Source organism: Xiphophorus hellerii, chromosome 3 (genome assembly GCF_003331165.1).
Source record: "Xiphophorus hellerii strain 12219 chromosome 3, Xiphophorus_hellerii-4.1, whole genome shotgun sequence".
Classification (NCBI taxonomy): domain Eukaryota; kingdom Metazoa; phylum Chordata; class Actinopteri; order Cyprinodontiformes; family Poeciliidae; genus Xiphophorus; species Xiphophorus hellerii.
In genome coordinates, this window is record NC_045674.1 from 15,410,910 (window position 1) to 15,480,946 (window position 70,037).

General features: G+C 37.5%; 7 protein-coding genes and 1 long non-coding RNA gene across 12 annotated transcripts in view; 1 reads left to right on the plus strand and 7 right to left on the minus strand.

Moving 5' to 3' along the window:
* snx27b (sorting nexin 27b) overlaps positions 1-8,664 on the minus strand; it is a 17,115-nt gene extending 8,451 nt beyond the window's left edge. Inside the window, exons 1-8 of one of the 2 annotated variants that reach the window (XM_032558382.1) lie at positions 8,189-8,664; positions 4,371-4,602; positions 2,933-3,125; positions 2,521-2,585; positions 2,325-2,429; positions 2,169-2,247; positions 484-647; positions 315-404 (exon numbers count right to left, since the gene is read on the minus strand). In XM_032558382.1, the coding sequence (XP_032414273.1) occupies positions 315-404; positions 484-647; positions 2,169-2,247; positions 2,325-2,429; positions 2,521-2,585; positions 2,933-3,125; positions 4,371-4,602; positions 8,189-8,520 (1,260 nt within the window). In that variant the 5' untranslated portion in view covers positions 8,521-8,664. The remainder of the gene's footprint in view (positions 1-314; positions 405-483; positions 648-2,168; positions 2,248-2,324; positions 2,430-2,520; positions 2,586-2,932; positions 3,126-4,370; positions 4,603-8,188) is intronic. The other variant, XM_032558383.1, reaches the window with a different exon arrangement.
* Positions 8,665-12,482: 3,818 nt separating this feature from the next.
* On the minus strand, positions 12,483-12,953 carry LOC116717059 (ictacalcin-like). The gene is made up of 2 exons (XM_032558130.1): positions 12,811-12,953; positions 12,483-12,731 (listed from the first exon to the last, which is right to left on the minus strand). Exons 1-2 carry the CDS (start codon positions 12,946-12,948, stop codon positions 12,609-12,611), a joined length of 261 nt encoding a protein of 86 aa, XP_032414021.1. The 5' UTR covers positions 12,949-12,953; the 3' UTR covers positions 12,483-12,608.
* Positions 12,954-22,389: 9,436 nt separating this feature from the next.
* Positions 22,390-26,991, minus strand: LOC116717060 (uncharacterized). The gene is made up of 3 exons (XR_004338682.1): positions 26,737-26,991; positions 25,996-26,037; positions 22,390-23,771 (listed from the first exon to the last, which is right to left on the minus strand). It is a non-coding gene; the product is annotated as an uncharacterized LOC116717060 (long non-coding RNA).
* Positions 26,992-28,777: 1,786 nt separating this feature from the next.
* On the minus strand, positions 28,778-29,756 carry s100w (S100 calcium binding protein W). 2 transcript variants are annotated; one of them, XM_032558127.1, is made up of 3 exons: positions 29,622-29,756; positions 29,241-29,389; positions 28,778-29,138 (listed from the first exon to the last, which is right to left on the minus strand). In XM_032558127.1, exons 2-3 carry the CDS (start codon positions 29,379-29,381, stop codon positions 28,947-28,949), a joined length of 333 nt encoding a protein of 110 aa, XP_032414018.1. In that variant the 5' UTR covers positions 29,382-29,389; positions 29,622-29,756; the 3' UTR covers positions 28,778-28,946. The 2 variants fall into 2 exon arrangements, with proteins under 2 accessions (XP_032414018.1, XP_032414017.1); XM_032558126.1 differs by having other exon boundaries at positions 29,241-29,400; positions 29,622-29,755.
* Positions 29,757-37,469: 7,713 nt separating this feature from the next.
* s100a10b (S100 calcium binding protein A10b) lies at positions 37,470-38,660 on the minus strand. The gene is made up of 3 exons (XM_032558129.1): positions 38,480-38,660; positions 37,814-37,968; positions 37,470-37,715 (listed from the first exon to the last, which is right to left on the minus strand). Exons 1-3 carry the CDS (start codon positions 38,643-38,645, stop codon positions 37,554-37,556), a joined length of 483 nt encoding a protein of 160 aa, XP_032414020.1. The 5' UTR covers positions 38,646-38,660; the 3' UTR covers positions 37,470-37,553.
* An 819-nt stretch (positions 38,661-39,479) lies between these two features.
* Positions 39,480-42,610, minus strand: krtcap2 (keratinocyte associated protein 2). Its single transcript, XM_032558133.1, has 5 exons — positions 42,472-42,610; positions 40,507-40,661; positions 40,298-40,361; positions 40,020-40,086; positions 39,480-39,930 (listed from the first exon to the last, which is right to left on the minus strand). Exons 1-5 carry the CDS (start codon positions 42,473-42,475, stop codon positions 39,810-39,812), a joined length of 411 nt encoding a protein of 136 aa, XP_032414024.1. The 5' UTR covers positions 42,476-42,610; the 3' UTR covers positions 39,480-39,809.
* Positions 42,611-43,238: 628 nt separating this feature from the next.
* tmem107l (transmembrane protein 107 like) lies at positions 43,239-46,041 on the minus strand. 3 transcript variants are annotated; one of them, XM_032558132.1, is made up of 5 exons: positions 45,604-46,041; positions 44,454-44,521; positions 44,280-44,380; positions 43,673-43,769; positions 43,239-43,548 (listed from the first exon to the last, which is right to left on the minus strand). In XM_032558132.1, the coding sequence occupies exons 1-5, from the start codon at positions 45,688-45,690 to the stop codon at positions 43,479-43,481; spliced, it is 423 nt and encodes a 140-aa protein (XP_032414023.1). In that variant the 5' UTR covers positions 45,691-46,041; the 3' UTR covers positions 43,239-43,478. The 3 variants fall into 3 exon arrangements, 2 of the variants coding, with proteins under 2 accessions (XP_032414023.1, XP_032414022.1); XM_032558131.1 differs by lacking the exon at positions 43,673-43,769 and adding an exon at positions 43,830-43,926; XR_004338683.1 differs by having other exon boundaries at positions 43,484-43,548; positions 43,673-43,926.
* A 1,063-nt stretch (positions 46,042-47,104) lies between these two features.
* On the plus strand, positions 47,105-58,979 carry trim46a (tripartite motif containing 46a). The gene is made up of 12 exons (XM_032559374.1): positions 47,105-47,352; positions 49,319-49,577; positions 49,969-50,119; positions 51,567-51,765; positions 51,853-51,999; positions 52,092-52,187; positions 52,961-53,214; positions 53,315-53,436; positions 53,551-53,871; positions 54,642-54,871; positions 54,974-55,041; positions 56,352-58,979. Exons 1-12 carry the CDS (start codon positions 47,293-47,295, stop codon positions 56,794-56,796), a joined length of 2,352 nt encoding a protein of 783 aa, XP_032415265.1. The 5' UTR covers positions 47,105-47,292; the 3' UTR covers positions 56,797-58,979.
* Positions 58,980-70,037: the final 11,058 nt, after the last annotated feature.

Genomic DNA, 70,037 nt, shown 5'->3' on the forward strand with positions numbered 1-70,037 from the left:
TGCTTTTCCTGACACTATGTGAAGGTGACAGGAAATGTCCTCATGAATGTTTTAAGAAAATTATGTAGAGACTTTGTTTTACATGCTAAATACTACCAGGAGTATCTAGAGTGTTTAAAAGTACTTCAGAACTAATGAACATGGGTAATATGGTGCAAGGGGAGCTGATGGTGAGTGTTATGCAGCATTTTTACAGTTTCTACTTTATCAGATAATAAACAAGCTACCTACATAATCCAAATCTCTCAATGTAGAGAGACTCAACATTGAACTGTGATCAGTAATTATATTGAGATGTTTTGTGCAGTACTAACCATGGACATCTTCTTCTGCTCTGCCAGTTTTTGGAGCTGATAAGACTTCTGCTCAACTTTAATGAAGCCTTTCTTCACATCATCAGCTGCCTGCAAAAGGGTCACACGCATGGTAATATTTAACAAAAACCCCCCAGAAAAAATACACGTTATGCAAATATGTACCGACCTGGTGAAAGAAGTAGCTGACAGCAAGTTGGTTGTCATTGAGCAAGATCTCTTCTTCTGTGGTGAAGAGCCACTTTCGCAAAGTGAGGCAGGTTCCTGGGATGGCTGAGGTATAGTTCTGTACATAAAGTTTGTGGGGGAACTCGTTGGGGGCCAGTTTACGCACTGAGGAATAAGGTCCGATGACAGAAAGAGGAAGAAACAAAGCCTGTTACTACAATGCAACAAAACCTGATTTTGATTAGAACTGTTGGAACACAGCAAATCAAGAGTAGATACTGCTGGTGGTGGTGACAGATGTGAAATAAGAACAAGGGTATGTTTACCACTGTGTTGCATCATCTGTTCTTTTAATGAAGCTGCTTTTGAAGCTCATGGGAGTATTTGCTGGCATTTGACATATGAAATGTTTTTATTTTGTTTGTGTTTTGCTTGATTTAAGATTACAGTTGCTCATTTTTGTCATGGTTTTTGAGGAAAATATCTCCAGTTATTCAAAGATTTAAACAAAACTACATAGCTTTTATTATTAATAAATAACTTTAAAATCAAATATCTTGCATTCTCCATCACTCAAGTTCTCCTCAATTTGAAAGTACTAGTACAATAGGATTAATTAAACACAATGAATAACTAAATGTTCACTATTAAATTACTATAGGCATTTCTAGAGGAGTCGGGTTTTAAATTACCATGCAAAAACTGTCTGCTGCTGACATGTTGTTCTCTTTTTAAAAAGAAACATGTTTGGATGAAAATAGTGAGACAGCAATAATGATTAAATCAATACCTCCTAATTACAATTTCCTAAAGGAGAGCAGAAAACATAAGGGCAATGGAGCTGCTAAATTATTTTCTCATTCACTAAACTGTAACAAGGTTTTTCTGGGAAAATTTGACTCTTGAATATTTGAGAATCAAGGTAAAAGTCCATAAGCGAGCTCTGACTCTACCGTTGTATTAAAACTCCACAATATGTGGTCAACTTTTACACTGATTTCAGCCACCTTCAATCTGTGAAAACTCACCACTTACGTTTCGAGTTTTGTGCCACGTAAATGGCAAAGACCTCAAGTGAAGGTATACTAAAAAATCTACAAAGAGTAGATTTTTTAGTAGCAACATCTGGTGGTTGATCACATTTTGGTGCAGCGGAAAAACGTTTTTTCAATGCATGCCTCATTAAGCACTGAAGCATGCATAGTTTCATGTTTTTAATTGTGCAAAGTACTTTTAACTGCCTTTTTGCTGAAATGTGCTATACAAATCAACTGGATTGGACATAAATCACTATTTGACATAAAAAAAAAGATTGCATTCTGTGTGCCTGACAGCAACAAGTCTGAACTACATATTAAATTAAACGAAATACTGCAGATTTCTTTGCAGAAATAGACATCACATAACCATGCTGAGTACATGTTTTAGAGTTGCAGGAATATGCGTCTACTGTTTAGTACAATTTTAGTCAATTACTTTTCCATTCCGAAACCCCGTGAAATCTGACTCATTTAAAGCAGTTGTGGAAGTGAAACCAGCCAGAGTGACTCTCCTTTTAAAGAGGGAGTTTTTCTCCTTTAAAATAAGCAGAAGTGGAAAAATTGCAATGGCCATTTTAATTAAAAGCCAACATGCCACTGTCAGGAAAGAAAGGCGCAACTGCAGTTTGTTTGAGTCCTTACTCACCGAAGGTATGGTTGATGACCTCAAACAGAGCAAAGTAGCTAGCAGTTATACTGTCTATGCCAAGCTTCATGACCACGGCCTGGAAAGGGAAAAGCAGATGGAAAGGGAGTGTAACAAGGAACAAGAACACATTGGTGAACGCATGTGTGTGTTTACCTGATAAACCTGGTCTGTAGTGGAGTTTTTACGAACTCTAACAGTGAGGGTAGTATTATCTGGCATGGCTATTCTCAACTCCACGTCTGAAACACCGTTATAGTTCTAGGTTGCAAGAAGGAGACAGAGACTGTCACAAACAGGAGCAGCAAATATTTGTTGGAACCCAAGTTTTAACTTGCTTTATTCTTTTTACCTCGTCCGATTCAGACAAGAACTCCTGCATGATGTCGCTTTCTCCAATTACCCGTACTGAACAGACTGCAGAAGGACACAAACATCAAGAGTTAGGTTCTGTGTGAAAGTAAAGCATAATAGCACACTTTGATATACAGTACACAGTGTCTCTGCTAAGCTTTCCCACACTATGTTCTCAGGCTTGTTTAAGGAGGACAAAAAAAAGTTAGATTTGCCCCGCAGGACTTTTGGCAGATGGAAGATGAGTAACCAAGTAAGTAGTCATTATAAAAATATGTGACTCTGCCCGACATAAAAGAAAATTTCTAACCACAAGACATTAAATTCCCGACTGCTTTACAGCTGTGTGGAGGTGAGAATAAAACTTTTCTGGGTGCAGAAAACACTGCAGAACTTGAGCTGTCCTTCACCTTTTTCGAGGTATTCCTCCAGGCCTCGGCGCCGTGCATCTAGCTGCTGCTCAGAGAGTGAAAAAGGCCACTTCCCAGGAAGTTTGGGGAACGTAAAGTTGGCAAATTCCCTCTTAAGGTTTTGGTGTAAAATCACAAACTCCCGATAACGCTTGGAGCACAGCTGCCTACCAGCCATGTACACATTATATACCTGGAAAGGACAGGGAACCAAAAACAGGACATGTTAGCTTTCTAAAACATAAATTCTTAAAACTTTAGCTATTGAGAACTGATAATGATTTTTAAGGTTTGATTTCATTTCTTTATCTATAATTCCTTTATTCTAGTTACCAATTTACTTTTAATCCATCATTAGAACGTGTGCAGTTCCTTGCAAAGGTAGACATGACCCTTTAACTTTTTCACCTTTTGCTGTACAGGGCACACACTGCACAGCTTGGAAGAGTGAAATTATGAGTTTAATCACAAGCAGCACCAGGAACGAACACATTAACTTTTGGAGCGGCATGACAGTGATCTCACAAGCAGCGCCAGGAACGAACACGTTAACTTTTGGAGCGGCATGACCGTGATCTCACAGACCTGCCAGCAGAACGTCTCTCTGAAGAACGGGCAGCACTGAAGAAGAGAGAAGCGGTGCAGCTCTGGTCAGCGTTCTGAGTTTCAGAATTGCAGGCGACGGTTCAAAACACCAGAACTACATAAAATGTTATATAGTTTGATGTGATGTGCATTTTATTTTTTGTATGGGATTGTTTTTTGTTATTTTTAGTAAAGTTTATGAGTTGATATTGGTTTATATCTACTGACTGTATTACCTAAATTCAAAAATGTTGCACGTTTAGAAAAATAAAGTATTGGAATATAGATATATTTATATGTACGGCAAAATAATCAGCTGATCAAATTTTTTTTTCATTATGTTTGGGCCAGTAATTAAATCCTATAAGACAAAATGAAATATCTGGGTTTGAGTCCATCAAAGCCAGAAAATCTAGGTACAAAGGTCAAATCCAGATGGTGACCTTTTTAGGACAGGCAGTGTTTTTTGGGGGATTTTATGTGATAAAGAGAAACCATTAATAAAAGTCTAGAAATTGTGGCCTGAGTATGTATTCCCCCTATCGATACTTTGCATAACCACCATTTGTCTCTCCCAGCTTTCCACATAGAGATGGATAGTTTTGCTTGTTCTTCCTTGTAAAATACTTCCAATGTAATCTGACTAATTCAAGAGTATAAATAAACATCAGTTTTCAAGTCTTACGGTAAATTAACTGGATTTTGATCTTGTTTTGTGCCATTTTCACTAATTACTATATTTTAATGTAAATGATTCCCTAAATCTTTAGCTGCATGTTTAGATTTTCCACTTATCCATGAAGGCTAGATGAGACCGAGGGGCATTAATTTGTTTGCGAGGCTCTGCACCTACCACAAACTTTTCACTATTGAGTTCAGTGTGTTTGTAGCTCGGAATGGAGATCGGGACGGCCTGCTTGTCAGAGTAGTCATAACAGGACAGGGCCGACACGTCGTCACCAGGATCCAGGCAGTCGGCTTCCTGCGGTGGGACGGACAGAACTGCCAGCACCAGCTCCTTCTCGCCAGCCCGGATCAGGTCCACCACCTGCTTGTGTGTGGCTCCCTCTACATTTACACCATTGCTGTAGGGAGAAGAAAGGCATGTTGTCATTGGGGAACTGGTGCTGTTGTGAGTTGCTGCATCTTTCTAAAGATCCAAAGAGACACGCAAAATCAAGCTCAAAGCAGTAGTTTCAGTTTCTCACTATCTGAGCCGACACACATCACAAGCGGCAAGTGAACCACAAAATAAGTCCAGAATTAATAGTAGAATGAATGATAATAAAGTAAACAGAAGAAAGTTTCTCATTTTGATATAAAAACATTGTTATTCTCTTCAGTAAGTCTTTGTTGTTTGCATTTAGTAAGTAGTAACTGCCTGTACCTGCTGTGAGTACAGCTGAACAGGAGCAACATTGGGTGTGCACACTTTGGCAGTAATGTGTAAGAGGAGAAGCAGTTCTAATGACAGAGCTGCAGCAGCTTCTCCTATAGTTAGGTTGACTGAGAGCAGCCACAGTGTCTCCTCTACAAGGTCTCAGCATCACCTACGGTTATTTCTGACACTTTTAAAACCGAGTCCAAGTTTTACAGACAGCCTGACAGTGAAGACGTCCTGAGAAACATTCACTGTATTTATTCAGCACTTTAAAAAATATCTTTGTACAAAAGGTTGAGGTAATCTGAGCCATAACTTGCATAAATTAGCAAAACATATGTACTGAGCACTTTTTCCTTGTTTACAGCAGCAACTACTACTCCTGTAAAACTGATGAGCAAAATATTATCTCATTTATTACTTATTTAACCAGGGTTTCTACAAATTTCAGCATGTTAAATGTAAGACTTTAAAATATAATTAAAATTTAAATATAAGACCAATTAAATTACAAAAACAGAACTAAATATCTAACACCAACTCAGCCCTACGTTGTTCTCTTTAAAATTTTTATTGTAAACTTTATGACAGTTGTTTTGGTTACTAGCTGGCATGAGGAAGTCAAATATAACTTTGGAAACTTAAACTGGTGGGGGTTTTCTAGTTCCTGCATGTGACTCCTGTAATACATAGGTTATTGTAGTTCAATGCATTTTTGGAAGGCATTGAACCCAAATTTGAGCCAGCAAGTCAGTTTCAAAACCAGACTTTCTAAAGCTGAATGTCTAGGAATAAACTACTTTAATCTCTTGTTTCCCTCCATCGTGGAGTTTGCAGGTTTCTCACTGCATGATGACACTACCTTGGATATAATCATATACCACAGAAAAATTTGCCTTCAAGAACAAAAAGTTGATGGAAGAAGAAATGAATGAATATGTAAATTTATTAAATCTTTCCATATTTAAGACTACGGCGTAAAACTGAGATAATTAAATTTAACACTATTTAATTATTAGTCGTTGCTTAACGACTCCATCTTCATGAAATCAAGTTATTTCAAGTTAAAAACTATACTTCACATATTACATAAGATCAGGAATTAATGTTAATTGGTGAGATTGGAATTGGCTTTTTTATTATTTTATTGTCTGATTGATTATCAGCAGATGAAAATGTTTTTTTCCCTTTAATTAAATTAATCAAAAATTAAAACTAATTTTTTATCTCTAATCACATAAACCAGTAATGTTTACTTTGATGTACTTTATCAGAGTTTAATAATCCTAAAGATAAAGGTTTTTTCAACAACCTCTAGCAAGTCGGTCAATGTTGTAATTGACATGTGACACATCAGAGAAAACCGGAAATCAATTTGTGAATCACGTGACTGGTGCAGCTCTAATTCTTTAGGCAATGATAAATAAAACTTTATGATGATGTGATACATTTAATATTGTACTTTTATTACAAAATATTTCCAGAGATCTTTAAATGTTTTACCTCATCGTCATGACAACTGCTAATGTTCTGAAAGCAGGAAAAAACATGAATTTCCAAATTTTCAGATAATATGCGACAGATAAGTTGCATATTATCACATTGTGTTACTGAAGATAAAATAGAAATAAAAACAGCTGCCAGGCTTGATGTTCTCTGTGATAGGACTTTGACAGGGAAGAGGACATTTTTTTAAAGAAAGTTGTAGATTAGGAGAGAAGTATAAATACTTAACTGTCAGGAAACTTAATGACAGCTACACACAGAAATATAATGGAGTAATGCTCCTCTAACAGCCCTAAAACACATAGAAAGCTTCGACTACATAAGCTGGATAAGATAAAATATGTATGGGAATGAGTAAGCAGAAGAGTAATAGGACTGAACCATATGCAAACATCTTCCAGGTGTGCTGGGAGCAGTCTCCAGCAACACAAAAATGCAGACTGAGCATTTTGGCATTGCTTCCTTTACTGCAGCTCTATGATGATATAATAAGCATCAGTGTGGCCTTTGCACTCACACTGTCAGCACTTTTGATAGTGATGGAACAAGCTGTAAAACACACTTTATATGTGTCTCAACTTCCTTAGTTTTGATTTAATGAATAAATATGTTATTTATTAATTTGAGAAATGAAATGCATGAATATAACCAATCAAAAAGTAACAGGATCACAAAAAGAGTACAAGGAATATGATTGAAGCCCTTAGTGTAGCTTAGAGTGTTTCGCCTGCAAAGTAAATCCATTAACAATTTCAGTAATAAACACTAAAAATAATCATACAGTAAGATTTTTAAGAAATATCTGTATCAGTTATTGTGTAAAAAAAATCTTCAAAGGAAATAGTTCTATACAAATGTGCACATAACTTAGCATAAAGAGTTAAAGTAACAATAATTTCCTGATGATCTGCAAGCAAGCTTGGCGCACACACTGTTTTGACAGGGAGGTTATACACTGTACAGGAGCTAACTTTAAATCAAGGAGTGGAAGCTATATAAGCTTGAGGGTATAGTGAGGGAGAATAATCAATAAGAAGCAATCAAATGCTGATGTTGACCTAAGTAACAGGCACACAGATGAGTTAGAAGGGTATGCCAGATTGTCTAATGGCAAATCAGACCGCATGCTTGCACACAGCAATAATGGGGTCAACCAACTGCCAGGTTACCGCAGGCCACCCTTTCACAAAGCAGCGTGCAAAAAAAAGAAATAACCAATCAGACTGAGCATTTTTGAGAGGCAAGCCTATCACAGCTGAACCTGCATCGCTTTATACCACACACAGAAACACTGAAGAGGCTTAGCTGATGCTGAGCTCTAGGATGTGTGCTCTTCTCCATAGCAACAGAGTCTAACATCAGCATGCATACAGGCCATTGAGGATGGTGACTTCTATCCAAAAAGTAGCAGAAACCTCACTGCTCTAAACTAAAAACAGGAACATGTGGTCAATGTAGCCAATACTGCAACAGTGCTGGTACTTAATATTGTTATAATTTTAGAATTAACTGGGAATTGCTTTACATTTCACATGTAGAAGGGACGATTCAAGGAATATCTGTCTGACATCAGTGTGAGAGGAATTTCTAATGATTTCTGACGCACACAAACACTCCTTTCATTGGGATATTTCTGCATTCAAGATCAGCCAGGTCGGTGGTAATCCCCTGCCAAAGGGCAGGGGAAAAGTCTTAAATAGAAAGTGCATTTTGCCCTAATAACAGTGCAAGCCAATTACAGTTCAAAACATTTTTCACTTACGTAGAAACATTTTCCCACTTACACTTCCAGGATCCTATCCCCCTTTGAGATACCGGCTCTGTCTGCAGCTCCCCCGGGGAGGACAGCACTCACATGCTGCAGAGGAGCGTACAGCTCCCCGTTAATGCTCCGCAGCTGTCCGCCTTCGCTTACTTGCCCCCGAACGTTGAAGCCGTAGCCCGAGTCAGACTTCACTATCCGCACCAGCCTGGGGCCTGAAGTAACGGTGGTTGGCGTCTGCCAGCTGCCGCCGGTGTCTGGCGTAACGCTGCCGCTACCGGAGCCGTTACGGGAGGAAGGGCGAGGCAACGGAGGGACCGAGGAGCAAACTCCTTGTCCCTTTACGTCCGCCATCTTTCTACACTGTTTGTATCATTCAGTCTAATTCCCCGAACGTTAAATTTCCTACAAACATTAGCTGTAGTAGCCTGGCTAATCAGCTTGGCTAGCTAAATGACTGGTACACGCCGGAAAAAGACGAGTAATGCCGATGATTGCCGAAACCAAAGACTGGGGAGCATTCCATTTCTAACTCCTCTGTTTATCCCTGAGCTCGACTAAACAATAATTGCTTCCTGGAACTCATTTAAACGTTAGATTAAACCATAATGCTAACTAGAATTTAGGAAATATTTGAAGAAGGATTCAACGATTTTTTTTTATTGTCATACCATCTTGAGAGTTTGTGGTACGAAATTTGTACTCAGGTCCCAGATAGAGAAATCCACTACACTAAAAAATTAAATAGATAAATAATAAAATAAAGTAAACAAATGAACAATAAAGTAATTTAAGTGATATATATGTAGTTATGTGTTCATGTGTAAATAAGCTATGGTGTGAAGTTGCATTTGGTGCAGCTTGAGTTCAGCAGTCTGATGGCTGAGGGAAGGAAACTGTTCCTCAGCCTGGTGGTTTTGCTCTGGATGCCCCTCAGCCTCCTGCCTGAGGGGAGCGGCTAGAAAAGTCTGTGTGCAGGATGGGTGGAGTCTTTCATGATGAGGAGCATCCTCCTGGTGCTGTGTAGAGGTCCGAGGTGGTGGAAAGGTTGCACCCCACACACAGTCCTCTCTGTGGGGACTGTGAGTCTTAACCACCCTCTGCAGAGCTGTCCTCTCAGCAGCAGTGCAGCTGTTGTGCCACACAGTGATCTGTTTCAACAAATTTCTTTAATTAGATTAATAAATGCATTATTTATCAAATAAGTCAATATTATTGGATTAAAAGGAAGATTTCCAACAGTCAAAACAGATAGGTTTGACAAAAATGTGTATAAGACACAAAACACTTTCTGTATGAGCTTGGATAGTTTTTCACTCGTTTTGATTGCTTAACATTTTTGTGTGCAAATTATTGAGTTTGGGTTGAAACTACCCAAACTTAAAACAAACAATTTAACATGTTTATAAACTTAATCCTGCAATTGTAACTTCAAGATAAAGACGTAAGCAACTAGATACTTTTTTTACTCTTCTAAGCATAAGTTAATCCATCTACAAGTGACATACAAATCATGACAAGTTACAATTAGATATATCAAATTCTCACAATTTTGTTAATGTACAAAATAAATCTAGATCTTTGCAGTCAACCATTTTCAGCATTTTGACATACAAATACAGTGCATGTATTGTAATCCAGTCACAAGGGGGCAGCATTGTAGAAGATTGTTTTTCAGTGGAAATTTGAAGTAGCGCTTCTAACTAAGGGCATTATTATTTTGGGAAATCAAAACCAAAAATCAGATATTGCATAGCAAGGGAGTAAAACTGATCGGACCTGAAGAAATTCAGAGAGGAACAACAATAATGTAATAGAAAATGTATCATATTATGCTGAACAGAGAATCTTTGACCACAAATTACCACATATTGTTTTTCTGCTAGCATGTTTATTAATAGCATGGTACCTGTAATAAAAAGTTGACAAATTTCCATCAAATTTAAAAATATGGCAATAACATTTTTTATTTTTTTATTTTTTTTACAATATTTGCAACATTGCTTGATTTTCTGCAAGCTAATTGTTTTTCTGCCGAGGTGGATGACATTGTCATTGTCATCAATGGAAGAACTAATAAATTTGATGCCTGTTCTAAATACTTACCAGAAACCCAGTGGATAAATTAACCCCATAATAGTTTGCTCTTTTTTGCAAACTCTTAGAGACTGCAAAACATTTCAGACAAAAATGGGCATTCACCTTCCATCAGGAAATTACCCAAACCAAGCAACAACATAGTAGTTTAGATAAAATGTATCAGAATAGGTCAATTGATGTCCAAAACTAGATCCAATTGGGAATCTGTGGCAAGACAGCAAAAATCTGGAACTGACGTTTTCAGATGCTGTCCATAACACACTAGGAAAATATTTTGACTCAAAGAGTGGAAATATTTTGAAAATGTTTAGACTCATTACTTTGCAGTCATGTTATTTCACGGAACTTTCTACATTTGGATATTCCACAACAACAAAGTGTGATTCTGGTTTATTCCTCCTCCCCTCCCCCCAAGTGTCAGTGTGCTCTGCCTGTAACAAGAAGAGAACACTTTCTGAAGCAATCAGAAATCGAGATTTCTGATTGCTTCTGATTGGATCTCTGACCAATTAAATTTTTTCTTACTACTTGTTTCAGTCAACTGCATAATTCTGGTTTATAAAATTAATTTATAAACAAAAAAGGTTAAAAAACAATCAATACTTAGTATAGTGCATTAATGTGTGCATGAATGGGTGAATGACTGAATGTAGAGTGAAATGCTTTCGGGTCTTCTGGACTTGAAGCTCAGTACAGGCCATTTAATAGTGACATATAATTCACAGACGTCAAACTACAGGGTCCAGATCCTGGAACTTTCACAAGTCTTAGCTCCAACACACCTGAATCAAGTGTTTCATTAGCAGGACTCTGTGGAACTTCACAGTAGAGTTTGACACATTTACTTTTTTTTCTCTTGTGGTCTTTAATGTTATGTTAAAAAGTAATCACTGGCTTTAATCCGCTTGAGCTGCTTGCAATATAAATATGTTTTAGAAGGAAGCAGGTTAAAGCTTTTCCGAAAGTTTGACACTTTGATCTTTAATCATTTGATTAAAGATTTTGGCTTTAATCTAATGATTAAAAATCCATCCAAGGATGGAAAAAAGGGTGGAAAAAAATCCATCCTTTATCTAACATGCTTATTCCAGGGATGCTAGTGCCTATCTCCAGCGGTCAACTGGCGAGAGCAGGAGTACACCCTGAGCAGGTCGCCAGTCGATCGCAGTCAAAAAATCCAAAACACAAATATTTGAATTTAATAAATTATTTCTACCCAAAAATAATATCATGCTGCAACACAAACTATAAGCAGGAAGTGTTTCCTCCGTTTTCCCAGTTGTACTATTTAGTACAGAAAAGATTTTATGTGCTGAAAAATGTTCACCAGGGGGCAGCATTGAAGAAGCTGCATGGAAAATCTGAGCGTCTTAAATGTTTTAGTTCCCAACTCACATCTGGAAATACTTTTTAAAACTGTCCTAATTTGAGGAAGGTTTACAAAAAGAATAAATAAAATAAAAGCTTGTAGGCCTACCATTCCATTTTTAAGTTTAGGTCCAGAGAGTCTAATGTTCTTAAAAAAAAGAAAACACACCCTTGCCCCAAACAAAGCTCATTTCAGAACATTTGTAGCTTTGTATTATGAAACAAAACTAGAATACTTTCCATTTAGATACAAGATCTCTGATTTTCATGTGTAGAATTGTCCAAGTAACCAGTCTTGGCTTTTTACATTGGTCAGCATTTTTCTCAGCTATCGGCTGCAAATCTCCTTTTACTTTTCGACAATCAGTTGAGATGTGACTAGTTTAAAATTGAGTCATGTGAGGTTCAAACTTAAAATCTGAAGAAAGCATTTGTGGCAAATCATAGGATACAAATTATCCAGCCATAGCAATATTTTTCTCTCCAGTGCCTTCGCCTTTTAACAATTCTGTCTTGTGGTCCCCACCTGGTTCTGCCATCCTGGGCAAAAAACCACATTGCCCATTTGTCTTGAGAGATTTATAATTTCTAGCAACATTTCCAAAAATTCTTGATTTCATGTGTAGCCAGTTCAGAGCCCAATTCTCTGAAGTCAGAACACAGTTGTGTTCCAGAGGTTTAGAAAAGGAAGTCATATGCTGCCATTTCCTCTTGTCCCAGGTATATAAACAGAAACTTGTTAGTTAAGGTTTGAAGTTGTTTTATGAGAATGAGGCATTTCAGGCTCATTCCCATTTCTGAAATGTTAGGTTTTATCATTTCTACTTGGTTCAAAAATGGACAAGACATTTAGGTGTGAAAAAGGCTTTATTTTCCTTGTTTTAACACATTTGACATCACATTCACTTTAATTTGCTCAAGCGTTTTCTGTTTTTTTTAAACCACAGACAGTGTGATTGGACAAGTAGATTTCATTAATTATTGAAGAGCATAGCAAGGGTGGCAACAAAAACAATGTATTCATTGAAATCAACCACACCGTCACCATCCTCATCCAGCATCTTGAAAAATTTGTCCACTTCTTCCTGTTTGTCACCCTGTGGGAAGAAAAACTGATTTTAGAGAAACCTGAAGAATTCACAGCCTTTCCTGAAAAGCAATGTGTACTTTACTTACTCCTACTCCAGGAATCTCAGCTTTTAGCATGACTGTGAGTTCCTTCTTGGATAGGGTGCCCTTGTCGCCATCTGATCCAGCATACTTGTCGAAAGTCTTCTTAAGAATGGCAATTGCGCCCAATAGTCCTCCAGACATGGTGACTGAAACGAAGGAGACATTGCTTAGGTGTTTGATGTAAATTTGTATATTTTAGAACTAGAAACCGCATACTCTGGGCCAGTTTGCCCTCTACTCCCAAATGTGGTCCTCAAGGCACACTGCCCTGCATGTTTAAGAGGTTTTCCTTTAATACATCTAATCTAGCACAAGCCTGGTAGTCAATTGAAATGTGTGCTGAAGCACAGGAACACCTAAAAACATACTCTGGATACAGTGGCTTGGAGACCAGAGTAGAACAGCGCTCTAAGGGCGTTGGCTGTTCCCTTAAAAAAAAAAAAAAAAAAAAAAAGCCACACCCACACAAGCTGCTTTGTGTCTGAGTCAGAGCAAGAAAATAATTACTCTGGAATACACAACTTCCATGCTTCCTTCCTATAGGGGCAGTATTGACTAAGCCACACAACTGTTGGTTTTAATCAGGGCACAAACTAGTGGGTGGGACAGCAAACTTCAAACTCTCCCCAGCAATAAATAAAAATAAAAAAGTAATAAGCTTTGTTGCATTTATAACCCTCGTTTCAAGATGGCATTTCAAACAGTCCTTTCACAATATAAACTTCTCTCGTTGCCTGGCTATTTTACAAGCAAATTGTGCAACTTCCTATTAATACATCACCTTAAAGGACTTGAGTTGCACTCAACTCGCTTATAGAACTCATGAAGTTCTACAAGCGATTTGGAGACACACACATGAAAGGCATACAAATTTGCGTAAGACTTAAAATTCCCCTCCCGACTAGATGCAACTTGCAATATGAACAAAGTCTAAGAAGCAATCATTCCTCTTACCGGTTCGTGCGAATGAGTTGTTGCGCTTCAGCAAGAAAAAGAGACGGATGTGACAGCACTACACGGACACAGCCCTTTTTAAACAAAGTCCGACACACCCATTCAAAGTACCAACCCCTTCATCGCCCCTTTTCAGTGATACGCCGTTTTTTTTTTTTCGTTGTGTGCGAAGACACACGGCCTATTTTTGTACCAGTAGGACTAGTTAAGAGAATACTTTAGCCACTTCTTGGAAAATAATGGCCCTGAATGTAGTGATACGTTGGTGTTATGAAACCCGGTGCTTAATTAGTGGAGTAGGAGGTAATGTGAATGTTGACTGAGCTTCAGGTGGAGCCAAGCAGGGTGATGACAGTCAGGGTGAGAAGAGTTTAATTGGTTCTTAAAAAAAGAGAAGAAAAGAAAAGAAAAGAAATGAAATGAAATGCATGAAACAAGAGTGGGCTTCAGTTTTTATGCGAATGATCAGGAGCGCATAGACAGAGCGCGTGTTCACCCCGCAGCTCACCACACCCTCGGTCTATTGGACTTTGGAGACTCTGACGGTGGCAGCTGACTGAAACTGCCAAATATTTCTAACAGAAGGGTTGTATTCATCAGCACACTCTGTAGAAGCTCTCTGCACCTGTTTTATAGTTGTTGTAAAGTGTGTTCATGTGTGAAGAATAATGAATGCAGCATAAATTTACACTGAAAACTTGGAGATCACTTTAAGAATTTGGTGTCCCTAACCAAACAGACTCCTAAACATCAGTGCTTTTTTATGTAGGAAAATAAAATCTTTTATTTTATTCTTCCACAGATTTTTTGCTATATAGTTCTGCCAATGTACAAGATTTTTATGTGCCATTTGTGCAGCTCCAAGAACAATCTTATTGTAATGATCTGTCAGTGCACTAATCGTCTTTGTGGAAACACTGGTATGCAAGTCTTTTATATTTTTTTATGTGTTGTTGTTTGTCATGTCTTTTTTTATGTCTATGTAATCCATGAACCTGATGAATAAGTCAATCATCAATTATTCTGAAATTAGTTTCTCTTGGTCTTTTCTACATCCCTCTGGTAGTTACAAGCTGGTGAATCGGTATTACTGTACATGCAGCACCATCCATTTCATTGCATGTAATGCTAAAAATACTACTACATTTGCCACATACAATTTGCAACAACTATTTGTTGCAAATTGGCATTGAAATAAAAATCAGTGCTTCAAAATAACAAAATTACCTTTTATCCCTGGAGGGTTGGTCAAACAATCACATGACAGTAACACATTGTGTATAAGTAGGGCAGATGACTTGCTGAAGTTCAAACCTTGTATCAGAATGGAGAAGAAAAGGATGAAAGCTGTGCAAATTGTACCAAGATTAAGTTTGTGTGAGGGAGTTAAATGTATTTTAAGAATAATAAGTGTCTCATGTTGGAGCTCTCTGCATTTCCCAAATAGACAGGAGACAAGAGCAAAGCAGTCAGCCAAAGCATTTTAATCTGCGATATTTAGTAATCACAAACTAAAGAAACAATGTATTCTTTCACAACAAAAACAACATCATATTCCTCATCAAAAGAGGAATGCTGCCTTCACCCAGTGGGTGAAAAGTGTATTTTAGTTTTTATTAAAAAAGAGATACCAAACATACATTTGGTTGTGGAAGATGCTTTTTTTGCAGGCGAGTGATTTCCTTCTTGAGTTTTCTCAAATCTTCCTCGTCTTAATTACATTAGAAAAGTCGATGCAAGAACTAAAATTGCTGCCAATAGTCAAGACACGGTGTCTGAAATGAGAAGTGATTACATTTCAATCACTACCCTTGATCTTGGAAGCATAGTTCTCTGGCCTGCATAAAAGACACATGGGTGTTGGCTGTTGCTCTCTATTCTGGCCTCAAGCCAATGGATTTAAAAAAGTATGTGCACCTACTTCAAGACTGAGTCACAGCAGTCAACATTTTTACTAACCTTCAAGCCATCTTGTTTGTTTAGCAAGCCATCTGTCTCCAAGGCCAACTATGACTTAGCCATCCTTGCAGCTGCTGGTTTTAATCAGGAGACAAGCTTCTGATGGTACAATAGACCAGGAACTTATTTTGCTGTTGCATGCAAATACCATTATTATTTTTAAGAGAATGCGGTTCGTGTAGGAGGAGAGTAAGGGGACACACTCAAATACCAAGGATGCTTAAAGCAGAATGAAGATTCTTGCCTTGTGCAATGACCGAGTCTGAGTCCTGAGACTTAAGTAATCAGATTTGTTGTGGAGAACAACTTGAACGAAGCTATTTAATACAGGACAGCCACCAGCATTCAAGAATCGACGCTGTTGTGTGCCAAAGAACTAAGAGGCATAAATTCCTCCAAGTTGATGTGCAAGGCTGATCCACAATTACTGGAAACGGTTCAGCTGTGGTTAATCTTGCCCATGGGTGGAACATCAAATGCAGCGAACATTCACACAGAGATGACTCACACACATGTGCAACTATTATTTATCTATATCTAATTGAACAAGTATACTATTTGCATGTTGTTAAATAAGCAAGCTCCCCTTTATCCTGCTTTTGGATTTGTGCGAATAATTGTAAGATGCAACAGAAAAAATATTTGTGGTTTTCTGCAACAAGCTTGAGCATGCAATGGCCCTCAAAGGCATTCAGAGATAATTGCACAATGTTGACAATTCAGGCTTTATTATGTGGTGCTCTGCACAACTCTGTCCAGACTTGGTGAATAAAAACTGCTTTAACAGAAGCCTAACTCACAGGAAAACACATGAGGCTTCACTACGAATGACTAAACAGGATGTTAGAGTCCACGATTTTGATTCCAGCAGGGCTAAAAGAAGTCTAGAAGATTAACATGGAGTGGGGAAACTGTATTAAAACTTTTTAACTATTATGCAAGTTATTTTTCATTGGTAGATAGAATGGTTATAGTAAAAAAGAAGAATGTGGATCCTGATAGATTTTGATCGAGCATTTTTTCTGCTTTTAGCCTTCTTTCAATGAATTTAGGCCAGTTTCCCTCTCATGCCGAAAGCATGGCACTGCCACAATGTCTCATTTTTGCAAAGCACTTTAAACAAACAATTTCTTGCCTTCCACAAAGGTCAGATTTTTGAAGTACTGCCAACAGATTCTCCACATGAAACCTTTAAAGTTGGCTCATAATTAATGGTCTCCTTATCCAAACTGTCAACTTAGCCAAACAGCCACAGCAACATAGGTACAATTTAGGCATGCTAATTCATTTATTTGGATGATGGATTAAACTAAGCTCTATAAAATCTTATAATCTCGAGTTGTTATTTTATAACCTAAGCCTGATCTAAACTCCTCCACACCTTTCTCTCTGTGTACTTTGGTCTTCATGATGCTGTTTGCTCGACAGCGTTCTCTAGCAAACCTCTGAGGTCTTCTTCTTCTTCTTGGTTTTACTGGCAGTTGGCAACAAACTTTTAATAGCATTACCGCCACTTACTGGTATGGAGTGTGGTTCGTGATGGTCTATTTAACTGCTTCTGCATAGCTTATGTTTTTAGTCATTTTAATCTTTATAATTTCTTTTGCCTTCTTTCTTACTTCAAATCCCCCATATGCAACTCTATGTTGCCCTCCACAGTTAAATTTTTCTTGTACTTCTTCTAACTTGTGATCTTCACCACGTTTGGACATCTGTGCTTCCCTTTACAAACTGCTGCTATGTGTCCATACCTTTGACATCTGAAACAACAAGGGAGGGATATAAGGTCTGACCTGAAAACTGAGATAACATATTTTGATGTTTTGTGGCAACTCTTTTTCTTCAAATTCAATGAGGATTGACAAACTTCCTACTTTTTCTCCATTTATTGTTTTTGACAATCTCTTCAAGTTATTCACTTTTGCACCTACAATACTTCTCTTAATTTTATCAAGATCTTCATGGATCCCATAAATCACTCCTCTAATTTTTTATTTTCTCCCATGATTTTTTTCTCCAACACAGTTTTTTTTTACAGATATTATCCACATTTAAAGCCTTATTCTTTTGTTATTCATTTTTACAAACTACCAATAGGTTTCCATCTCTCAAAATCTTTACCATTTCAACATCTCCAATTTTCATTTTTATTTCTCTTGACACCACAATGGGGCTGACGTTATCCTGTTCTTCCTTGTTCTTAAGTTTTAATATTATTTTAAATTCCTCCCTCAAACTTTCCTCCTAACTATCCCTTCTTCTTCTGAACTACTTTCTTCCAGTTCTCGTTTACTGCGTTGAAATTAGTCAAACAACACCAATATCACCAATTCCCTTTCCTTCATCTATTTTATTTTTTCCACATCCTCTCCCTCTCCCCACTGGTGTTCACCCTTCAAAATCCATGTCTTCCTCATTTCCTATCTCCATTTCCAACCGAACCATCCACCTACCGGTTTCTGCCCAAATCCGCCTTTTCCAAATCCGATATGTTTTTATGTGTTTTGTTTTTCCCGCGCTGCTCTGACAAAAACTTCCGTTCTCGTGACCGCCGAAGACAAACCTCTGAGGTCTTCACTAAACAGCTGCGTTTATACTGATATTAAAGTACACACAGTTGGACTTCATTTAGTAATTAGGTGACTTCTTTTTAGAAAGGGTTCTGAATTCAAAAGTGCCATATCCTTTTCAAATTTTATTTGTAAAAATAATTTGAAGACTTCTCTTTTAGTTTTACAATCATGTATCAGTTTGTGTTGAGCCAGTGGACAATATCCCAGATAAAACACTGAACTTTGAAGTTTTAATTTGACAGAACATTAAAACGTCAGATAAGTATGCTATATTTTGACAGACATTGAACAAAAGACTTGTGGAAGAATAGGTGCTCACAAACAAACATGGGTGTGTTAGGTGACAGACGAGTAAGATGACATTTTTTAAATGACCAAACCAATTAAAAAAAAAACATGTTTGTTTTACATATTTGTTGTCATGACAGTATGGTATGAGATAGATGTCATGGAGCGGTGCGGTGAGGGGTGGTGAGGCAGACGCTGTAGACCCAGGTAGGATGAATAGTTGAATTTAATGAAGAAAGCACAGTCCAAACAACCGGCACGCACATTGACAACGAATTGACACTGAATTGACAAGGACCCGACGAGGAACAAGGAACACAGGTGGAGTTAAATACACAGCGGGTAATCACAGAACGAGACACACCTGGGAACAATCAAGGGGAGGACAGGACAACGAAGAGACTCTAGGACACAGAAAACTCGAAATTAAATACACAGAAAACACAGATCCTGACAATAGATAATCTGAGAAAAAAAATCAAGCTCCTTATCTTCCTCCCAGAGGTACAGTTGCCATCTGTAGCAATGCACCACTGCCGGTCAAAAGTAACCAGGAGTGACTAACAGCGCGAACCCTTCTCCTGGCTCTGATTAGTTGTTTCTGACTAAGTGGTGTATTTCTGAAGTTAGTCCTGGGAGCACTGGGAAGAAGTCATAAGAGCTACATTTTTTATAGATTATTTGTCTTATACTGTCATGACATAATGACAACTTTAACAAATATGTAAAAAAAAGAAAAAAAGAAAGAAAGATATTGTTCTACAGCTTTAAGAACAGACTCCACTTGGAGTCTGTTTACCTCTGGTGGCAAATGCTTCAGCTGGTGTTATCCATTTAAATAGATTTAAATTTACAAAACAAATACTGGCCAGAACATTTGCAAAGTAAAAGAACTGTGTGCAGCAAGACTAAGGAATAGCTACTACTTAACTGAAGAGGCATAATTTTGTTGTTGCCTACAATGTAATTATAGTTTGTAGGCAAGTAATTGCTGCATCACACTTCCTCTGATGCTCAATAATTTAAAAGTGAGGTTTAATTTTTGGCGTCAAGCAGCAAAAAGTTACGTGTTGATAATGTCTAGTGAAGTAGCCCCAAATGTTCTTTTTCATCTATGTGTTTTAGGTATTCATATCTCAGTCAATAGGGGTAAAAGCTTCAACTTCATCTACACCAATGTTTTTTTTTATATACAGTACAGACCAAAAGTTTGGACACACTTTCTAATTGAATTCAATGAGAAGATGTGTCCAAACTTTTGGTCTGTACTGTATATAATTTATAGTTTGGTGTGGAGTTTCATGGTTTCTCCTGGAGCCACACAGAACCAAACATGGTAACTATTTGATGTTGCCAAAAAAACGTAGTGTAAGCCATGTATTCAAATTGTTGCTAAAGGACACCGGAAACAGGGAGGGATTTAATTTGAATATCTGAGCCTGAGATAGTCCACAGCTTTGAGTGAGAATGACTTCTGAATAACATAGCTTTTTTTTTTTTTGGTTGAACTGGTAGCTGATACACGGTCAGGGTAGGCGGTTCTCGGTGGGGTCAGCCTGACTTTGAGAACTTTCATCTCATTATTTTAAACTTGTAGGACCTTAAGTATTATCAACCTGAATTGAATAACTGCATTAAACCATGAAAAGGTATGCTCATAATATGTATGAGGAATGTACTGAGTAGCTAAACATGAACTTATATTTTTATTTTTATTTTGGGAAAACAAATATAAATGGAAGCCGTCATGAGGTGGGCGGTGTGGTTTGACAATACTGTTGTGAACAGGAGCGAGTCATTTTGCCATTTTACTATTTTGTACAGATTTAACCATTTCATGCCAAACTCTTTCAGATACAAAATGGTGCCACCTGCCACAGGATGGTTCTATTTTGTCTGTCAGTAAAGGTGCTCTGCACCTCTATGAACTCTATTTTCATTCTTGTTCAACATGTGCTCTCACCTACTCATGTTCAGAATAACAAAAAAGTAAATACATGTTTGTCTTTCACTGGATCCCAAATGTCACTGATGTCAATGCAAGATCAAGATGGCCTGAAATGTGCATGTAAAGCAATAAGCAATGATTTGTGCACTGAAGTGTAGCCCAGTGCACAAGTTCCACTTGTCCTTTCTGTGTACCACTATCTAAACACTGTATGTGTGTTTTTATCTCATCAAACAAGGTTTTTGTTTACTCTGTGTGCGTTTCTGTGAGACAGCACAGAGACAAACAGAAGAGGGAAATTCCTTTTGCCGGGGAGAAGCTTTAAGGTGGAGCCAGTTGTAAAGAAAACCCTGTGTGAGTCACTGGGAACCCAACAAACATGACGAATAAAAGCCACTGCTGCATTGCTGTGCTTATGTGCAGCTTAACTCTATAAATGACATCTGTAACATAAAAGCAAAATGCGGGTAATTCTCTGCAAGCAGGTTGTTTAAAATTATTTTTCTTTTTTTAATAAAACCAAGAATGTTGCTAAGCAAGAAAATCAAAAGCTAAACTCCCAAACTGCTGGCATAATGTCAGTGAAACAGACCTGAACAAACACACAGAGAAACAAAACACAGGCAGCTGAATCGGTTTGCACTAAGCAGAGTAAACTGATTAGATTACTCATGGATTTAATAAGATGTTTTAAAGCTTATGTTAAAATGAATTGCATAAGATTTGAGTAATACTCTTGTTATGCAGATTTCAGTTTGTGGCAGTCAAAATATTGAATTATGAATCGTATTGGGCTCTTGTAAATGATTATTTTATTAATTGAGTAATTTATTGAGTATTCTGATGGTTAATCAAGTAATAGAATAAAATATCTGATCAAGTAAAATGTTGGTAAATACTGCAATAACAGCAGCATTAATATTACCCATTAGGGATGAAAAAAATTGTGTGCATCCCTAACAATTACTTTTCAGTCGTTTAGAAAATTAACCTATAACAATAATAGTTCCACACCTACAACACAGACATATACTGTAAGTGTCTTTGTGAGCAGACTCACAAAGACACTTATAAAAAAATGTCTAATTTTTAGTCTATAGCCATTTGGAGCTTTTGTGTCCATGTTATCGACGAGATATGGCACCTTCTTCACACGCAGAAAAACGGTGTGATCCACCAGCCACTTGTTGCGACCGAGATGGTGGGAAATTTATTTTCCGGTTTGTCCGTAAAGCTATGCTAAACATGAGCTACAGCAGCTCACTGTGTTCCAACTATCTGCATGAGTCTCTGCTCCACCTGCATGCATACATCTGCCACGCATCTCGCCCTATTTGCATGATTCAGCCACTATTCAGCAGCTGCTTGAGGAGAAAGACTGTCGTATTCCATGCATCGCGGCAATTATTTTAAGAATGTTTGTGGATCCGCCGAAAAACGATGCAAAACCGGATATTATCATCTGTTAATGAAATTCCCCTAAATGCCCCAACCAAACTTGAAAATTGGACATGCTGTGTTGATAGCACTTAGCATTTGTGAACAACACGTAGGCAGAAGTGAATGCTTTGCGCATCATAAATAACCACATGACTGGAATACGGTGAACTAAGCGGTAAAACTTAATATAAAGCAGCTTCAAGGCAGATAATTTGCCTCAGGAAAGTTTAATAATCGAGGTACTCGACTCATCCAGGGAACTGTGAAAGCCTTAGAATCATATTTAATTGCTTTGCTAAGGTGGAGTCACAAAGGTGGTTTGATTGTCTGCCAGCAAAAACTACTCAAACATAATCGGACTAAATCACATATTGTGAGCCCGGTGAAGAGTAGGAGCAATGACAAAGGGAGATCCTGATGAATTTTTGCACCATCAAAAAAAAGGACACTGGAAGATTTAGCACATAAAAGCCCAAAATTCTGTCTCAGAAAATGAAAATGTGCAGGAGTAATAATTCAAACACTGTTTTCAATAACAACAATGGGTATTATAACCATATTGCTATGGTTATCACTGTTGTTTGTGCATCTTTTACTATCACACTTTTTCCTTCCACTTAATTTTCCAATAATATGCTGGGACCTAGCTTTCTCTGAGAAGTCAAATCTTTAGCAATGCCATTTTGAGTCTTACCTTTCAGTGGCTATCTACTGGTTAAATGTTAAGTCAGCAGACTTTGGCCTGATTAGATTTCTGTAATAAAAATCCACATTTGTTTGAATTTATGGAATATTCTAAAATACAAAAGTATTAGGGTTAGGGTTTTGAATAACAGAAAAAAAAAACCCACAAACATTATTACAAATATATTCCATCTAACTATTGTTTGCAGCTTCTTATCAATGCAGGGACACAGGAAGTCTGGTACTTATTCCCAGCAGTTACTGGGAGAGAAAGTGAGTACTGGGTCACATGTCCATCAAAAAGATAAAGTGGACAAACAACCATGTCCACACATACTCAGATTGAAGAGCCATTTAGAATAACCCATAAACCCAACTGCATTTTTTCTGGACCGTGATAGCCTGCTGTAAAGCTGCATTCAAACTACAGGTAAACTCCATACACGAAGAAAAGGCAGCAGTTCTCCCATTTGAGGCTCTCTTCAGCCCATCAAACTACTTGTTTGTCCTGAAAATGTCTTTTCAGAGATATTTTATATTATATTCTTTTTTTCCCTTTTCTTCTTTCAGGTTTTTGTTTTTAAAAATGTTTGTGTTCCCAGTTGATTGGCTATTTTTGCTTTATGCTTTCTGCTTCCTATTATCTGCTTTGCTCACATATGAAAATTCCTCTTGCCCTGACTAGAAACAACAAATTCAAAACAAGACACAAACAGCCCCATAACAACAAGACAGAAATGCATTCATTTACAAATGCCAGTGGGAAACATAGTTTTGTCATTCGATTAACTGCTTATAACTGTCAGCAACTTTATGTTAAGCAGTCTGTTTCTGCAATTGCCAGAAACAGAAGAATCATAAGAAATGAATTTATGTTTATCCCAAGACATAAAAACTTCTACTGGATATTGCCCATTTTGTTGTGTATGAAAAACCTTGTGCTCAGTGATGCCTCCATGTTTATCAGAGTTACTTACCGAAGGCAGCAAACACATTTACCATAATCATATCTTCAGCTCAAAACAATCTAGAATGCCAAGCAAGCATGTGGAGACAGTGGAGAGGAGTGACTCGACCTGCAGAACCTGCAACCGATGATGGCCACATGCCAAAACTGGCTGAAAATCAGGAGGACAGAAAGAAAACAATAAAACATTGATGCCGTTGGCACGGAATATTTCCCAAGAAAAATGTATTATTTACGCAAAACAGCCACTCGTGTGGCAACAACTTTGTGCATTTAGGTTTCATGTAGATGTGCTGTAAAGGAGGAGATGTCTGTCAATTTGAATGTGGTATGGTTGTTGCATTCTACTGTCAAGTAAAGTTTATTTGTATAGCACATTTCAGCAACAAGGCAGTTCAAAGTGCTTTCATAACAATATACAATTACCAATTATGAAACAAGCAACAAACATTACGTTTAAACAAGTGTCAAGTAAATACACAAATATGCAGGTCAATATTCCACTTGCTTCTCATAAAAGTCAGGTATGGTGGGATTTTAATGCACAATAGTCTCTCAGGTTTACATAAATTATTTTCTAAGATAAAACTATTCAGTGAGTTGTTAATCCCAGAAGTCAGAGGAGAATAGGCAGACATTTTGTGAAAATGTAGCTTGGTCAAACAAATCTCCTTCAATAATATTGTCAGAATTTGGCAAAAACAACATGAGAGCATGGATCCACCAAATACTGTAATGTTTTGTCGCTTTTTGTGCTGTCTTTAAATATAGTTTTTTAACAAAACAAATATGTTAAGCCTGATCTTAAAAGTAGACAGGAAGTCTGTTTCACAAACAAAACGTAGGAGTTGGGTGTGCTGCGGAGGAGCTTGATAACCAAAATCTCTTCATCTTTTTGGCAGAGATGGCATATTCTTAACAGTAAATCAACGCCTTTGACCTCTGCTTTTATTATTTTTTTCCTTCCAGCTAAACTACAAAAGAAGTGTACAGTTTTTCAGTTGATGCAGTTATTCCCATTAACAAACAACCCAAAAAAGAAACTACCTTCATTCAAGCATAACTGAAAAAAGAAGAGCACTAGCACGATAGTGGCAGAAGGGAGGCTGCCCGAGGCCTGCTGTACCTCTGATGGTTGCTAAAGGAACAGACACACACCCTTAACAGAAACTCGTTTTTTAAAAGTAATTTGAAGGTATTTAGAATTTTTTTGTTATTGCTGAAATTTTCTACTCTAATTTTTTCATCTGAGTGACAAATTGAGAGTACATCTAGCACATCCACAATGAATCTCTGCTTAATGTTGCTGCTTACTATTAAGCTAGAGTTGGAACTGCAGCAAAGCTATCTGCTGCAGGAAGTTAGAAGGATAAGACAACTGCATCAGACTGAGACTTATGATAAAGTGTAATGATTATTGGTTTTTGCCATGTGGCAAAAAGATAAGTAGTTTAGATAATAGGATCTATGTTTTAAAATGTTCACTTTCTGCTTACCATTTGCCACTCACTAACAGGCCATGACAATGAGATAATTATTCATTTCATAATTCATAATGCCACACCTAATTGGTAATAGAATAGAATAGAATAGAATAGAATAGAATAGAAGTGTAAGTTTTTGAAATTAGATGGTTTTGTCTGTTGAATTCAGTTTGCAAAGGTGAAAATGAATAAGCAAGTCATTGTTTCCTCTTCTGATTCCTTTGTCTTTATATGTGATCAAGCTTTTATAAATGTTTTCAGTGGAGCTTTTTTATGGAACAAATTAGTTTAACAAAAGACAGTGACTTATTTTATTACATGACTTCACTTGCTGCTGTGCAAGTGAAGTCATATTACAGCGAGTATAAAAGCTGACCTGAATGAAATACAAACCTGATTTAGGTTTTTAGTTTTAAGTACATGACAATTATTCATATAGATGAATTTATTTTCACTTGGCATTAAAACAGAACTCAGGTGAGATTAATGGCTCTGGTGCCATTTCGTTTTGAATAAGATGTCTGTGTTGTAGTTTTTTTTGTATTTAAATTTAAATACTATATATTAATTGTGATGAATACTTCTTACATTTATTTCTTATTATGTAAATGATCGTTTGGTTTCCCAAACACACTGTAGTAAGCAAGTGACTCTTCTTTTAAAAGGTTGTTAACTTGGGGTTAACCTGCCAAACTTGCCAGACCTGTACTCATACAATGGGTTTCCGTGAAACCACAAACGGCTCTTCAAATGTCAAATGTCTTTTGCTTGTATTTTCAAACATGAAAAGAATACGGAGAATTGCCTCCCATTTTGTGGAACACAAAACCTGTTTCTGGATTTCCTGGTTTCTTTTTGTTGAAGTATAGAATATATTAATCCTTTACTCACAATTTGCTCTTGCTTCAGGGGATGGTGGTTGAAATTGCACACCTGATGGGAGAGCAATCTTTAATCCAGGTGTAGCTTATCTGTACAGCTTCCATATTTTCATTACGCTCAAGCAAATAAATGCAAATAGGCCTTTTGATGACTTTACAGCAAAAGCGCCATAGTATTTTCATTAATTAATGGAATGAGTTGCCGTTTTATGTATTCTTTGGATTAAATACTTAAATAAAATGAAATAGGTGGCAAATATACAAAAGCTGGCAATAATTTAAGAAACAATAGGTATATGATTAAAATCAGCTTTTCTCATCAGCTTTTGTTTTTCCTTGTAATTTTATCATGAGATTTAGTTGTAGACATGTCTCACATTTGTGACACCACAAGTGGATCTTCTATAGTACTTGCAGCAGTTTAGTTTAGCAGATGATTGAAGACATTATTCTACTAATTACTGTCCTATACTGTTCTGATAAGTACCCAGATTGTATAGGTTTCATTTTCTACTAATTTACTAAGGATCTTGAACATGGTTTCACTATGTTATACATTAAATACAAATTTCAAACAAAATAGATACAAACTTTATAAGAACTATATGAATCTTTTACATATGGGTCAACAAAGAAAGAGGGAGAAAGAGTAAATGGGTTGCTATATTTGCTTTCAGATCTTACACACTTAAATGCAGCTCTCATGCCATCACACCCACAACAACACTGTGGTTGTAAAATCCCCACTCACCCTCTGCTGTTTACCAGCTTGGTGTAAAAATGTGGTCTTTCAGAGCCAGGAAGCATACAGGCTTTGTGGGACTCACAACTGACCCATATTATTAGACTAAATTTAGAATAAAACTCTTACAGTTTATTCTGAAACTACTCTTGGAGCCCTATTGCGTAAGTCTCTTACTTTTAAAGAACACAATGCATTTAATACAACTTAGGGCTGTGCATTGGAGCAACCATTTTGAACCTGTGTTCTTCATACTGAGCAGCTTCTTACCTGACTTCAGGTTTTCCTGCAATAAATGTTGATTTCTGAGAAATGTTACAACTAATAAACAATCTTAGATAAGCAACATATAAAATCAGTAATACCTGGACATGTCTTATTACACCACTACCAACTGATAAAGCTATCAAACGAGTATTTTTGTTAGATTAGTTTTTAATTAATTCCACTGCTTAAATTACTGCGTAATGGCAAAACCAGCTATGCATAGAACACTGCCTCCACCTGGCAGGCAGGATGGAAAATGCAGTTACAAACCAGATGATGGTTTCTATAGATGGTGGTAATGGACTTCTCATGTTTTGTGCAAGTCTACATAAAATACCAGACAAGTCTTGACCTGAAATCCAGATACATAGGTTTACACAAAAGTTTCAAAAGTGTTAAAAATATGTAAAAACAAAAAACAAAAATAACAAGATTAACAATTACAATAATATTAATAATAGACTGTGCAGGATTATAACATAGAAAATTCTGCACAGTTATCAGAAATAGAAATGTATTAAAGATCCAAAGATGCAGCTGAGCAGGATGACTTATTTGAATGTAAATAATGTGCATTAATATTTAACATTAAAATGACAACAGACTCTTTAAAACACAGTGTATCAGTGTAGTGTGGAAACAGATAAGCAATAGCATCAGAAATGTTACTTAAAAGTGAGTAAGACTAGTTTGGATGAATGTGTGAATACCATCAGGGGTGTAAAGACCTAGATTTTTTTGCGAGCAGTGATGGTTATAAAGTGTTACAGTCGCAGTTAGGAAGGATCTCCTTTAATGTTCCTTTGCACATCTAGGAACTTGTACAGTGTATCTCTCTACTTAGGATGCAGCAGTCTGTCAGCGAAGGAACTCTCTAGCTGAGCAACAGCTTCATGCATGGAGTGGGAGACACTGTTCAATTCTAGCCAGAGTTCTTCTGTCTCCCACCACCTGAACCTCCTAGAACTGAACTAGCCTTCCTCATGAGCTTAGCTAACCATAAAGAAGGAGACATATTATGAAGCTGGACTAGATTTGGAACCAATTGGAATGGACACCAAAAGACAGTGATGCCTGGACAACATCTTTGCTCCGCAAAGTATTCATACCAATTCAAAGCTACAAACTGTTTTGTTGGTTTCTTTTATGAAAGACAAACACAACATAGCATTTGATTGAAAAGTGAAAAAAAAGCATACAAGGTTTAAAGATTATTTTTATTCATAGAATCCATTTGGTGTATTCAGCAATTATATTCATCTCATAAGCCATTTAATTAGTCAGCATCTATCTATCTATCTATCTGTCTATCTGTCTGTCTGTCTGTCCGTCCGTCCGTCCGTCCGTCCATCTATCTATCTATGGTTGCTAATTACCAACAATAAAACATGTATAAACATATGAAAACAGTCTTTGATCATCTTCACTCCTAACAGTCTGCAGCACACATACCTGCTCAACCCGTTCAGACTTTTCCCTTTATTTGTTTTCCTCTGTTCAAACAGACAATAAAAGCTTTTAGTCTTTGAAAAGACGGAAGTCAAGATTCCTTGATCAAACATTCAAAAAAGGGTGTTTTTCACTCGTTGAAAAACACATTGAACAGGTTCCAAAACAAGGCATTTTTCAGGACAACTTCCTTCCAGAGATTTAAAAAAAATAAGAGTAGATCCAGCTTAGCCCTGTGAGGAGGGGCAGACAGTGATGTGTGCACAACAAAGCCCTGTCAAGGTGTCCTGTTAAATGCTTCAAGAGCTTCTCTTTAAACACGACAGAGTCAGACTTCATAGCTATAATTTATTTTCACACATTATGCACGTTACTTTAGAAACCAGTATACAAGGAAAGTTTTGGGTTTTTTTCAGCAGCTTGAAGAGTCAGCAGTTTTCTTTGAAGAAAACATTAAATCTACACACCATTTTTCTGTTATTTGGTTGGTCCCTTTAGTTTCTTCAGCCTTCTCCCTCCTCCCCCCCCTGGCCTTTCCCCTTGCCTCTCTTCCCTCCCCTTCCTGTCTTCTTTTGGTAGTAGCATTTAGCGAGGTCGCTCACACACCGGCAGAACTCGCGGAAGTTCACCTCTCCATCGTGGTTTTTGTCCAACATCTCCATTGCTTCCTCAATGTCACCTGCACTGATTATATCCTGGAGAACATGCAAATGTAACGGTGTTAACAGCAGCAGGAGCAATGAAAACAACGATGTGCACAAACGGTTGCACATATTTCCTTAATTAAGCTGCTTCACCTTTAAGTCGGGACTCTGGATTTCCTGTTCGAAGAGCTTTTTGAGCTCCTCCTTGTTCAGCTGACGTTTCTTGCCACCATCATCAGCATACTCCATAAAAATATCCACAATGTTGGTGATGACCTGGTCCAGGCGGGCCATGGTTGAGACTGGACAAAAACTAACATTTAAGGTTGCAAGAAATGTAAGGAAAAGAGTGAAATACCTTTTAATTGTATTCTAGCAATGGTAGATCATACATGCAAGCATGGGAATAATAATAGATAATTAAAGGTAATACTACAAGATTTAGTAACTTTTTATAATCAGCATTAAATAATTTCCATGCTTTTGTTTTGTTGTTTTTTTTCCTTCTTCATAAAGCTTTCTCTGGGTACTCACCTGACAGTTTGTGTCCACCAGGTGAAGAGTGTGTTTGTGTCAGCAGCTTGGTCCCAACTGAGACTGCCGCAGGCTTGAAAGGAAAGACTTTCTCTTAAACAGTGGGTCCGCTGTGTGTGGCTCACACAAACACATGAATGGAAATAGCCATACACACACCATGAGTGATTCATGCATATAAAATGTGCCTCACTCCACCCCTGCCAGCATCACCAGCTCTGTCTTTTATGTGTATAGAACACCCCAGCAGAAACAGGCAAATGTTTGTGTCTGTGTACAGAAATAACCTACAAGCTTTTTTTCTTTCTTATAGGCAGATCATTTTGAGTATATTGCTCATAAACTGCTGCATGAGTTCTGCTACAAACTGAGTTGATCACTTAAGGCTGGAAAACTCCAATTTTAATGAAAACCAGCTCAGTGTAATCTTGAAGAAAGGAATGGAAACTTGTTGTTAGGGGTTTATGTCAATGCAGAACCTCTGTGTGTGCATGCATGTGATGAGTACATTTCTTTCTGATTTAGACCGGGGATTTACTAATAAATCAGGGTTGTGTTTTATTTCAGGTTTGCTGCTTCCAAGAAATTGTAGTTCTGACTGTGATTCTTTGTGCATTGGTCTCTGGTGGTTTTTATTCATTTCCTCGTGATCATTTTCACAAGAATTGGATTGTTGTAACAAGTGACACATCCAGGCCTCAAAAACGGATCTGAAACTTAAGGTAGGCTCATTGTGCAAGGTTATTTTTTACAGTGATTTAGAAGAGTATGCATATCCTTGTCATTTTTCTACTGTTTATTATTGCAAAAATTCTGAAAACAACGTGCAATTTTTTATGGACTGCGTTATCTTGACCAGGCAAAAACATTAAATAAGTTGAAGCTTGTGGCTTTAACATACTCCTATGTGAAAGTAGGGATCAGGAGACTTTGCAGAAAGGTGTATGTGTTTTGCTGCAAGTAGCCTGCAAAAATACAAATTTGTTGCAATAATAAAAAAAATGAGACAGTTCAACACATGTAGCACTGTCATGATGATTCTCAAACAACTGTAAACAGATAAACTGACAAATGAATAATCATCTGAAGGAAAATGCATCGCTCAGCTCCCGTGTCATTGGTTTGCTGGATTTTATTCCTGTTTCTAAAAAGCAGACTTTTAAAAACAGTTTTATGCTCCTTATACCATGTACAGTCTTAAGACCTAACACTCCTTCTTTTGGTAGGCTTCTGCACATTTATGACTTTTAAAAACATCCTCTGAATGGACGCATTGTACCCATTGTGACTATTTTAAGAAAGTCCGGCTGATTGGAAGCATAAAGTAAAGAAAAGGAGAATGGTTTAATGCCTTTTTCACAAAACTGTAACTCAGAAATATTTTTAAAAATGCTTCTTTAAAATACAGCTTTCATGTTACAAAATCTACCATACATGAGCGTCCTGACTATGCCCTTGTGCATGTAGGATTCTGATCTGAGTCTTTTTACTTTATTCTGCTTGGTGTGACTCATTCTTGTTTTTCCACTCCTCTGTTCCAAGGCAGTGGGCTGGAAGCACTTTTCACTTCAATTTAACCCCCACCAAGTTCCCTCTGTGGATCAGTTCACTCTTTAATCAGGCCACATTACCTTCACCTATTGTGGACTGATCACATTTCCCATGCAGGAGAGGGTAAGGAAACTAAGCCTTCATATCGTATGTTGCTGAAGACAAAAACATTAAACTTTTTAGCACCATATTGTCCAGGAGATGCTTTACAGGTTCACTGCTGGAGAGGGACTCCTGCACCTCCTCAGGGTTAAATCCACAACCTGAACATGTAAGAGCTTTTATCTTTATGCAATTCAGAATTTAGGAGTACACTTATCAGGGCAGTAATTTATTTATTTATTTATTTATTTTTTTCAAAAAGTGATGCTGTTGTTATGCTAGCACAAATGCATCATGTTTGACTACATACTCATTTATCCTCAGTGATCCACAGGTTAAATCTCATTTCTCTGTTGACAAGTTCTGGCTGCAGCCAAAAGAGCAGGTCTATTTTAAATGAGTTAAACCTGATTTCATTGGTTTGGACTTTAGTTTGGGTTGAAGCCATGCAGTGGAGAGCATAGCTTTTTTGTTCAGTGCTTGCTTCATTGAACATCACTGGCAACTTATCAGACTTCTCTGGTGTTTTAAAAGCCCCTGAACCAAATACAAGCGATGCAGGAGAGCTGGAACATAAACCTACTTTTATATGTGGATTACTCAGTTATTACCAGGAAAGGCAGCAGGTTTATATCCAGAGCTGTAGTTTTAAAAATGACAATACTGTTGTCTGGTAACTAAATAAGATTTTAATTCACAAGAGTTTTCCTAGTTGATCTTGAAATACATTAAAACTGTATATGTGAATATTTAACAACATATTATTAAAGCATAATGTGTTTGCTTTTATCTAAAATCTTTTTGTTTAATAAAGCTAGTTTTACTTGGGTATGAGTTTAAAGCCCTTCAGCCTCCAGGCTCTGTTTTAACCCCCTGCCTGTGAGAGGGGCCACCTTCCCACAGGCAGGGATTGCAATCTTATTGTGGTCAGGGGGCTTGGTGCCTCAGTGACCCTAAGAACAATACAGCAGGAGCGTCAGCTTCAGATGGGACTCCCAGGCTGGACAGGTGTTGTGAGAGAGGCCTGATAAAACGCAATCAACTTTTGTGTTGTTGGACACAGTTTACAGCACAGGTGTTAAACTCCAGTCCTGGAGGGCCACTGTCCTGCAACTTTTAGATGTGCCTCTGCTGCACCACACCTGAGTAGAATAATTAGGTCATTAGCAAGGCTCTGCAGAACTGATCTACACAAGAAGGAGGTAATTAAGCCATTTCATTCCAGTGTTTTGTACCTGTGGCACATCTAAAAACTGCAGGACAGCGTCCCTTGAGGACTGGAGTTTGACACCCCTGGTTTACACCAATGCCATGAAGACTTCCCATGAATAAAACACTACTCAACAATAACAATAGCAATAAATATGCAGGCTCATATGTATTGCTCCGGCAATACATAATGTGTAGGCCTATGCATGTTCCCTTTACAGTTCTTCCTGCCCCCATAGAACTTGCTGGAGGGACAATTTTGTTTTAAGACTACACAATCAGGTATAAACCCACTCCCACAGAGGGTGAGTCATCAGGAAACACCTTAGGGAATATCGTCATCCTGCCTGAACATGAATTACATTCCATGTCTGAAACTGAACAATATGGAAACATTACATGACAGCAAATCACACCACTAATTTGATTAAAATTCAAGTATTCTTTTTTGATCCCAAAGGGAAATGAAATCTAATAATAACTTCCTGTTACAATTTTGTCTACCCTAGGATTAACATACCTAACACTTACATGTTTCAAATTGTTGCTTCTTTGGTATTTTCTGGAGAACATTGGTCTGCAAAGTGAAGCTTCAAGAGTAAAAACAAACATCAAAGGTGTGGAGGTTGTTACCAGAAGGAAATGGTAAGTGAAAAAAGGTTCTCCAGTGATCTCCAGTCACGTTCAGACCTAAACCATTGCACCAAAACATAAATTAGAAGGAGCTACTAGAGCACAAATCTTTCTGAAGTCCCTCCATATAAAGAATGTAGCGCAACTTATATAATAAAGTGAAATGCATTTTAATTTAACTTCTTACTTGAAGCTTAGAGGTAGAAGAAGCTGATTGGAAATCAAGATTTGAGATGATGCAAATCTGACAGACTCATTATTTGGCATGCTTCGTTACCGAAGGTAAAGGCTTCAGCAACACTTGAAGTGCTAGAAAACAAGTTTATTAGTTGAACATGTTTCAGCTTGTTGCCTTCACCAGGGACCTGTTAGATATGTCACAATTTAAAAAGAAACAAAGACAATAAAGTGAGCACAGTTTTTCCTTGAAGTGAAATGGAAGTTGCTTAAGTTGGTGCACAAAAAATTGCCTGAACAACTTTTAGGAATTACCTGCCATCTAGTGGAGAAAATTAGGTACAAAACATCTTGCTACCAAGGATTAATGCTTTTATTAACTAACATCTGAATTGCTTAGTTTCCACAAAGCCTGTTTGATGGCTCACATAGTAGAGTCAGACATTTTCCAACTTCTTAGAAAATAAATTAATATTAGGTTTTGCAAACAGAAGCTAATTTTATTGAACCACATAGCAAAAGATAAATTCAGCACAAGTGGCTAAAAAAACTGATTACTATTATTTTAAAAATAAAAACGAATATATTACATAGATCCATTACATAAAGAGCGGAATATTTCAAACATCTTGTAGTTTTGATGAACATAGCCTATATGTAATGAAAGCTACAATTTCTGTGTTACAGAAAGTTATAATAATTTTAATATATATATATTTTTTAATTATAGCATATAAATAGAAGCAATAGAATTATAGTGGAACCTTCCACAGGGATAACCACACCCTTAAGAGGACTGTCATGCAAAATCCATTCAAGAAATTAGGAGGGCTTCTAAAGTAGTGGACTGAAGCTGCAGTCAGTGCATCAAGAGTCGTCACCCTGAGATGAATCCCACCTGCAACCAGAAACAGAGCCAGGAATGTATCAGGAGTACTTTATGCTTCCTTCTGCTGATAAACTTTAAGGAGTTGCTGATTTCATTTTCCTGCAGGACTGGGCAACTGTCCATCCTGCAAAGGCTGACTTAATGATCTTGGTGTTCCTGTTTTCGGTTGACCTGAACTTCCCTGACCTGAACGCCATAGAGAACCTACAGACTATTGTCAAGAGGAATCTGAGAGACACCAGACCCAACATTGCAGACGACCTGGAGACAGCTGTCAAAGCAGCCTGGGCTTCCATCACACCTTTGCAAAACCACAGCCTTATCCTCTCTGTCGCACTGCATAATGAATAATAATTGATTGCATAGGAATGAACCTTATTTTCAGAAGACTGACATGTTGATTGAAAATATAATTGTTTAATGATACCATGTAATAGTCACATTATTTTTGAAACACTGAATTTTGGGGTTTTGTGACTCCAAAAGCCTAATCATGAACATTACAAAAACAAACAAGGGTTTGAAATATTTCACTCTATTTGTAATGAGCTTATCAAAATACGAGTTTCACTTTCTGAAATGAGTAACAAGAAACATTTAACTTTTTGATATTGCATTTTTTGAGCTGTAGGGCCTACTCAAAATGAAGCATTTCCACTGCACTTTATACCTTTATTTTGAAAATCCCAGCCCCACCGCTGTATGGTTCTACTGACAGAAAAAATGTCTTTATTTTTACAGCGTAGTTGTCTACGTTTTCTTTTGCATGTTTGGACACACCCGTAGCTAAACGCTAGGCTGTTTAAACCTTTGACCAAACATTTTCTTTGAACATGAGAAGTATTTGAGACATGCACAAACATGCCAAAGAAAGACGTTTTTCCTTTGTGTTAATATAATCTTTATTTATATTACTTCTTAAAGTGAAAACATTAGCACACAGTTCAACACCTCTTTATATTTCTTTCTGTTCTTTTTTGGGGGGGGGGGGGGGGGGCTTTCATTTTCATTGGCATGTATTTGACTGATTCATGCCAATGAAATCAGTCAAATTCAAATGCTGGGTAGTAAAGCTGACACCCCAATCAGCCCGATTTTCTCTAAAGAATGAACAGGGTTTCCTGTTAAGAGTTAATTATTTAAGCAAATCTAACAATTTCTTTAACTGATAGGTATTTTTACTTGCATAATCAAACAACTCAAAAGCCATTGCCCCTGAAAGACTGATTACTTCACTTTTTTATTTAACCTTTATTCTACCAGGATAAAAACACCCGTTGATATTAAAAACCTATTTTTCAAGTTAGTCCTGACCAAGACGCAGCAACAAACATAACAGAAATTTATACTGTTTCATCAGGTGTCTGTTTCCTTCTCCAAGTCTTGTGGCGCCATCTTCTGGCCAAAATAAAAATATTTAAACCACAAGATATTCATAAGAGTTTCCATTCCATAATAGCTGGAAAATGTAGAAACTGTAATCCAGGTTTTGGTTTAAAGCTTCCTGAGTTGTCTCTTTCAGTCTGTGCTGAGCAAAGAATCATCTGCACAGAAAACCTGAACAATTTTTTGCTTTCATGGTTCTCAAACTGGGGTAAAAGTTTCCCTGGTGGTATTTGGGCCACGTTTTGATATTATGTAAGTTATCTACAAGGTAAATAGAAATAGATAACTTGTAATGTTGAGTTTGTTAGAACAGATAGACAATGTGGAAAACTTCAAGAATATTTTACCAATATGTTAAAGCTGCTGGCTACATAGGATTTTTAGTTTACATTCCCACCTTCTGGGAATTACATCATCCACCTTCACATGGTGCAACTTGGTCAGTGAGGATGAACTGTTAATTCTATAGCAACAGAAGCATTGGCTTCCCTTTTCAACAACAAAAATAAAAATGGCAATATGATTAATGAAAATGATTGAAAAATAATGCAAAACAAACTAATAGCAATGTATTTATTTGCATTTTATGCTAACACTGTAGCAGATTTACTAAAAGAGGATGTACAGTATAACACTTTCAGGAATGCAAATGCTAGTTAAGCCATTTTGTTTTAATGTGACCATCAAATCTATGAATGCAGAGATCTATAGAGTCTTGGAGTAGGTGAGAAACTGACCTCTTTTCTGAAGTCTGACTTAAGGGGAACTTTCTATAAAGTTAACCGACTGTGACGACCTGTTTGAAATATGTGATCGAACAGGATCCCTTAACCAAATGCACAGCTTAAATAAATACAAACTTTTTGCCCATTTTTGTCTTTTACTTTTAACACACAACACAAGAATGAAAATGTTTGCAATTGTTTGTAGAATGGTTTGACATGTCTATCAGCATTGTAATACTTGGAAACGTAATATTTACAGAGAAGTTTCTTTGAGAACCCCTGCTGACATGTGCTGAACAATGTTCTTTCAGTTTAAAATGAATGAAAATTTCTTATTTTTAGCCATCTGGGTTAATCCAATTCTGTTTTTTTATATACAGCGCAAATTCACAAAAAATGTTGTCTTGTTATTAAATAATGGAGTTAAGTTCCATTTCTTATTGTAGTCAGTAAAAAGGTTTTCTGTCTAAGGAAACCCAGCAGGTTGCATCACGTCACTGACTTTGCACCAATTCCTCCCACTGGACAAGCATGTTGCAACATGGACATCCGACTGCATTGAGTCATGTGTTTTGCAATAATCCATCACTGAGAATGCATGTAGCGACAGTGGAGAAAACAAATCCCCTTTAATCGGACAGAGAGAAAAAAACTCTCCACCTGAACCTGCCTCATGGTGAACCGGAATCTGCTGAAATCAACTGGAGAATTAAGAAAACAGAGCAGACACTGACCCAGTATTTTCTATTTTAAAGAAAAAAAAAATCTTTCTTTCTCAGTATTGTGATAACCTATTCTGGATTTACATACCCGTCTTCCATCTTGCAGTGTTCTGACACAACACCCAGAAAAAGCTCCATGGTTTATATGCTCCTTGTTAAAACTCAAACATGTAAGGTTTTTATTGGCCTACTAGAACTTAAGTCTTTTGAGCCCTCAATAAGTAAATTCCTGCAGCTTAATAAAGAGCTGCCTCAGCTAAAGACTGGAGAAGGATTTATGTGTAAGATGAGTATCAGATGTGAACTTGTCAAAGCTCCAAGTTCTTTCAAAAGTATTTTTCAGCACTGGGAGAACTTCTCCATCCTAAAATGATAGCATGTGCCATTGCATAAAGCTACAGCAAGATGCAGGCAAAAAACCCAAAGTAAATAGAGCAATCAAGCAAACAGTAAATATTTTTCAAAGGTTACTTTTTAATGTGTCGCACAACTCAGAAAAATACTCTTAATCTCAATTCATAGGTCTTTTGTCAGCCCTTCACTTCTTGCCCTTCTTTTCGTGGTGCAAAGCGAAATGCTTTTCACAGGCGATTGTCAGTCCAGCGACGAAGGGAACAAATTCCTCAAAGTCCAGCTCATCGTCCTTGTTCTGGTCCAAATCCTTGATGATGCATGACACTGTGTCGGGGTTTTTCTGGGTCTGAAACAGAGTCAAGCAGAAAAGCAAGAAGTTACATGCATCCACTGATTCATCATATTGACGGATCTTAGCCCTCATTAGAGACAAAAGAGCCTTACTGTTAAGAAGTTGGGCAACTCATTCTCAATCAGCTTTTTCAGCTCCTTCTTGCTCAGGGTCGTTTTATTCCCACCTTCCTTGGCGTAACGGTGAAACACCGTGATCAGGGACTCCATGGATTTCTCCAACTCAGTCATGGCTGCAGCACAGAGATCTGAAAGGAGGTGGGAAAAGGAGTGGAGTCAAATTTCAGCTTTCTGAACTTATCTGCAGTCCTGTGTCAAAGAGTTCATTTCAAGCTCGAAAACACATTAATCAAACCCATTCTAGTAACTTTAAACTTTATTTAGCATGTCTTTAAAGTAGAGTGAGCATCTATATTTAATTTGGCTATAAAAGCGAGGTTGCAATCAGCTTTTAGTGCTTTCCCTAAAACCAACATACTTCAGTGAGGATGTGGGTGTTGGTTCAACTGGCACTCAAACCAAATTCCTCTGGACCGATATCATCTCTGGCACATAAAGTTAAACTTTCTTCCATTCGTTCCCCTTCTTTGTTTTATTTATTCAAGATTATTCAACAGAAAATTAAAGGTGAAAACTAGACAAACAACAAAAGCACTATAAACTGAGACTATTACTACTGTAAGTCTCTACATAAAAGTCTGAAACTACTGGAAGATAAAAGTACTGACATTTTTGTTTAAGTAATAGTAAAAACCTTACCAGATCGGGATGGAGCAGAAACGTTGCAGTGCAGAGTGCTTGAGGTTTGTGATAGTTTATACAGGGAGTTACAGTCATCCAGGAAACGCCTAACATGATGAGGGAGAGGGAGGGGATACCGGAGGCAGAGAATGGAAAAATTGTAGGAAGCACCATCCCTGTTCATGTTTTTCCACCCAAATGCAACAGCAGGAACGGAAACTTTAAAGTAACTGATATTTTAATTTAATATGTTATACAGAAAAGAAGGTTTTCTCTCTTTATAAGACCTCTGGAACATTTTCAACAATAGAACAGGCCACATAAAATGTGTTAATCATGCCTGAAGGGAAACAACTTTTACTCTGTTACCTGCATTGAATTATTCTTTCCCCTTTGAACTTCTTGGACCATAATCCTCTGTGTACTTTATTTTTTTTTATGTGATAGACCAACACACAGTTGGACATTTGAAGTCATGCTTTTACAATTTTCTTACAAATTAAAAATTGAGAAGTGTGACATGCATTTATGTTTTTCACCTTCATTCTGATTCAATAAAATAAAATCCAGTGAGACAAATAAGTCCTTGGTTCTTATTTGTTACGCCTAAGGTAACGAAATATAACTAGTTTTAAGAGTAAATCTTTGTAGCTGTAATTGAGATACAAGCACACGTAACACTTGTTATTTTAAGGTTCGCTCACTGGTTTTCATGTTAATATTTCAAACTAATCAAGTGAAAAGCTGGTGTTTTTCATTTTTTTATGGAGAAACCTCACATTCCTGTATCAACCCTGCTGATTAGACCAACACATTCCAAACTGAAAAAATGTTTGAATAAGAAAGTATTCAAAGACAGAAGATCTCTGACAGTGGGAAGGGCAGGAAACATGTGCAGAGTGGTCATTCATGCAGAAAAGTCTGCAGATTAAGACCAGACTCCTGCTACCTATCCTCTGTACGTCCCACCCAGCTCCACCCATATACCACAAAACCCAGTGACGGAAGAACACTCTCATCGTTTTTCACAATGTTTAATTACAAAATATGACAAAACAGCAGCTTGAGGTGCTGAGAAGTGAACAGAAAACCTGACGGGTTGTGTTAATCTCTTCATAGCCACCAGCACCTGGAAAAAGCAGATGAATGGAATGTAGAGAGCCGCTTTCAGATTTACTCTCGGGCCTTTCGTTTGACCTAGGTGCACTTTTAATATGTGTGAGAAAAACTGGGGAATTCCAAAAGAATCTACAGAGAATTATTTCTTGAATTATTTTTTCTGATTTAAATCTGCAAAAGTAAACATCAGCATCAGATCTATTTTAATTGGCTTCTTTTTTCAGATTCATTAGTTCTTCCTTTTGCTCTTGCTGGCAGACTTGGCAGGTGTTACAACAGGAACGGCTGCTTGGTAGAGGGCGGCAGATATCTTGTTGATGTAATACAAGGCAAACAGGGAGAATATCAAGCTAAAAATAGAAAAAGGGCACAAGATTAGGTGGTAACTGGTAAAAACATAATATAAAGAAGTAAAACAATTGAGCAGAAAGCCACTCACCAGGTGGTGACACAGACCCGATGCACTAAACCAGAGGCGAACAGTGCGAGAAACAGGCACAGCAGAACTGAAAGCAGAATAAAAGAGAAGTGAATTTTGATATAAATATTAAAATACATCATTTGTTATAGTTTGTTGTGAATACAGAGAAATACATTTTAAACTTAACTCTTATTCAAATGAAGTTGAAACATAGCAAAGCCACAAGTCACATTACGAAGAAAAAACATAAACCCAGTCCTGATTATGAGTCAAGCTTTAATTCTTTCATCACTTACTCTCTGGGAAAATCTTGGCTTGGAATCCCTTCCCAAACATCAGGTTTTCTAGATTGTTGAATGCCTGGAAATGACGTTAAGTTGAAACAGCCCCAAGGAATTTGTGCATTCATATGCTCCAAGAAACAGGAAGTAAGTTACAGAACCACTGTAAAAATCTGAAATTCACAAAAAGATGCATTTAAAACTTGCTTCCATCCTAAGGATACAGTGAGAGAGCAGATGAAAAGGACAGAGCCCAGGAACCCTCCCAGGATGGTGAGCCACTCTGTGGATCCCAGCTGTTTACTGAACATCTGCATCCCAGCAAAGACCAGCACAGAGAGCAGACTGGAGAGCACCAGAGAAGTGCCTGTGTTCACCGCTATAAAAGAAACACAACAGATTAGGAAATAACAGAACTCCAATTCAAACCTCATGCATAAAATGTGTTAAGTTTAGGAGGGGATGAGCCAAAATGTGGAACTTAGGTTTTGATATTATTGTGTGTCGTATCTCTGAGGATGAAGAACATCTGTTGACTGCAACACCTTTCATTGTGCACGTTCTACATTTAATTTCTCAGTGATCTTTGGTGGTATAGAGAAGTAACAACAAAAAAGTTACATAGATATATATTTTTTCTTTAAAAAAAAAGACTAAATATTTGGCTACGTCAGTTGTAAAAATATACATACACCTTTGCTATGCAACTGATCAACAAAAAATATGTAATTATTTCCCCCAATAATCACTATTGGGGAACATGATTACAGAGTGAAAACACTATCAAACTTCAATGGAGAGTAACGTATAATTAAATTACGCAATGAAAAGAAACAATGGTAATTTATTAATGCTTCATTCAGCTACAAATGGAGAGCTGTTCTCGTGAAATATAGGGGATAGATTAGTCTCAATTAAAGCACAGTATATGATAATTTATTTTAATGTATGTTTTCATCCTCCCTCAGTTGTTGACAAAAAACATAAAAGATAAAACAAACAGCAATGTAGCACAGGTTAAAATGAGATTTACATTATTACAACTTTATTAAAATGACTTCCACAAACTAGGAAATGTAATAAGCGAAAGAAAAATCCAATGAACCTACAATTACAATATTAAGAGAAGAAACAGTAAGGGGTACATTAACTGATAACAGTCCATAAAAAAAGACACATTTGCTACTTTTGTTACCTTGTAAAGGAAATATCAGGGCTCACAAGAGTTACATTCAGTGTAAAAAGACAGAAAATTCAGGGCAAGCCAGCAAAATTTGTATTTGTATCTACTTTGATTTATAATATATAGGAATCCCACATATTTTGATACCAAAATATATATATTTAAGACTCAAATTTTCAGAGCTCTATGTCTCGTTTTAGCTATTTTTTAAGTGTAAATACAAAAGTTCATTAGTAATGTATGTGCCTATAGTGACCACACTTTAAATAAGGATCCTCTAAAAGCAGACATAAATTGGTATAAGGTGGCTAGATGGATTGATTTAGACTACATGATATGTAAAAGTCTGGAATTACAAACATTAATACTCAGCTTTCAATTTTAATCCTTATTTAGACACACAAAATATCTAATTAAATCCCAAACTTTTCCCGACTTCTGCAGTCTGGAACTAAACATGGTATGTTTAGATCATACTATGACTGAACACCAAATCTAAATTTTATGAATAGAAAAATAGCTGCTAATTAGAAAGTTAAATGAACATTTGTATATTTTCAGACGCTATAGCCAAGTACATTTTAAAAAACAGTCGTCACAATAAAAATCAAATATATCGTTTCATTACATCGTCTGGGTAGCAGTTTAATTTTAATTTCACTGCTCGTTCTTACGCCACGTCAGTGTTCGCCCACAAACGTCTCCGACGTAGCAGCTAGCTTCAAGCAAGGATACAACTTTGTACAAACTAGCATTTGAACAAAGCTATTTCCTTTTACCACAACTCTGTATACACAAAGCAGCACAAACACACACCTTATTTCTTATGCAGAAACGTTGATTAATTCAAATAAACGCTGCGGGTTGTTCTATGAGCCATTTTAGTTAGCATAAAATATTAGCATTAGCTAGCTTTACTGTTGCAGCACCCACTATTTACAAACCTTTGAAAGACTGCACATCTACGAAACTATTTTGTCAATTAATATCAAATCAAAATACATACCCATGGCTACAAGTTAATTATAAATTCTTGAGATGAAAGAGGAGTGGGAAGATTTACTCTCGCAAAGCCAAATAATTTAACCGGCAATAGGAACTCAAATAATCCGGAATATAAAACAGGACGGACTTGTGGGCGGAGGACTGATTTTGGTCAAACTGCTTTATAACCTCATAACTATCACTCTAATCAAAGCTTACATTAGTCAATGGGTCCATGGCAGTTAAAGGGTTTTAGCATAATGCAGTATATCAACGGTGAAAAACTTACGCTTGATTTTTCATTACTTTTGATGCATTATAAAACATGGTATTTTTTGTTAGCTTTATTTCTATACAAGACAATTTAAAGTCCTAAATAAAAAAATAAAGGTGCATGAATACATCTTTCTATGGGTTTCAGAACAAAAATATTTAAACATTAAATTATCCAGTTACAGATTTTTTTTAAAAGGTTGAAAGTTTTGAGATTACGTATTCCCTCCAAGAAACATAATTTCAATGCATCAGACAGCAGCCTAATTTATTAAAGTCTTAGGCCATGGATGCCTTCCTTCTCCAACACATCTTCATCAAATCAATGGGCCGTTACTAGACCTCTGCAGAGCTGATGTGGGAATCCAGCCATTTGATTTAGTAGCGCTGGAGACAAAATGCATCTAAAAGCTGCAAGATGGTCGATCTCAATGACTGCACTTAGGCACCCCATCTCCGAGAAATCCTCTCAATACTCAAGTGTTGGTAAAATAATAATAATAAATAAACAGTATATTGAAAGCAGTTGTTTCCAATTTTATTCAAAATATACAAAATATGTACAAAAACAGCTCCTGTAATGTAATCTACTACAATTTGCTAAAAGCAGTGATTTCTAACATGAGTAGAATTCATTTTTATCAGACCATTATTCTTTACATCAATTATATATCATCTACTAACTGCAACTGTTCTTACACTGAAACTTGTCTATTCCCACGCTAATGTTACTTTTTCAATGTCACAAGCAATTTTTTATAAGGGTTTTTTCTTCAGTCCAACAACTGCTACAAACAGAAGGATCTCCACGAAGGCCGGTACGACACTGCAAACAAAGACAGGGACATCAATGTAAGGCAAGAGCACTGCAGAGCCACAGGGCTTGCATTCATTCAAAATTAGACTCAAAACTGAACCATTGGTTCACTACAACTCAGAGCCACACCAACCTGCAGCAGGCAAAGATCACCCAATAAGTCCAGCATTCCCACTTCTCAAACACAAAGAAGGACAAGGACACAGATGCACAGCAATGGGCAGCCAGTGCTTGGGGGAAACATTTGTCAGGGAAAAACTCTCCTTCAAACATACATCTGACACACTAACCTGCAAATGGCAAGGATCCACCAGTAGATGTCACAATTCCACTGCTCAAATAGAAAGAAAAGTAGAGCCACTGAGGCACTGGCATGGACTCCTGTTGCTATTGTAGACAAAACGTCAAACAGAAACAAGATGATAGTCATGGATTTTAACCTGTTCACAAAATGACTGAAAAATCTTTAAAGCTGTAATTGTTGTGCTTTATTTCTAATGAGATGCTTTACTTTATTGTATCCCTGCTGGTTCTAGATTAACCCACCAAGCCAATGAGTTTTACTGGACATAAAATTTTAAAAAGTCACTCATGATCTCAAGCTGTGGCAGGTTGAGGGTTGTTGAGAAAATAGAGCAACTAACAGAAGACACTTTAATAAAAAATATATTTACTTATGAGTATGAGTTTTAGACTACAATAAAGGTAAAAGTGGAGCCAACTATCAAAGTAAAGGATACAAAGAAGACTTTGGCTGGAGTTAAACATGGACACTCCTGAAAAGAAACCAGTCAGCTCTATTGCAAACAGACCAAGGGTGACTCCCAGCCCCACCAACAACCTAAAAAAAAGAGGAATATATTAAAAGATGTGTATTTAATTGTGTAAAATTTGTTTGTTTAACTTTTACTTACTTTTTGTCCTCAGTGTCATACTGCTCTTGGGTAAAATTCAAAGGTAAACAAGCTTTCACATTATTTTCCTGCAAGGAAAACATTAAAATAAAAGTAAGCTGAATTGACAAATTGTGCTTTAGTAATAATCTTGCTTTGTCTAAAAGCTAAATAAACATTTCTAAAAAGTAGTTAATACAATGGGGGGATTAAGTTAATGTGCCTCTGTATTTCAAACATTTCTCTCATACCGTTTTAAATTCCAACATAAAAGACATTTTGTGACAAGCTGCATTGTTTTTTATTCTCTACAGCTTAATTCTGCTTTGTTTGTTTGTTGTTGTTTTTTTTGCTTCAATTTACATTATTTTCATTTCTTTTTTATTGGATAGATGATTTACTGTAATGTGAAGTTTCTTATTGTTTTCATAAATTTTTTAAAACTATTTATTTCATTTTTTTTATTAAGGATGTTGGTCAATAGAAATACACACAATTTGATGTGGTTAATTCAGCTACTGTACGCAAAAAAATAGAAAAAATTGTTTCAGGGTGGTCTTAGGAGCTTGAGACAAGGTTAGAGTGTTGACTTGGACTGTACATTCACAATATCTCAAATCAATTAAGCATCACTGGGAAGTACTGGATAACTTAATCCACAGAGGCATCAGCTCACATGTTAAAGAATTTTAAGAATCTGCTGCCACATATCACAGTAGACATGTGATATGTCTACTATTAGCAAAAGGTCAGGGCTCTTTTGCTAGCAAAAGAGGGGCCAACACATTATTAGAAGAGTGGGTGTCATATTATGGATGGCCATTAATCGACGGTGGGACAAACTTCTTCCACTTCTGAGTATATTTATTAAGCAAAAAAGTGTTTTGCTCATTCGCTGAAAACCTTTAAAGGAGAATGTGGGTCTATGAACTTGTTTTGTAATGAAATCGAATGTATATAAACCAATCAAGCCAACAACATAACAGAACAGCATACACAAATTTTTAGTTACAAAAATACCTTGTCAATGCCAAAGGGAAATTAATTAATACTAGATAGTAGTATTTTATAGTTTAATAACATATTTAGCAGTTTTGTTTTGTTTTACTGGTAAAATACACATAATAGATCGTAAATAAAAACAACAACAACAAAAAGGTTTCTTACTAACCCTTGACCAAAAGATGGTGATAACGATGACAAGGTGAGCTATGAGGGTGAGAAACCGGGCAGGGACAAGACTGCTGACAGCCGACATACTAGCACTGTTGGCTTCACTTTCTAAAGACGTACAACAGCGAAGCAATAAATACGTACTAGCGCCCGAAAGCCAAAGCTCAAGTTACTAAACACTGGAATACCGTAAAGCTACATTAGCACACTGCTAAAATTTGTAGCTAACAATTAATGAGTGAGTAAATTATTAGTTTAAACTCTTGTGGTTCCACAAACAATAGCTATATTTGGTTTACATCTCGGAGATATGAAGTTCTGGTTACAATATCCTTCGTTTACGAAAGAAGCTAACTTAATTTTTTCGCGTGTTTGCTAAGCTGACGCTAACAACTGTTGCTACAACAACCACTTCATGTGTACGCTCGGTATTACTGACCGGACTTAAAACACATATTTAAACGTTCCGGTGTTCTGCGAAATTCTGTCCCCTAACCTCCCTAGACTCTGATCGATTTCTCGGTCAGATGACTCACATAATCATGTCAAAGCTGTAACTTTCAGTTTAATCGACACCTGCTGTTCAAAACATCAACAACAACAAAACTCTAAAATAAATACACTTGGTCTTGTGTGGGGTTCTTTTTACACATGGCTTCTGGCAAATCCAGTTCCAATGTAAAATATGTCACATAACTGGAAAAAAAATATATTTTAATTACTAATTTTTGATAGTGAATGTCAGTTTGGGCCGAAAATAATATGTTCGAGCAATTATGTTAAATACCTTAAAATATTTCTCAATTATTCTGATATTTAAGAAAACATAGTTTCTCTCTTTTCAAATTAGAAAAAAACTGCTTTTTGGATACCATTGGACAGGGATTAACCAATCATTTTGAGATTTAGGTCGCTCAATCATAACATCACAGACAACTATCCTTGAGAATTTGAAAACATTTGCTCTTTAATTGCCAAAGCTACCTGAAAGGAACCAAATATTTCAGCTGTTTGAAATGATCTGCAGCGCATCCATAACATGGGAAAAATTAATTTACCAGCAAGTCTTTAGCTGTTTTTCTTCCTGTCGTCACGAACAACAAATTCTGTATCTTTGGAAACATTTACTCTTTATTTTCAGTGTTGCGTTGGAGAAAAAATTCATTTGATATTTTGAACAACAAAATAAAAGGAATATTTTAATGTTCTTTATTGAATTGTATGATTCTGCTGCAGTTTGACACAGATTATTTGAAACTGCAATTTAAACTTTTATGGGTACATTTAACGATATTGATTATTGAAAAAGAACAATCATTAGTATCGTCGTGCATATTTTTAAATAAAGAATATATTTCTGATTTTATTATTCAGATTTCTCTGTATTACCTATACCGACTTATTTCTTTTGTTGAATTTGTGCCTCCACCTCTGTTATATGATAGTTGAAGCCAGAGCCCTTTTATGCTTCCAGCCCCCCATCTTTTTTTCTTTTTTCCCCCCCATTAGTCAGGCCAGTCCCTCCTCACAGACATACCGAGGGACTCGGCGTGTACAGCACAACATTGACGCTCCGTTAAAGGCCTGGACTGTGCATTACCGGCGGAGTAGCCAGGACAACCTGTCGGTGTTTTCTCCTGGAAAAACGGGTTGATTTTACCGCAGAGACGCTTTATTTCGAAGCAGGATGGCAGAAGCGGAGTTAGAAACCTTTACCTCAATCATGGACGCGCTAGTTCGCATCAGTGTGAGTGTGACGCTAATTTAATTAGCAATAGTAGCTACATGTGCAGTTTCATTACATATTACATAGGGCTTTAATACCCTTTCAAGCCTGTACTTTTAGTTTACCTCTCGAACAATTGAAAGGACCGAAAGGATACTGCATTGACGGAATGTGGGGCATTTCTCTTTTTGACACATTTCATTGCTTTTGTATCAAACCAAACGTAAAATCGCTGGTATTTTGTCAGAAACATGGTAACACTGGCAGAACGTTTAGAAAAATCCAAACCCAGCTGCCGGTTGGGTTGGTGTTTGATGGCTAGAATTTGCTGAATATGTTGGCAAGTAGCATAAAAGGCTCTGGGCCGCACACAGCGAGAAGGAAGAGATGATGCACGTTGTCATAGAAACGGGAAGCTGCGCTTTGTAGCTGCAGTAGCAGGAAAAAATGATACAACAGTGCCAGAGAACCGAAATTAACCATGCCTACTATTAGTAAGCAGTCTGTACATTCGTCGACCAAACAATTAACAGAAATTTTAACCCAATTTGCGGCTGGAAGATTAATTTACATGGTATCATTCCCATAAACTCTCAAAACATATATATTTTGCTCCAGAGCCAGCCCTAGGAAAAAATGAAGTAAAATTCATGAACTCAGGCCAGAAGGGAACATCCATAACAAGCTGGACTTCTGACAAACATTTCAAGACTGCCAATTTGCATAGAATGAGTTTAATTTGACTGAGAAAGTTGAAAATTTGAAGCCAATTTGAAATTCTAAGAATTCAGGAGCTGACTATATGTAGTCACGAAGAAAAAAATCCTCATAATTTGAAAATTAATAGTCATATTTTAGTGTCTATACATTTATTTCTCCTGCTTACTGTCTATGGAAATATTCAACGTCTTGACACTTGCTTCTCCATCAAACGGCCACCTTTCAGATAGCACGATTTGAATAAACAAACAATTGTGTTTTATAGATATTAGGTGCTTAATGTTGTCCCAGAAAAGGCAGACAATTATATCACATTCCTGCTGATCACAGCAATTTAACACAGCAAAACTCTGAACTGGGACCAACGTCTGTCATTTCAGACCAAAATCCTCTGACGTGGATAGAACCGAAGCAACAAAGCTCATTTGTGGGGATAAGTAACAACTCCTAAAAGCAAGAATTTGCCTGGAAGTGTAGTAAGGTTTTTACATACGTGCTTCTTTAGCACATGATAGTGCTAAAGGTGTTTGATGGTGTTTTTATAAAATAAAGCACCATCTACTTTCCCCATAAAGGAGCAAGAATATTGGGGCAGTTGTATTCAATCTGTCTACCATTTACTGCTACAGTTATTAAGATCTTCATAAGGATGGAGAAAGAAAATAGTGAATTATTCCACATTGCATTGTCTAAATGTCATCCTTCCTTTGTTATTATCTGTCCTCCTTTCTTTGTTGATTCCTTTCTTTCTTCATTGTGTCTTTCTATCATACATTCCTCCCTTGTGTCATTCATTCTTCCCTTCCTTTCCTTCTCTTGTTCTTCTGCTGTATCCGTCATTCTTTATTTCTTTGTGTCTTCAATTTCCTTTATTCTATTCATCCTTTCTCACATCTTACTCTGCTTCCTTTTTGTTCTTCTTTCTCTCCATTTTTTCTTCCTTTATGCCCTGCCTTTTTTCTTAGTTCTGTTTTTTTTATACATGTTTTTTGTTTCTGTCCTTCCATCTGTGTGTCCCTCCCTCTCTTGAAATATCTGCCATAAATTCCAAGTTAAGGAATACATGGTTATATACCTAGAAAGGTCTGGAATTGTGGGGCTTCTGGGGTTCTAGATAACCTACAATCTCCTTTCCTATTGCATGTGTTTGCATCCTCTACATGGTGTTCACAGTTTATTTGTGGCTTGACTCAGCCGTTTTTAAACCAGAACCTTTTCTCAGTGAACCTTTCCCATGCTCTTCTCTTTCCTTCCCTTCCCTTTCCAGTCCAACATGAAGAGTATGGAGCAGGAGTTGCATTGCCCAGTGTGCGAGGAGATGGTGAAGCAGCCCATTCTGCTCCCGTGCCAGCACAGCGTGTGTCTGCTGTGTGCGGCGGAGATGCTGGTGCAGAGAGGTTATCCTCCCCCGGATCTCCCTGCGGAGCCCATCTCACCAGCCTCCACGCCCAACGCTCGCTCTCCACGGCAAGCACGCCGACCCGTACCCAGGACCCCTGACCACCTGGAGCGGGTCTTCAGAACAGGTACAGGAGACCATTTCTTAATGTCTGTGTTTGTGTAGAGGATCTTAAAGAGTTTAGAAGGAAGCTTGACTCATGTAACCCAGCTATATCAGCATCTGAGTGAGGAGAGAGTGAAATGTTATGTAAAAATGCAGAGATGATGATGCATTATGATGTTTTGGTTGTTGTTCCACTGAACATTATACAGCTTTATTTATTCAACTCATGGTTTATTCATTCATTTTAGAAAAAAAAACACAGAGACTGCAATAAAGGATTTCCACTGTGAAAATGATCTAGTCCTATAATTCTGCAAGCTTGTCCTCCTCATAAACCGTCTCCCTTTCACGTTTCCTCTCTATATGTCTGTCTTTTTCTTTCATCTCCTGTACACCTGTTTTCCCTCTCCCAGTATGTGGGACATACCCAGGGAGAAGGCGGAGGGAAGCAGCCCCTGCCCCCATGCTGTTCCCCTGTCCTTCCTGTCAGCAGGACGTGGAGCTCGGGGACAGAGGACTCACTGACTGCTTCCGTAATCTCACTCTGGAGCGCATCGTCGAGAGGTTTGCATGCACAACAGCTTCAAAAACAGAACCTTGCAAAATAATTTATCCCTCTTTTACCTCATCACATCTTATCACATAGGAGCTGCACATTTCAATGTATCTTTGGGGTTCGATTTGGTGATAGTAAGACAATGGATAAATGTGAAAGGCAAATCATTTGCAGTTTCTAAATAGATATCAGTGGGAGCATCATTTTCTGTGATTATAGTAGAGCTAGAGTCTGAAAATGTGTGTATTTTCTTCCTACCAAAATAACTTATCTAAGTCAGATTGGATGGAGAACCTCTGTGAACATCAGACTTTAAGCTTTGGAACTTGCTCTCAATTAGTTTTAGATTTTGACTGATATTTGTGTGATTCTAACACACAAATATTATTGCATGAAACAATCAATTGTAATTCTAGACATTTGTTGATGGCTTACCTTTTGGAATCACCCTTTCCCCGTGATTACATTTTTTTTCTATCCCTCTGACAAGCTTACCTGTCTGTTGAGAATCATGCTGGCACTACCATGTGTCACAGTTAGTGATGCATATTTGCAATGTTTTTTTTGTTTTTTTTTAAAACATGCATGAGTTAAAATCTCACTTTTGCAGTGTCACCTCCATGTTTTACATGTCCTGGTAGATGCAGTGAGTCTATTTTCAGGTAAAGAACAGTGAACCATCAGATGTCCAAAGCCTGGAATGTTGTTTTCTAATCTAACTTTGCTTTAAGACTTTGTGCTGTGTTCCTTGGTCTTCATAATTGTGTTTGATCACTAATATTCTCCAGTATTTCTATGAAAAAGTATGCAGAAGTTTGTGGTTGCAATGTGAAAAAATATATGTGTATTTTTGAAAAGCACTAAAGGTTGTTGTTTTAACCTTAAACAACATTCATTAGCAACAAGGTAGGTCAATGAGCAACCAACTAAAGCAATACTGCTGTAGAAATGAGACGGGAAATCATTTGCTGGAAGGAGTTTAAATAATGAATTGCTCCTTTAGTCCTGATCAAAGGCTAAGCCAAAGAGCACTTTGCAGTGAAAGCTTAAAAACTGCAGTGCTCTGTGGGACAACAGACCATAAAACTGTCAGTTCTGCTATTGTTTGTAAACTTTTAGGCATAACTGTGAAGTAAAATGTTTTTTTAATACCCTTTTTATTTAATCAGGGTCATCAGCTTTTAGTTAGTTTGAATGAGAAGGTCATGGAGGTCAGCTGATTCGCAAGCAGCCGTTGGAGACTGCAGCTGCTCACCCCTCATCAAGCCACAAACTGATGCTGCATGTTTTACTGCATTAACATGGCAAGTGCTGTCGATGTATCCAGGTCAGCTAGTTAAAATAGTGGTTTGCCAAACGAAAAAGAAAGCAGGACACTCTCACATGAGCCCAGTCTTTCTCCAGTTGTGCTGATTTTTTCCTGGATTTTGTCATGACCTCATTGTTTGTGTTTAGGTACAGACACACAATAAGTCTGGGCAGCATAGCGATTATGTGTGGCTTCTGTAAGCCTCCCCAGTCTCTGGAGGCCACTAAAGGCTGTGCTGACTGCAAGTCAAACTTCTGCAATGAATGTTTCAAACTCTACCATCCCTGGGGAACTCCTAGAGCTCAGCACGAACACATTCTACCCACCAACAACTTCAGACCAAAGGTTCGTCTCTTGTTTTTTTTCAGTCCAGTTTGCAGTGGCTGCATTTCTCATGTCTGATGTGCTTTTGAACCCATTTTTGGATTCTAGGTTTTAACATGCACAGAGCACGAGCAGGAGAGGCTGCAGTGGTACTGCCGTAACTGTCAGCGGTTGCTGTGCCAGCTGTGTAAACTCCGTCGGGTCCATCATGGACACAAAGTTTTACCCATAGCACAAGCTTATCAGGCCCTCAAGGTGAGTGTATTTAGTCTTTGCCCTTGTTTAAGTTTTTTTTGTGTGTGTGTTAACATCTTGCCACTATCACAAGTTTTATTTTGGTTTTACAGGACAAGATTAGCAAGGAAGTCAACTTCATCCTGGCCAATCAGGAGACGATTCAGAGTCAGATCACTCAGCTGGAGGCTGCCATCAAGCAGATGGAGGTCTCACTTTAGCTCACCAGCTAAATTCTTTCAGAAATGTTCTTGATTTGTTAAAACCAACAACTACTCAACATTAAGCCATTGTTTATACCTCCCAAAACTGTCTCTACCTTAAATTTGCCTTAGGTTATCTTAATTTTCTGCCCTTTCAGCATAGATCTTTATTCTAACTGGAACTGTGACAAACAAGACTTAATAAGGATCGAGGTTTATTGTTGTCACCTTGCAAACTAAGCAGGACAGTAAGTGATGCTAGAATGCATGCCATCATGTACCTTAATGCACAAAAGAGATCTGTTGCACTCTGCCAGAAAATAACTGAACAATGGGCCCTGATTAGATCTTTTCATATGATAATGATCTAAAATATATAATCAAATCAGAAATCAGAAATAAAATCAGTCCTCCATGGCTCCTCAAGACAAAATTCATACAGAAAATCGGAATCCGAACTAAAGAGAACATAAGATAGTACAGAGGAGCCTGAACAGTCCAGAGAGACTGGTCGACGAGAACTCTCTCTATCTGCTTCCATACTGAATGATGTTATAGCAGAAGAGAAAGCCGCTAAAATGCAAATGGAAGTTATACAAATTATTAACAACGTCAATAAGCATGGAAGTTGCTGTATGTTTAGAAATAGCGAGCACAATGCCAACCAGTTTTCCTTTAGATGGAGTGCTTATGTACAAAGCCGTCTATGAGGAGGAAAGGTTTCTCTGATCTCGGTTAATCCTGTCCACTCATGGTACTGTTCCTGTGCTTCTCTGCAGGCTAACAGCACTGTGGCTCTGCACCAGCTGACTCACTGCATCCGAGAGCTTGGAACAGCCGTCGCCGAGCGTCAGGGGACTCTAGCCATCGCGTTGGAGGGATCCCGGAGCAGAAGAGAGGAGGCTCTGTCCGTTCAGGTCTTTGAGAAGCAGGGGCTGATGGAGCAGGCAGGTCTGATGGCATTCACCCACGAGCTGCTCAAAGAGACAGACGCTCCCTGCTTTGTGCAAGCCGCAAGAGTAACACACAGCAGGTAGCGCACATTTTTTTGGGTGAACCAGGAGCTCAGTGGAAGTTATTTGTTTGTTAATGTGGCTCTCTCTTTTTGTTTCTTTTCTGTTTTGTCTCTTAAGGCTGATTAAAGCCATAGAAAACCTGCAGTGTTTCTCTCTTGCTGCTGACACCTCCTTTAGACACTTTCACCTTGATGCATCCAAAGAAGTCAAGCTCATCAACAGCTTGCAATTCATCCAAGGTGGGCTCTCATCTATTTTGTTAAAAAAAAAAAAAAGAATCATCTGCCCCTAAAATTATATTAAAAAGGTGAAAAAGAGCAACATGATCTCAGTCTCTTTTCTCTCCTCAACAGCCCCCCAGGCTCCAGTCATCGACACTCAGAAAACGTTAGCTTATGACCAGCTGTTTTTATGCTGGCGCCTGCCTCAGGACTCGGCCCCGGCGTGGCACTTTTCTGTTGAATACCAGCGACGAGCAGGTGCCACGTGGGGCGGCATCAGCTCCCCAAACTCTTCGACACCATGGCTGCGTCTGAATGAAGTGAAGGGGACCAGCGCCGTGGTAGACCGGGTCCAGATGGACAGCGTGTACGTTCTCAGAGTGAGGGGCTGCAACAAGGCTGGGTTTGGAGACTACAGTGAAGAGGTTTACCTTCACACGCCGCCTGCACCAGGTTAGATGTGTACACAGGATCTGGTATTTGTTTACCAATAAGAACGTCTGCTAAGATGCTTGTTGGTTTTCTTTGTTTCTGATTTTTGCAGGTTCCAAACTTAAATCCTGATAAGTGCAGTTGCATCTGTCATTCATTTATTTATTTTTACTTAAAAATGAGTAAAAACTGAAATCTTAGTTCAGAAAAATGTTGACATTATATTAAACTTTGTGCAACAACCGTGTGGATTAGAGGCTGATGTATTTTGATTCCCACAAAAATGTTTTAGACTGTTGCCATGCTTCACTTACCTGACTAACCCTTGATATTTTCTTTTCTCTCATCCCTTGATTTCTTCCATCCTACTTTTTTAGTTTCTGCACAAAGACTTCTTTATTTGCTCTGCATTCCAGTGTCATCCCCGCCATAACATCTCTGCTTCTGTCTCTCATGCTGCAGGTCTGTCTTGATCCACTTTCAAATATCTGTTTCTGCTTAAGAGATTTTTTCTCTTGATATATTCATCACTTCGTTAAACATTTACTCCTTCATTTTATATTTTGAAACATTATACACAGAGTCAGTGTTGGCTTTATTCCTGTTGTTTTCTAGCAGTTTTTCTCATTTTCCAAATCAAATATGTGCTTTTCTCCTGATCTTTTTTTCCCCAGTTACTTGTAATTAATACTTTTCATAGTTTGTTTGAAGTCTTACTTGTTTAGCTTACTTTTTCTTTCTTTTTACCTTCCCTTTTTTCCTGATTCACCTCTTTTTTCCTGTCTGTCCAGTTTTGAGTTTTTCCTTGGACTCTCGTTGGGGTTTACATGCTGACCGTTTGGCGCTAGGTAAAGGCCAGACCTATGCCCGGAGTGTGCCTGGCCTCTCCCTTCTCCAAGCCGCCGACCGCACTCTCACCTCTTGTCACTTAACCTCTGACCTCCTTGTGGCCGACTTGGCCGTCACTCATGGCAGACACTACTGGGCGTGCTCTGTGGAGCCTGGGTCCTACTTGGTGAAGGTGAAAAAGATGTCTCGAGTGTGATTTCATGTCAGGTTAAATGTGTAAATTTATCATATTTTGTCAGACCTCTTTGTGATATCTTTCTTCTCTCATTTTCAGGTAGGCGTTGGACAGGAGACTAAATTACAAGAGTGGTTCCATCTCCCTCAGGACATGGCGAGCCCACGGTAAATGTTTCATTTTTACCATATCCACATCGCTGTCTGTAAAATGCAGTCACTTAACTCATGCATGATAATCAGATTGAAATCTGTCAAATTAAATGCATAATTTTAAAGTTGAAGGAAATCCTACAGTTTTAATACACTCCTTTCATGTTGAAATTGGAAAAATATGGTGTGTATTTGTACTTAGCCTCAGTGAGTCAAAAAAATTATGGAGCCATTTTTTGGGCTACGCAACTACCAGCTTTGCCCATTCTCCTGTGCTTAAGGTCAGTCAGATCAAGAGGTTACCCAGAAGTTGTACTCAAATAAGAAAAACACTACTTTAGTATATTTTTATGCAAGTAAAACTAAAAAGTAGCTGCACAAAGACTTAGTAGCACAAAATTTCTTAAGGAAGAGTAAAAATGTATTTGGTAAAATTGCTACTTAAGTACTGAGTAACTGATAACAACATCTGGCTTAATATTTTACAATAATGTCATCATTGTGCTTTAGCTCCATCCGTCTTTTCCATCCTGACCAAGATCCTGTCTGCTGTGTTCTTTAGTCTTCATAATGATGTTTGTTCATTATTGTTCTCTTACAACACTCTGAGGTCTTCATAGAACATGTGAATTGTATCTAGACACATTTGGACTCTTTTTTTGTAAGCTGATCATCTTTGATTGTAATTGGTTACGAATAAATTAAACTTCATTCACAGATATTGAAAAAAAAGACCAATTGTTTTACAAATCAAAACAATTAATTTTCTTCTGCTTCACAAATATGCTCTACTTTCTATTAGTCTATCACATAAACTCTCAGTCAGATTTGTTGCATTGTAGATGCCAAACCCGACAGACCATTTCCATACTAAAATGAAGCATTTATTTATTTAAGTTCTCCTGGCCACTAGATGGCAGCACATAGACATAGACAGAACTTCTGTCACAGAAGTTCTTTGTTTACTGATCCTTCCATGGAAAAGTTCCATGAGTAACTGAGTGTGGAAAAGTATAAAACTTTGACATTAAAATGTATAGGAACTGTAGAGGAGTAGACAGCCAATAACTCTGCTTCCTCATCTACTTTTAGCTGTTCTCAGAACCAAACAAAGGTCTCAGTTATAGTAACATATGTGTGATGGTTTTTTCATGTTTTCTTTTTTATGTGGAGGATGTGTATATGCGCATTCTAAAAAGAGAACAACTACATTGATCTGTATTTTAAAAGGACTAAAAAAGTGATATTGTAGCTAAGTTTGATCAATCTCCCAATTCTTCGTACTTCTCCCTCGCTCATCCTGATGGCGTCCTCTCCTCTACCAGTTGTGATCCAGACAGTGGCCATGACAGCGATGCAGAAGACGGCCAGGACTCCCCTCCCTTCTGCTTCCTCACCGTGGGCATGGGTAAGATCCTACTCCCCAAAGGACACGTTCCCTCTCACAGCCAGAGCGAGAGCCACAGCCAGGCAGCATTGCACTCTCAAAGCAGCAACTATAGCAACAAGCCTCACTCCCACACTGCTCCCCTACCTCCACGACTTGGAGTCTGTCTGGACTGTGACAAAGGCCAGGTTGCCTTCTATGATGCCCACTCCCTGCGTATGCTGTGGGAGGGGCACGTGGATTGCTCTTCTCCAGTTTGTCCAGCTTTTTGTTTCATAGGCGGAGGAGCGCTACAGCTGCAAGACCTCGTAGCCAACCGGAGCATCGAGGAGCCTCCGCCACGCAGGGTAACCATTGAAACACGAGTAAAAAAATTCAAGTAAATAAACAGTGCTTGGTGCAAGTCATTAAAACTCAGTTTGTCCAACTTGTAGAGCTAAAAACAATCTAATCTATCTGGTCAAATATGGTTATGTCCTGTGAGTTAACATACAGTCATCATGAGCATGAATGTCAGAAGCCCCTGCTCTAAAACTGACACCTTCAGTCGCAACTGAAATTTTCCAAGAACTGTTCAACACTGTTTTTTTTTAGCAGGACTGGTGTTAGAATGGATAATAGTGTTCTATACATAGAGCTTCAGCATTGTCTTCTCATTCTAGCCTGCAAAAAAAATTATCTAACTAAATCAATAAAACAGCAAACTTGATGACATTCATGCCCTTCATGATATGTGTTAACTTACCTTGTAACTTCCATCCCTGCAAATATATGGAAAATGGTATTTCAGTGCAATTTGTGAAGTAGACAATAAATATCTGATGTTCTCTTACCTTTACACTTAAAAAACACAATTTATCTCTTTTGCTTCTTGTTTCCTAAACGGACAAAAATATCTAATGGACATTGTGGTTGAAGTGGTGTTAGACTATGCAGAAATCTGTTAACAGGGTGAGTCAGACCCCTTTATCATACTTTAAAACTCTCTCACAGAAAAATACAGCTTGCTCTCTGTTATTTCGTCCCAGACTCAAGGGACAGCAAAAGTTGCATATAAGTGTAACTTAGCTTCCTTATGCAGATATTTGACTGTCACCTTGTGAAGACACCTGATATGCTGTATGTCTAATTTTCTACCTTTGTTTTTTACCCAGCTTAAGAAACGGTTAATGTGAATTCACCAGGATTAGATAAATGTGAATATTAGGAGTTGCCTCTGCCAGAAGCACACGTGTCAGTATCTGAAAAAGCACCTTTTTTCTCTTTGTTTTTGCATTTCAAAAGAACTTGTGAAGTCGCATAATAATGCTCACGGCTGCCTTTGTGTTTTCAGATTTCCACAGAAATCAAAGTGAAGGATGCTCTAAATGAGTGATGTTCTCTTTATACTGCTTGACTTTTAAACATATGAAAATACTTTGGATTTTTGATTTTTCACAAACTTGTTGATTGTTCAGCTTGGAACTATGAGTCATTTGCACATACATAATAATGATTACACATTTAAAGTATAATATCAAGGGGCTTAACCAGCTAAAGACTTCAGTTTTTTTTACTTTCATTAATTAAAATGTATTTGTTTTCTCTGTATTAAATTACTTATTTGATTACAAAAATAATCTAATGGTATGTTTGGTCAATGAGCAAGTTTTTTTTTTTCCTGCAATATTTTAATTCTCTTTTAAACTGACTGGCTCAGACTGTATTTTAATGATCAATATGGGTGTAAGATGGATGCATGTGAGCTCTGGCTTTAACTTTGATAGTCTTCATGAACCCCGTCTCCTTCCGCTGAAAGAGATACTATTCCAATAAAATTATGTATACAGATTGGAGCGGATTATGTGTTTATCGTACAGATGTATTGCACATCTCTCACTTTGAATAGTGTGTTGTTGTGGTTTTGAAGGTTTTATATCTGGTGTGGTTGCTTTGTGGTGCAATTTCAGCTCTCTTTGTTTTAGGCATTTTTAAAATTAATTTTAGGTGTCTTTCTTTACACATACTTTTTTCTTCTTTTCGATTTACATTGCCGATATTTTTGTCTCAATTAACTACTTTATTTTGGAAATTTTGTTTCATTACAATATTTTGTAAGTCTTGTAATAACTCTATGGCTCTGCGTCAGTGTGGTCCTTTAACATCTTGTCAGTCTACATCAGGGCTCTCAAACTGCTATCCTTAAAGGCCAGAGTCCTGCAACTTTTAGATTTGTCCCTTTTCTTATGTGCTACTCGCTGCTAATGTTAGCCATGTGTGCTGAAGTAGAGAGACATCTAAAATTTGCAGGTCTCCGTCAGTCGAGAACTGCAGTTTGAGACTGGAGTTTCAATTTGTTGTATTTTGTCTTTTTCTTTGATGTATATTTCTGTCTCCCATGTTTCTCTTGGATCCTCATGAATCTGTCCACACGTGTTCTTCTGTTTTGAATGGATCACCTATTGTTGTATGCCAGCACAGCACTTGAATGGCTTTAGATTGTAGCATTCAGAATTTTAAAATTGCCTTGCTGGCAGATTGCTTCCATGTTGTTATGAGAAAAACAATAAAAGACTGAAAACTGCAACACAATGTCAATATTTTCAAGATGAGTAAAGCCATAGCCATCAATAAATTACTTATCTTCCTTGCCCCTGTGCTAAGGTGTGTGCACAGATGTAAGTCATAAATCCTTTTCTGAGAAATATCCATAATATATTTCATCAAAAAATCTCTGTGTTCATTTAGTTTCTGTCCTCAGTGCCCTCTTGCTTATCAAACATTTTATATAGATAAGATAAAAACTTTATTGTTCATAGAAATAGAAATTTGGTTTACATATTCGGTCACATGCCTCCCTTGAATAGTATCACAAATATTCATAATCATAGTTTAAAAAGAAAACTAATATGTGATCTGCAAGAATGTGTTTATATTTTCTATAAAGACACATTGCCTTTTCTCATTGTTTCACATTTAAACAGATTAAACTACCTGGTTTCAGTCAGTTATGATTACCCTTTTTTGTACACAATGCTGTAATAATTTTAATAATTAGAGATTTTTTTTCTACTTACATACCATTTGGTAGAATTACTGTTTAAAGTTTGTGATTTGAGTCGAAACTTACTTCAACTAAATTCCTTTGTTTGCTGAAAACTTGTATCTATTCCTTTTGATGCAATTGATGTAGCTACTAGTGGGAAAATCACAATGTTTGAGCTTCTGCCTTAAAAGTCATCCACAGGTGTGCCTCCAGTTTGATTACAAGCTTTGAAATAACCTATAAAAAGTTTAGAAATCAAAGTGCTTGAACATATAGTGGTCTCAGTGTACATTCCCAATATCCCTTATTCTGAATATGAATAAAGAATAGAAATATTTTAGCTTATCCCAATTTACTCAAAAAAGGAAAATTTCAATCCAAATTAATGTAAATATTTGGTTTTATCTGAGTCTCCTTCCACATGTTCTGCAAATTAAATATAATTTTTCACTGCTACACAAATGACATTCAACTCTACCTTACCATCCTCCTTCTCTCCCACGCACTCCTCCTCCTCAATGTTTGATTAGATTAAGTGTTGAATCCTTCTAAGCTTCCCCATTTAAAACCAGGATAAAAGTGAGGTTCTCCTTCTAGGTTCAAAGTAAACTCTTTCCAAAGCCAAAAGATTCTTTATTAATATTGACATTTCCAGTGTTTCCTCCTCCTGTCATTTCAGAAGTCTGGGAATCCTGCTGACTAGCACACAGTTCTGATAAATCAAGTAACCCAGTCTGCTTAATGTCACCTACGTAACATAACTCTCCTGCTGGCCATATCTGTTTGCCACATTACTTCTATCTTTCAAGAACTTAACTGGTTTCCCATTACACACTGCATCCACCCAAAAACCATGCTACTCGCTTTTAATCCTATTAACAACGTTTCTCTCCCATATCTGTTGGAATATTCCTGCACCAACAAGTCCTCATATCCTCTCAGGTCTTCCTTTCTCCACATGGTTCAAGTCTTTACTTGACCTCTACAAAAGGTAATGACTTCGGTTTACTTTAAACTCTCATTGACCAGACATCCATAAAAACCCCTCATACTTAAAAAGGGTCATACTGCAGCTTTGACCTTTTTTGGTATTCAGGAGAACAATATAAAACAGAGCCCAGCTTGCCCTTCCTTTAATTAATTTTCCTAATTAATTAGCTTGCGGTTTTCAACACCTGCATTATACCTACCCAAAAACCAAGAAGTCACAACATGTTTTGCTCAAACTAGCTGAAGGGTGAACTGTTCCCTTCTGTATAAAATCATCCCATGGTGATTGACTGTAAACAAAACGGGTTTAGTAAAACAAACTTTTGTTTATATGTCATAGAAAATAAAAGTTGTATCCAAGAGAAAGCCTTTCCAGGCTGCGTGTAAGGACAAGCCTCCCCTTGATCACACGAGTAAACCAGAAGCTGTTGGAACAGATAAAAGGGCCACTGGGTTCAAATTTAATCTGCTTGTTTTGCACAGTAGCAGGAAACTCATCAAGACACCTGAAACCTCCAGCAGAAGAGAGAGATTTGGTAAGACGGCTCTGTGGTTCTGCATTGCAGCATTGAATGAGGTGAGGAGAGCCAGTAGAACTTGTAGTGAGGACAATTGTTCAAACAGACTGTCTTTACCCAGACAAAGTAACAGAAAGGCATGTTCTACAAAGGCATGATCACATTAGACAACACCAAAATTATTCACAGTCACGAAAGGTTTTACAAACACAGACCAAAGAATGAAATTCAAGAGCATGCAGCGTGGAAATAAGTATGGCCAGTAGGGGGAAGCATTGTTTCTGATTTGTGGACAACATTGAATTCACCCTTTAGGAGAAAAACGCAACAGGTCCATCCAGGCTCACCTGGTCTGGTTACAAATCTGTGTTGACAAGTCTAAAGTACGGCTCAAAACAACTTTTGAACTTATGTTGATATAGTATGTGTTTTTAATTACTTCAGGTTAGGAAAATATAAAAACTTCTACTTTATGTTGATTTTTGAGTAACCTCCCCAAATAAATATTATCGCAAAAGATGAAAACTCAACATCTTTGCTGTCTTGACAGTGTGAGCTACACTTATTAGTGTAACTCTAGAAAAACTGAACTTTTTACTTGAGCACATTTATGAAATGGAAGAAAAATCCTCAATAGAAAATAAATGTTTTTAACAAAATAACATAAGACACACCTATTGGTACCTCGGTTTTTGTACAATCCTCTTTTTCTAGTCCAGCAACACTTACTTTCCCCCTATAGCATTTCACAAGGTTCAAACGTTAGATTACTGTTTGGAAACTGGGATGATCTAAGGAAGGCTGATTCTGTGTTTGCTGAACTATTTCTGTCTGTATAATTGTGAGAGATCCATGATGATCTATTTTCTCTTTTTCTGTCCTAGATTTCAAAAACTCTATATTACTGGTCTAACAAGATTTGCAGGGTCTTTGGAAAAGGCCCACAGCATCATAAATCCTCCACTGTGTTTAACAGTTAAATGTTTGCCCTCTACCAGTTTTGCTTGTCACAGCATCGTTCTTCAGCTCTCGCTTAATTACTGCTTTATTTGTAGATATAGACATTATTTTTTATTCAATAATTATTTCCTGGTAGTCATTTGCTGATTTGTGAAGATTAGTGCTCATATTCATTGTGGATTGATATATATTCTTTTCTCTTTCATATGTTATAGTGGGTGAGGGAATTGGACCTCTGTGTCACATTGCATAGGCCCCACAGGAAATAAAAAAGTAATAGATTACTAAATGTAAAAGTTATTAAAAGCCCCTAGACTATTAAATGAAAACTCTGGTTCATAAATTGTTCAGTTAAATGTAGAGACGCTGATTTTATTTATTTTATTTTTCTTATTTTAATAAACCTGATGAAATCACAGGGTTATCTTTTACATTTTCTTTATATTTATTTTTTTAGACCTGAATCCTCCAACAACAACAGCAGTAAAATCAGATTAATTAATGACCGTTTGCGTAGGTCCCCACACGTGACTGTTTAACAGGAATTTCCAGCTGAGGTAAGTCATCAGTGACTCACACTTGTGACGACTCTACTGATTAGAATATGAGGGAAACAAAAAAAGAAATTTCCAGGATATAGAAATAAAATGCAAGTCTTACAATTTCTGAAGAAATTAGATGACTCAAAGTTTCATCAATAATATTTGTTTATCCAAGACAGCCTGTAAATATGTTTCATGGGCAGTTTGATCTCTGATGTACTATAAAATGTATAAAAAACTAAAAGCCCTCCAAACAGCTGTTACTCCTGCCTGCCCTCAGCATCTCTACAGCAATAAGTTTTTATTTTTCTATACACACACATGTGCACCCCCACACACACACAATGATTACACACACACACACCCTTTACTAACACACCAGTGCCTCTACAAGCTCCAACAGGTGTGAACTCTTTACAAAACATGGAAAGTTGGTGGAACTGCTGGGCAGAACTCATTACTTCCTCTGCATAAAAAACCTCCAGACTTACTTTTTTTAATCATTGCTATGAACCTTATACATGTACTTTAATTCCACCTGCTCTCATGAAAAGCATGTTCAAAGCCACACACACACGCCTACACACACGCACACAGGTCAAAGACAAGTGTTTGTTGTGGATGGATGCCAAACAGGAAGGCGAGCTCAGACAAGACGAAGGTCCCTGGGGTAGCGTGGATATTTACTTATTGTTTGTGTGTCATTTTTAGACATTTTTAGACAAGAATACATTAACTTGATAAAGTCATTAAATGTTGGCTTGCAACCTCAATACACGCTTGTACTTTTTTTTCTGTTAAAAAGAAAGCAAAAAACTAAGATTTCCATAAACACTAAGATTTCTGTAGCTTGATTTCCGTATTATTAAGCTATAGTCATATAATGACGCTTTACAAACATGTGACTCTGCTTTTATTGGATTCCCTGCTGTCAAGCCCATGTGTGTGATTCTCACACATGTATGGCTGGTAAAACAGAAGGATACCTGACAGTTGATGAATACCCAAAGTGAAATGTGTACATTCATCCCTGCCAGCAGAGTTTTGCTCCATAGACTCTTCTGACAGCCTAATGACTAGCTGTCCACGTATCACTCCACTCGCTGCTTCAGCTGCAGAAGCAAGACGGGGCAGGAGGAGGAAAAAGGAGATGGAAGCAAAACGATCTGGAAGACTGACAGCTCTCAGCGAACCACAGTCAAGCCCTGCAGATAGACTGGGGCTTCTCCCTGTTAATCTTTTTTTTTTTTTTTCTTTTTCCCACGTTGGCAGCAGTTGGTTGTAGAGCAAAGGTCTTCTAACGGCAGCTGGCAAAAGTGAAGGACCTGAAGAGTCAAATTTTTCTATGTGACTGCATGTGTGCAGGGCAGAAAAAGAAAGGTGGCTTTGTTTCCAACCTCTGATGCATGCACTAAGTTCTCGGGGCAGACACGGCATTGCACAACCTGCAAACTCCGAGGAGAAAACGATTATCATAAAATCAAAAGGTTCCTGAAATGCTTTGCCATAAATATACATAAAGCAGCAACTGCATATAAAACAAGAAGTGTGTGCAGATACTTGGGCACTAATAAAAAAAGAAAGTGAGAGAGAAGTTGAACATTGATGGAACTTTTTTTTAATCTGTGTTCTGTTTGAGAGAGCAGTCTGATTATATCAAAAGAGCCTGGAGTGATTTTCTGCTTTTATAGGTAAGAAGAAACATTTTTGCTCCTACATCTAAAACTTTGAGTTGTTGAGTCTGGCAGTTCTTATTTTCACTGTAGATCTGAAGGTACAAAACATGAAGGTTACAGCTCCTCACATTTTGTCAGTTATCAAAATTCTGAAAAAGTTACTGATCAGACTTGTTTGTGGTTGTAACAAGTCCACAAACTTGTTATAAAAAAAAAATTATTTCTGGAAAAAAAAAAAAAGAGTTGAAACTAAGTTTTGTAAGGCACCGTAGCTACTATGAACGACTGATCAGTGTAGGTAGGAACAATATGCATCTGTTACATAAGATAAAAACGGTGGCTCTCAAACTTTTTATATTCAGCACCATTCTAGGAAATAATAAGTTCTCAAATGTAATAAGAGACATTAAAAATAACAGTAGAATTTTTTTTACTTTTTTCTTACAAGAAAACTCTTTGGTATCTGCTCCTCTGCTGCTCCAACATTTCAGCCGAACCTTTTGAAAAGTTTCTTACTGTTTTGCATTTGTGTTGTTTGCCAGTCCTGCAGAGACTTTACTGAGATTGCGCAAAAAAGCCACTATTGTTCCCTCTTCATGGTGTTCTGGTTCCGTCTCCGCAGTGGTTTTCTTTCAACCTTTTGCAGCCAAGACCACAATGTGCTTGACACATCATTTATTCTGTCTCTGTGCTTCAACGTGACATCACACTAGGCAGGTTCCAGGGTGAGATGGATCAACTTGATACCTGTTTTGTTGCATCATTGAAGCAAAGATCCAGAGCATGGCTTCATTACCTTTACTTACAAAAAACAATTATTCCCACTGCTAAATTAATAGTAACATAATCAGTAAAAATAATTATTTTTGCTCTAATTAAAAAAAATAGCAATAGGCATCCTCTAAATGCAGTTAGATTACAGATAAACTTGTTATTATGCTTTATAATAGTCCTTCATGCCATTCTGCACTTTTTAGAATAACAAAAGTATAACAAGGTTATGTTAGCTGGATAATTTGTCAGGTTTTCTGCTCGAGCAGACAGCCTGCAGCTTTCTCCTTCGTGGACATCCAGCTTATAGCTTGACAGCTAAAGAGTTTGTTTTTGCAACTAGACTTAATTTGTCTGTCTTGCAGGACATAGCAAAGGGATGTTTGTTGCAGACTGACCAGCACAGTGCAGCAACAGGTGATGGAGGGGAAAGCTTTGCTTTGAGTCAATGATTGTTCAAATGTATCATTTCTCATATGCGAATTTCTGAGTCCTCTGCCTCCCTGACCAAGTCAGAACTTTACTCAAAATCCTGCTGTAAATGTTCTGTTTTCTATAATACACAAATTGCATGTAAGAAACGTAGATTTAAAAAGTGTAAAGAGTACAACATGATTTTTTTTTCTTGACAATAACATGATTGAAAAAATCTGAATCTATCAAGTATGACAAAATAAATTGAGAAAACCATGCAATGTTTCCAAATGCATGTTGTATGTGTTTTATGGGATTATCTTTCAACAAACCTTTCAACTTTTGAATATCTGACTTTTCTTTATATGTGTACTTTAATAAATATCTACCTTCTATGTTTCTTCTTTAAGATTTCAAACATAAACTGTGAATTGAGAAAAAAAAACAAATGAGAACCAATTAAATTTAGCAATACGTTATTCTTCAGAAATCCATATTAGACAAAATAGGAAACAATAACACAAAACATGAAAATAAAACAAAAACATTTCGGGAAAAGATAAAATGTCCAAAACGTTTCACAAAACGACAACTACAAAGCAAAGAAACATTACCAAGCTTTAATGATTCAGAAATTACAGTATAAAAGCAAACAAAACATAATCTAAAAACAACAACGCATTTGATGAAGCCCATCAGCACAAGGTGAAACACAAGGACGTTGCAAAGTATTTTTGAAAACAACAGAACACAAGTTGCATTTGAAAGTTACACTACTACTACAAAAAAAATCTAAAATTAATTAATTAATTAAAGCTTTCTTTTCCAGTCTCAAGCAATTCTTTTGAGCAAGTTCCATATATTTACTTTTTTTTAGCGGTGTTTTGAACCTCTGCACTACATCAGATAAGAGATTACAAGACTTGCAAAAAGACAAAACACAGTGAGGTGCGATAAGGGAGAAGCAGGAACAATAACTGACCATGGGAACGATAAAGACAAACAAGTTGAGGGTCGAGGATGACAGGGGCTGCAGGGGAGGGCCTGGAGGAAAACTGGGGGAGCTCATTTCTTTTTATCCCTTGTCCACTTGAAAACAGCAGCTGGGACAGGTGTGCTTTTACTGATATGCACACGCTGCTGACTGCTTCCCTGCGAGCTTTCTGTGAGCGTGTGTGTTTTATATGCTGAGTTTGCACACTGTCTGAAAGTAGACTGCACGTTAGCTGAGGCTCTGCTGTGTGTAATTACGGTGGAAACAAAACCCATAGATCAGAGTTTGCCCATAAGGATATAAATAGGCATGTGAATGCACACTTGGTGTTAGTGAAGGGAGCCTGCGGGAGTTTCTCTGAGACACAACATACAGTACAGATAAAGGCTGTGTGATACATTTAAAGGGATCTGTGCAGCTAGATGGACTGTGTGTGTGTGTGTGTGTGTTGTTTAAGGAGCATCAGGAAACAGAGGGATCCTGTTTGGGATTTCTCATTGTTCAGCTACTTGTCCCCCCCTCAAGTCCCACCACACACACACACACACACGCCCGCGCCCCCCCCCACGCACTCCTACCCACACACACACATCTGGTGTTGTAAACTGGCTGTGGAGCAAAGACGTGCACTGACCAGCGTAAAGACTGAACTTTGATTTCCTGCCTGACACTTTGCATGCTGTGTCTTCACAACAAAGCCATGGCGTCTGATGAGGGGCGTGTCTGCTCAGTCTATCTGACTCCGTGGCATTGTCTCTCCGACATCAATGATCTTTATCTCTCCACACCAGAGAAAAAAGAACAATCAACACTCCTTTATCTTCTCCAGGGCTCATCATTTACTGATTTTATGCAGCTACACCCCCTTTCCTTTTCCTCCTAAATGACTAATTCCTGCTCACAAACATCCCTAGTTAAATCTAAGCTCTGACTCACCCGTCTGCGCCATCATGTCCCACCTTGTTGTCCCGCTGGCTAAGTGTTTGTTGTCTCCAGTCTTAATCATTTTGACTCCAAGTCATGTTCGCTTGGATTTGGAAAAGAAAATGCTGAATCAGAAACCTGAAATCCAAACTTCATAGGCTAATTGATGTTGATAAGGATCTTCTAGTTGTAAGATTTGAAACTGTTTGCCTGTTACGGGTACAACATTTGCTTTGTAAATGACTTGAAAAGATTTTATGAATTCTGATAAAGTAATAATTCAGACGATGACACCATACACTCTTAAAGGGTTTCAGAAACTGGTCCACAGCTTTACACATCCTTCGACTTACCCAACTGTAGATGTATAAGGCATAGTTAACCAAAATGTAAAAATGATCTAAAACGCAAAGCAGATTGAAAGATTTTCAGGTAGTGAAAACTTAATGTTTTCTGTTTATAGTCACAGAGTCATTGTCAAACATCTTTGATGTGGAGTTCTGTCCAACTATGTCCTTACAATGTTGGATCAGTTAATTCAGGTTAGCAGACATTTATTAATGCAATTTTCTCAAGGTCCTGAATATTATTTCAGTTAAAGGAGTTCATGTTTGGCTCAGTAACTGGAGGGTGCTTTGCCTCATGCCAGCAGCACAAGCACAAACCATCATCCCTCCACTGCAGTGCTTGATTATTAATACGAGATGCTTGTCTGAGCATTATGGCCAACGCGTCTCCAGTGTTGATTAATATTACCGACACGTTGTTCCAGACGTGTTGTTTTTCTGTCAGATGCAACTGCTCTAAACAGTCATGTCCTGTCACGTTCTTACTATGGAAAAGAAGTTTTAGAACCAATCAGACAAGCCTAACTCGTCTCGTATCTTTGGTAGTTACTTCATAACCTCTCAGTGACAGCAAATTTTGTAGTTTCACAATTCACAATGAGATCTCTGAGATTAACTCCTGTTTTGATTGAGTTTCTGCATCTCTATGATAATTTTTTAACTCCAGTTTGTTGGACTTTGAATTTACTTTTACTTTGTCCAGATTGACTGACAGCAACAGGTGTTTCCAGTAGATTATGTCTGATGTTTTTCTTCGTTGTTGTTGGACACACCTGATGTTTCAGACAAGCAAAGTGCCAAAACTTTTGCTTTCATGGACGTGTTCATGCTTGCCTAGGAGTGTATTTCATCAGCACAAGGGTGCTATTCACCATCAAAACTCCTTTTGAAGCAGTAAAAAAAAAATACATTCAGGCTCCAACCAGATCATGAGATATTTGTTGGTTGTAAGTTTTACAAACTGTAACAATCAGAACAAGGTAAGATCAAGTGTTCGCTCTGTGCAGTGTCCAGAGGAAGGACCTTAATGTCTAAATATCTGAGATTATGTGGGAGTTTCTAATTTAAAAGAGTATCAGTGAAACTGCTGATGAGTTTGTTGTCCCTGGATTGTCCATAACAACTAGTTGGTTAAATCACATAATCACAATTTCATATATTTTCTGAAACTTGTGCAACTTTTTTATTTACTTATTTCCTTTTTAAATGTGTTTATTCTTCTCTGTTGGCACATATTGTAAGTGAATTATCTGAACTTGTGGGGACGAATCTGCATAATGCTGTCCTTTACATGTTCAGTTTCTGATGTGAAGACAGATGATGAGAGATTGTTATTTACTAAAAGCTGAATTTCATTGTACACCATCAAGATTCAAGGCAGACACACAATGTTGAGACTCGGTAATTAAGTGGAGTAAATTTATATCGCACTTTGCTATGGTACTACAAGCGCTATACACCACAGACAGTTTTTATCTAACACACCATTCCACAGATTGGTAGGCAGCTTGCTGCTAAGTGACAGGAGGAAGTTGGAATCAAACCTACAACCTTAAAATTGCAAGACAGCTACTCTACCATTGAGCCACAGAGTTGCCCTACTTACCATTAAGTCAACAGTGTAACAATAAACAGTTTAGTATTAAGTTTAGTGTTAAAACTTGGTATAATAATGATACATTCAATGTACGTCTTGGAGCATTTACAAATGAAAGTCAGGAGGTAGTGACCCCAAATAAAATGAGCCAAGGCTAAACATCTCAGCTGGGTTCTCTGTTGTCCCAGCCTTTACTGTTTTGCACCTGTTTTTGTTCTAACTGTAGTTCATTTCTCCTCTACCTCCACTTTTCTCTCAGATTACACACAACACTCCAGCACAAGGCTATGTAATCTCTGTGTGTTTTCTGTCTGAGGCTGGATCTTTGAGCTCAGGAAGAGAGGCCAGCGTAACGCTCACACACACACACACACACGGGATGAGAACCTCTGGCGTGGCCTTTCCCACCACTGCCCTCTCTGTATCGACACACTCACGCAAACAAGCCTCCCTGCACTTCTGCACAATCAAAGGGCCTTTGTCTCCATTGTACAACCGCTCCAATAACACACATGCTTCTCTCTACACATGTGCGTGAACGCTCATTACTGCAAACAAAACAAAGCACAAATCTTCTTAATTAAAAGGTCAAGTGTAACTTTCTCATTCGGGTGACTTTTTTTAAAAATATAACAGCTACATGTAGGGATCAGCTACATGTAGACAGTGCATTGCAAAAGTATTTCTCCACCATCACACGAGTATTACAAACTTAAGTTATTTAATTTGGGTTTTTGTGATAAACCAAGAGTACATATCCGAGACACTGATGGAAAATGATAGTTTGTTCTTTGTTTTTTTTTTTCTTACAAATACAAATCAGAAAAGTGCGGCATGGATTTTTAGTCAGCCATCGGGAGTACTTG

Coding starts and splice junctions, on each gene's coding strand:
- LOC116717059 (XM_032558130.1), bottom strand. CDS start 12,948: ATGTCTGGAGGACTATTGGGCGCAATTGCCATTCTTAAGAAGACTTTC. Junction 12,732..12,810: donor CTGAGATTCCTGGAGTAGGA/GTAAGTAAAGTA, acceptor TTCTTCCCACAG/GGTGACAAACAGGAAGAAGT.
- s100w (XM_032558127.1), bottom strand. CDS start 29,381: ATGGCCCGCCTGGACCAGGTCATCACCAACATTGTGGATATTTTTATG. Junction 29,139..29,240: donor TCCAGAGTCCCGACTTAAAG/GTGAAGCAGCTT, acceptor CATGTTCTCCAG/GATATAATCAGTGCAGGTGA.
- s100a10b (XM_032558129.1), bottom strand. CDS start 38,645: ATGAACAGGGATGGTGCTTCCTACAATTTTTCCATTCTCTGCCTCCGG. Junction 37,969..38,479: donor TTCTGCTCCATCCCGATCTG/GTAAGGTTTTTA, acceptor ACCTCCTTTCAG/ATCTCTGTGCTGCAGCCATG. Junction 37,716..37,813: donor AGTTGCCCAACTTCTTAACA/GTAAGGCTCTTT, acceptor ACTCTGTTTCAG/ACCCAGAAAAACCCCGACAC.
- krtcap2 (XM_032558133.1), bottom strand. Junction 40,362..40,506: donor TTTTCATCTGCTCTCTCACT/GTATCCTTAGGA, acceptor CGTCATTTCCAG/GCATTCAACAATCTAGAAAA. Junction 40,087..40,297: donor AGCCAAGATTTTCCCAGAGA/GTAAGTGATGAA, acceptor TTCTGCTTTCAG/TTCTGCTGTGCCTGTTTCTC.
- tmem107l (XM_032558132.1), bottom strand. CDS start 45,690: ATGTCGGCTGTCAGCAGTCTTGTCCCTGCCCGGTTTCTCACCCTCATA. Junction 43,770..44,279: donor CTCCAGCCAAAGTCTTCTTT/GTATCCTTTACT, acceptor GTTTCCCCCAAG/CACTGGCTGCCCATTGCTGT. Junction 43,549..43,672: donor GTGATCTTTGCCTGCTGCAG/GTTGGTGTGGCT, acceptor CTTTGTTTGCAG/TGTCGTACCGGCCTTCGTGG.
- trim46a (XM_032559374.1), top strand. CDS start 47,293: ATGGCAGAAGCGGAGTTAGAAACCTTTACCTCAATCATGGACGCGCTA. Junction 50,120..51,566: donor CTGGAGCGCATCGTCGAGAG/GTTTGCATGCAC, acceptor GTTTGTGTTTAG/GTACAGACACACAATAAGTC. Junction 53,215..53,314: donor GCAAGAGTAACACACAGCAG/GTAGCGCACATT, acceptor TTGTCTCTTAAG/GCTGATTAAAGCCATAGAAA.